At 38.7% G+C, this 72,089-nt stretch overlaps 4 protein-coding genes across 8 annotated transcripts in view; 1 reads left to right on the top strand and 3 right to left on the bottom strand.

Annotated features, from left to right (window-relative positions):
* Nucleotides 1-3,395, top strand: part of chia.S (chitinase, acidic S homeolog) — an 8,517-nt gene extending 5,122 nt beyond the window's left edge. Inside the window, exons 6-11 of the mRNA XM_041583849.1 lie at nt 1-102; nt 233-356; nt 740-925; nt 1,781-1,900; nt 2,081-2,222; nt 3,051-3,395. The exon at nt 1-102 is cut by the window's left edge and continues 23 nt beyond it. Of these exons, the coding sequence (XP_041439783.1) occupies nt 1-102; nt 233-356; nt 740-925; nt 1,781-1,900; nt 2,081-2,222; nt 3,051-3,322 (946 nt within the window). The 3' untranslated portion in view covers nt 3,323-3,395. The remainder of the gene's footprint in view (nt 103-232; nt 357-739; nt 926-1,780; nt 1,901-2,080; nt 2,223-3,050) is intronic.
* A 15,778-nt stretch (nt 3,396-19,173) lies between these two features.
* LOC121400773 (chondroitin proteoglycan 2-like) lies at nt 19,174-20,465 on the bottom strand. Its single transcript, XM_041584724.1, has 2 exons — nt 20,003-20,465; nt 19,174-19,427 (listed from the first exon to the last, which is right to left on the bottom strand). Exons 1-2 carry the CDS (start codon nt 20,463-20,465, stop codon nt 19,234-19,236), a joined length of 657 nt encoding a protein of 218 aa, XP_041440658.1. The 3' UTR covers nt 19,174-19,233.
* Nucleotides 20,466-20,549: 84 nt separating this feature from the next.
* LOC108709102 (acidic mammalian chitinase) lies at nt 20,550-51,004 on the bottom strand. 5 transcript variants are annotated; one of them, XM_041583846.1, is made up of 14 exons: nt 50,879-51,004; nt 48,726-48,755; nt 48,261-48,462; nt 43,855-43,911; nt 43,610-43,775; nt 42,331-42,455; nt 42,048-42,171; nt 38,119-38,304; nt 35,232-35,351; nt 35,005-35,146; nt 34,432-34,551; nt 30,003-30,209; nt 20,913-21,097; nt 20,550-20,680 (listed from the first exon to the last, which is right to left on the bottom strand). In XM_041583846.1, exons 1-14 carry the CDS (start codon nt 50,901-50,903, stop codon nt 20,660-20,662), a joined length of 1,710 nt encoding a protein of 569 aa, XP_041439780.1. In that variant the 5' UTR covers nt 50,904-51,004; the 3' UTR covers nt 20,550-20,659. The 5 variants fall into 5 exon arrangements, with proteins under 5 accessions (XP_041439780.1, XP_041439782.1, XP_041439778.1 ...); XM_041583848.1 differs by lacking the exon at nt 48,261-48,462 and having other exon boundaries at nt 50,879-50,927; XM_041583844.1 differs by lacking the exons at nt 48,726-48,755; nt 50,879-51,004 and having other exon boundaries at nt 48,261-48,606.
* A 7,753-nt stretch (nt 51,005-58,757) lies between these two features.
* On the bottom strand, nt 58,758-67,224 carry XB5763442.S (provisional ortholog of chitinase acidic S homeolog). The gene is made up of 11 exons (XM_018248571.2): nt 67,145-67,224; nt 67,031-67,060; nt 66,536-66,737; nt 65,456-65,512; nt 64,530-64,701; nt 63,328-63,452; nt 62,811-62,934; nt 62,528-62,713; nt 61,717-61,836; nt 59,910-60,051; nt 58,758-59,603 (listed from the first exon to the last, which is right to left on the bottom strand). The coding sequence occupies exons 1-11, from the start codon at nt 67,167-67,169 to the stop codon at nt 59,329-59,331; spliced, it is 1,458 nt and encodes a 485-aa protein (XP_018104060.1). The 5' UTR covers nt 67,170-67,224; the 3' UTR covers nt 58,758-59,328.
* Nucleotides 67,225-72,089: the final 4,865 nt, after the last annotated feature.

Genomic DNA, 72,089 nt, shown 5'->3' with positions numbered 1-72,089 from the left:
AGAAGCTTCACAATCCAACAAACCTAGACTAATGGTGACCGCTGCAGTGGCTGCTGGTATCTCCAACGTTGAAGCTGGTTACCAGATCCCCCAGCTTTCACAGTAAGTCAAATGTATCCAAGTTTGGATTTTAGAAGCAAAATGATTGTACCAAAAACAGTCAATCATAAAAATAATATTATCTATTGTTTACCAAATGCTGTATTATAGTGGTGTTTTTAATACCATTTAGGGCTCTAGATTATATCCATGTTATGACTTATGACCTACACGGTTCCTGGGAAGGATACACCGGAGAAAACAGCCCCCTGTACTCTAACCCATCTGCAACTGGATTTAATGCTTACTTGAATGTTGTAAGTGTTCATCCACAATACTATTGATATCTAACATGCTTGGAACTTATAGCATCTGTACATGTTGAGATCTGGCAGTTTTGCAGATTTCGCCTGGGTCTGTATGCTAGGTTTGGAGTTGGTTTTGACAGACCATCCTGCATCCTCTTGGCTCGCAGATACTCTATCCAGGTGCAATGGAAGATGCCCATACATGTTTATTTCCACTCATATGGCATCCATCTGTCTGTGGGCCATTTGGATACAGTGGATAATGGGTCAGTGTATGGCAACCTTATGGGATTTTGTCCATCTGTGCCTGTATATAAACAGTGCATGTTGGATAGCAGAAGGTGATATAAAAAAGTGAAATAACCTTTATAATATTTATTTATTTCATGTAGGACTATGTTATGAATTACTGGATGAACAATGGTGCCCCTGCTTCAAAGCTCATTGTTGGATTCCCAACCTATGGACACACATTTATTCTTAGTAACCCATCCAACAATGGCATTGGTGCCGCAACTTCTGGGCCTGGACCTGCTGGACCTTACACCAGACAATCTGGATTCTGGGCCTATTATGAGGTAATTTTTTCGTAGATTTGCATTTGGTTTCATTTTGGATGTACACGTATAACCTGTAATTTAAAGTGGATCTGTCACCTTAATAAATGCACCATAACACCTTAATAAATGTAAACCGCATCTTCCAACAAGCTGTTATGGACATCCGCTACCTCTGTAAGTGCATCCATTAGCCCACGTTCCACAGCTGTTTCGAGATAGGAAGGTGCCATATTGATCTTTCCAGATGATTTCGGTCCTGCATCACCAAGTCTCGCACATGCTCAATAAATGGACTGATGTGCATACAATATACACGCGCATCTATTGCAGAGTGACGTGTGTGCATTCTCATTTAAACTGTGCGAGATTCTTACGTTGAACTGGGGAGGGGGAGACTGAAAGGAGCCGTGGCATGGATTACTTACTGGCACACTTTACTGTACTTTGTGACTAACGCAGACGCAGGTTTTTATTTACATTTGGTTCCATCAGGCTTCCCAGTAGGAACCACTATGAGTGTCAGATGCACAACCTAACACAACAAGGAATTTGTGGGACTGCAAACAAATATATATATATATATATCATTTTACACTGATTTTTGCAGTCCCGCAAATTTATAATGCATTTCATTGAGTGTTTTTCCTGAATTTTACACAAGTTTAAATAGTTTTCCTATTTGTCCTAATTGAATTTAGTAAAATGAAACTTTAAAATACTAATCACATGCATATTTTCCCTAGGTCCTTCTGTAAAAAGCTGATTCCAGTTAATTTGTTGTTTTTTCTCAAAATATTATTATACTAGTCATATAAACTATGTATCTTCGAACCACACATTTAAAACAATGTCACCATTATTTACTATATCCAGATTTGCACCTTCCTGAAGAATGGAGCAACCAACACCTGGTCTTCTGCTGAAGATGTACCATATGCATACCAAGGCACCGAATGGTTGGGCTATGATAATGAAAAGAGCTTCCAAATAAAGGTATCTGTAATTATTTTAATAGAAAATAATGTATTCCTGGTTGGTACAAAGCTCCAATATGCTCATATTTTACATATAATAGTATACATATTTTTTTATTATACACAAGTATGGCATCACTAAGTAGATAGAATAAAATAATGTTATGAAGATCTAATTGTTTGTCCACATATTTTATAGGCTGAATGGCTAATGAAAAATAACTTTGGAGGTGCTATGGTTTGGGCTATTGATCTGGATGATTTCACTGGGACTTTTTGTAATCAAGGAAAGTTCCCTCTGATTAACACACTGAAGACTACTCTTGGTGTTCAGGCATCCGGTAGGTATTACTAATCCATGTATAAATTATATATATATATTCTTTAATGTTAACTATAGTAAAAATCATGGAAAAAAATATTTTTGTACATATCAACAAAGGCCATAAATTATCTCTGCATCATATTATATTGCCCAGTCAGTTTGGCTGATTTCCTGAAATGACAGGCTGTGATGGTAAAGACAGCAATTACATAGCTACATAGGAAAAATGTAGCTGAAATGTTTAGATGAAAAATTTTGGGCCCCTGTGCAGTTCCACGCACAGTGGCTCAGTATGTGTCCATACTGACAAGAAGGTAATTACAAGAGGGTAATAATCTCTCATTACAAAGCACTGGTAAGGTTCCATGTAGAATATGCAGTGCAGTTTTGTACTTCTATCATCAAAATTGTATTAAGGAAATAATAAAAAAATGGATAGATGGAATGACAGGTCGAAGTTATAAAGAAAGGTTGGCTGAGCTGTGATGCTTTACAATGGAGAAAATGTGTTTAAGGGGGATATGATAGCTATGTATAAAATAGAAGGGAACCATACAATAAACTCTGTAATGCTTTATTGGTAGATACATATAGATTAGAAGAATTTGGATGACTTCTTTAGAGAAAGAATTACAAAATACAAAAGTTACTGAACTCTTAGTACAAAGTTGATCCAGAGATTCGTACGATAGCCAGCTTGGAGTCAGGAAGTATTTTTTCCCTATGTGGCAAATTGGAGAAATTTCAGCAGTGATGTAACTAGCCCTTAATAGCCCCCCTCCAGGATTGTGCAATGGCCCTCCAAACTATGTATGTATGTAAATGTGTTTCTTTGAATTTTCAGGCTGTAGCGCTCCTGCTATTCCTGTTGCTCCAGTAACAGCTGCTCCAGCCACTGTACCTAGTGGCAGTGGCTCTGGAAGCAGTGGATCTGGTAGCAGCTCTGGTGGAAGCTCGGGTGGCAGTGGATTCTGTGCTGGAAAAGCTAGTGGTTTGTACCCAGTGGCTGGAAACTCCAATGCCTTTTGGCATTGCTTGAATGGAATTACCTACCAGCAGCACTGCCAAACTGGCCTTGTATTTGATACAAGCTGTGAGTGCTGTAATTGGGCATGATCTTGGAATATGACTCATATTATGTTGTAGCTTATTGTTCTGATTACAATAAAGACAACATTTCTGCATAAAATATTTGTTTTCTTTATCATTTTGAATTTGAAGTAGTAGTTCGGGTGTTTGTGTTATAGAAATATTCTTTTTAGTACAAGTATGGGATCAGTCATCCAGAAAACACGTTATCCAGAAAGCTTGGAATTACGGAAAGGCCGTCTCCCATAGATTTCATTTTATCCAACTAATCCAAATTTTTCAAAATGATTTCCTTTTTCTCTGCAATAATAAAACAGTAGCATGTACTTGATCCCAACTAAGATCTAATTAATCCTTACTGGAAGCAGAACCAGCATATTGGGTTTAATTAAAGTTTATATGATTTTCTAGTAGACTTCAGGTATGAAGATCCAAATTACAGGAAGATCCATTATCCAGAAAGCCCCAGGTCTTGAGCATTCTGGATAACAGGTCCCATACCTGTAGTCATATATATATATATAATAGTACCGTAATAAACCTGGCTGCACTGTTTACAGATTGTCTTCATTTAAAATTAAGTGAATGTTTATCACAGAATTAACATATCATATAGCCGTATACTTTCTAGGACAATTGCAGTTGGTCATCAGATGTAAATGTTTTTCCAAATATTTGGAAAAAAAAGAAAAAATAAAGACTGTAAAATTGCTTATCTAGTAAAATAAATTGCAATCAGACTGCAATATATGCAGTGATGCTCATTTTACATTGAACCAGATACTTAAAATAATACTTTAAATAATTTTGTAAACTTGGGCTACATTAAAAACCCCTAAATACATTGAAAGGGGCATGGCTCAGATCTAAGAATTTTGTGTAGTTGAATTATTAGAACTATTAGAACATTTGAAGCTGATCCAGGATATGGGCAGATATATGATTTTTTTCTCCCTGAGAGGCTTCAGATGGTTTTTTTTTTTGCTTTCCTCTGAATCAAGTAGCGGTTAAGCAGATTATATATCTTCCTTTTCAACAGAAATGTTAAGATTATCTTAAAGTCCATGTTACTACATTTGGTGCTAATATTAAAGTGGACCCGTCACCCAAAAAAATTATTCAAAATCCTATTTTATCACATTAGTCAAGCAAAATGAACTTTAATTACACTATATAAATTATTAGAATCTTGTTTCCTTCAGTCTGGGAATTCATAATTATAACAAGCAGGCAGGAGCCATTTTGTGGACACTGTTATTAAGACAAGCCTTGTATCATCTCAGAATCTTGTTTGTGCACCAGAATAGGGGACCTGAAGTCCATCCCCATGCCCTGGCTACACAATTAAACGGTGAAGAGAACGGGGGAATGTGGGGAGAGCAGTGACATCTAGAAAGTGCTGAATGGAAAGTGAAAGCAGTTGTCTGCCCCGCCTCTATGCCTAGGCATAGAGGTGGGGCAGACAATATTTGATTGACAGCTGAGATTTTTAAATGAGTTTACAACAGTTATGAATGCTTTAATAAAAAATCGAAATTGGATTTCATGTTTAATTTGAAAAGGACTTTTATTATACAGATTTTTGTGTCTGGGTGACGGGTCCACTTTAAGGGAAACCATCCCCACAGAAATTGGAAAGCAGTTAACTTTTTGAAGGGACTTTATGAAAAATTGAGGAGCCCCCAAAACCATCTATCCTTTTTGTCACTTCGTCAACTGTAAAATAAAAAAATGACTGTACTTTATGTGGAGTAAAGCTGTAATAAAGTTAATGTACCCCAGAAAGCCTTATATTTTTGGAATCTAAAATAGGTAAATATGTTTTTTTTATTTGTATCTATTAAAACTACCAAACCACAAAGCTTTCCTAAATGTGGTCATGATTTACCACAAATACTTGAACGATCAAATAAAAACCGTTCGATCGAACGATTCGAACGATTTTAAGCGATCGATCGAAGGATTTTTATTCGACCCAGAAAAGTGCTGGGGAAGGTCCCCATAGGCTAACATTGAACCTCGGTAGGTTTAAAGTGGCAAAGTATGTAGTCGAATTATTTTTTAAAGAGACAGTACTTAGACTATCGAATGGTCGAATAGTCAAACGATTTTTACTTTGAATCGTTCGATTCGATCGAATGTCACCCATTCGATGGTTGAAGTATCCAAAAAAATACTTTGACATTCAAATTTTTTTTCATTCGAATCTTTCACTTTAGCTTAGTAAATATGCCCCTGAATGTTGCAGTATACTTATTTATTTGTGGGAATTGGAAAATTCAGGTGTAAATGCACATGAATCCTGTTGTAAAACCAATAACACAACCACTCAGGAGAATTCCTTTCCATTTGTGACAAAAAGAACAAAACTATAGAACCTTGAAATGCAGGGTATTATCAATCTTGTATATGAGCCCACTCCTTGAGTCTCCCCAATAGTAACAGCACCAGATCCAGATACCCTGACAATGTTCAAATCTGCATAGACATGCCACAACCTAAAAATGCAATCACGAGAGAGTGTAATATCACTCCAACCATAGATGATATTATGCGTGACCTCAACCAAGTTAAAATATTTTCAAAATTGGACCTTAAAGTAGGTTGTCATCAGCGCAAACTGTACCCAGACAGCAGACACATGAAAAAACATTTATACAGAACACACTGTGCTTTGGTTTAGGGAGGAACTAGTAAACGAAAGCATTGCCACAAGTGCTCACCAAGAGATATTAAGTAAGAACTGGCATCAAGCCTACTGCACATCTTAAGGATTTTGAGATCTAAATACAGTACATTAGACTATAATCTGAAAGTCAATGCTATTATCTGTTTTGGCAACTGTATTCTATACTGTTCATGTCAAGTAATAGAGGGATTTAGTGTTTAGCAAAACATGTTCATGTTTACAGCAATGTAGCCCACTGGGCGCCCACTGTACACCTTGTTGAAAAACTCTACAACCAAATCCTTCTGTGTGTGTGTTGGTCAATACACCAGGAATGCTGCCTGAGGCTGCCTCCCTCACACTTTTTGCATATGAGAAATTGCACTAAACTAGAAAATCTGACTTTCTAGAGTCAAACTCAAGACAGCAGTGCTGTAAGACAGGAGTGCTACCAACTAAGCCACTGTGCTGTATATAATTGTGAGTTAGTGAGCAACAATAATATGCCTTGAGGTAAACTGAGGTAAACTGAAACTGTGATATAGCAGAAAACATAACTGTTCTATATCAATACAGTCATTGAATTGTATTATTAAAATGCATTGAAAAGCAGCAGTACAGACTGTGTGCTCTCTCACCATTTTTAATTTCACCCAAATACACCCCGTCAGATGGGATGCATATATATTGACATACCGGATTGGTTCTCAGAGAAGGGTTGGTAAGTGGACATAGGAAGCTTATAAATACATACATACATACATAGAAATGTACATAGAAAAAAGACACGTCCATCAAGTTCAGTATTTTATATTTATATACAGTAAAACCTGTTTAACTGCTAGTTATATAGTAACATAATAACTTATGTTGAAAAACGACACATGTCCATCAAGTTCAATCTTTTTTGTCTATATATATATATATAACCTGCCCAACTGCTAATTGATCCAGAGGAAGGCAAAAAACCCAATTTGAAGCCTCTCTAATTTGCCTCAGAGGGGGAAAACTGTCTCCAAAATGGCAATCGGACCAGTCTCCGGATCAATTGGTACTATGAGCTATCTTCCATAAACGTGCATTCTCTCACTTGCTAAAAAGCCAATCAAGCCTTCTTAAAGCTATCTAATATATTATCCAATACAACCTGTTCATGGAGAGATTTCCACAACTTCACAGTTCTCACTGTAAAAAACACTTTCCGAATATTTCAACAAAACCTCCTTCTAATTGGAATGGGTGTCCCTGTGTCAGCTGGAAATACCTACTGGTAAATAAAGCATTAGAGAGATTATTATATGATCCCCTTTTATGTTTATCCATAGTTATTATATCCCCCTCAAGGGCCTCTTCAGCAATGTAATCAAGCCCAACTTGCCCAGTCTATCCTAATAGCTGAGATTTTCCATACTTTTTACCAACTTAGTTGCCCTTCTCTGTACCCTCTCTAATTCAACAATGTCCTGTTTGAACAAAACTGTACGGCGTATTTTAGATGGGGCCTTACCAGAGCTCTGTACAGTAGAAGAATAACAACTTCCTCCTGCAAATCAATGCCCCTTTTAATACAGCTCAATACCTTGTTTGACCTTGCAGTTGCTGACTGGCATTGCTTGCTACAGCCAAGTTTATTATGTAAATGTACTCCAAGGTCCTTGTCCAATATGGATTTACCTAGTGAAGTTCCATTTATGATATAAGTAACTTGCATATTTTTACATCCCAGGTGCATGACTTTACATTTATCGACATTGAATTTAATTTGCCACTTAGCTGCCCAGATTGCCAGTTTGTCAAGATCCTGTTACAAGGATGCCACATCCTGGATGGAATTGATTGGGCAGCATAGTTTTATGTCATCTGAAAATAATGATACATTACTTACAATACCCTCCCCTAAGTCATTAATGAAGAATTTAAATGAAATTGGACCCAATACAGAACCCTGAGGAACCCCACAAAAACCCTACTTGAAGCAGAGATTGTACCATTAACAACCACCCTCTGTACCCAATCCTGTAGCCAGTTTTCTATCCATGTGTAACCAACTTCATTAAAGGGGTTGCTCACCTTTTTGTTATTTTTTAGCATGATGTAGAGAGTGATATTCTGAGACAGCTTGCAATTGGTTGTAATTTTTTGCGGTTTTTGAGTTATTTACCTCTTTATTTAGCAGCTCTCCAGTTTGCAGTTTCAGCAATCTGGTTGCTAGGGTCCAAATTACCCTAACAACCATGCATTGATTTTAATAAGAGCCTGGAATATGAATAGGAGAGGCCTGAATAGAAAAACAAATAATAAAAAGTAGTAATAATAAAAATGTAGCCTTACAGAGCATTTGTTTTTTAGAGAGGGTCAGTGACCCCCATTTGAAAGTTGAAAAGAATCAGAAGATAAAGGCAAATAATTAAAAAACTATAGAAAATAAATAATGAAGACTAATGGAAAAGTTGCTTAGAATTGGCCAATCTATAGTATACTAAAAGTTATCTTGAAGGGGGGCGGGGCTAGGATGTGAAACCGAGAGGACGTGCTGTGCTGAGGCTCCCGCTACAACAACTATCCTGAGCCACTTCTCCAGTTGCTAACTGTTATTTGTCTACTTGGACATTGCTACTAAGGAGTCCTTTGCCCGGCGTGATGCCTTACAAAAGCTCCGGTAAGACGAAGGCGGACAGCTTTCAAAAACTTTTCCCGAAAGCGAATCCGCAAGATGGCGGCGACTCGACACCTAGCACTAAAGGGCCCGCGCGTCCCAGTCAATCTGGCTCCCCGCAGCTGGACACTACAGGTGAACAACCCAGCGAGACTACACTACACTCGCTAATGCTGGCGATATCTGACTCCAAGGCCTCATTGACGTGTCAACTTGCAGAAACTACTACTACTATGACTTCCAAAATGGAGGAGATCAAAGTGGATCTCTCCTTGCTGCGTCACGATGTGCAGAAGCTCAGAGAGCGCACTGTCGAAGCGGAACGAAGGATTGGAACCCTGGAGGACGATTTCACACCGTTACAAAGGCAAGTGCAACAGCTTCAACATGACCACCGTTTACTCATGGCACATGTCGACGATCTTGAAAATCGTCAACGCAGGTCCAATCTCCGCATTATTGGTCTTCCTGAGGGATGTGAAGGTGCCCATACTGAAACCTTTGTAGAGGCCTGGTTGAAAAGTAACCTTGGGGAAGAGCATTTCTCGCCTTATTTTGCAGTTGAACGGGCCCTCCGGGTTCCAGCACGACGACCTCCACCAGGCGCTCCCCCAAGGCCACTCATCCTTAAGATGTTGAATTTTAAGGACAGAGATGCTGCTCTAAGAGCCGCTAGATTGAAGGGGGAAATTGTCGTGGATAATGCAAAAGTCTCAATCTATCCGGACTTTTCTACCATGATCCAGAAGAAACGTGGCTCCTTTACAGAAGTCCGCCGTCAGCTGAGGGCACTCAAAATCCAATATGCAATGCTTTTTCCGGCGAAATTACGTATCACGACTGGTGACTCTACTGTCTTTTTTGATCAACCCGAAGCTGCCCTGCAGTGGATAGAGTCGCATCACAACAGGAACCAACTGCGTCGCTCCCCAGCCCGTGAAGTCAATGACCCGTGACCGACTGCGGATCTCCAAGACTCACATCGGCCGTTTTGAGCGAAGTGTGTTTTTGGTGGTCTACTGCTGTTGGACTGATTGTTATGGTTATCGGGACTGCTACTTGGATTAAACATCTTAGTCATGAAGACTCTTCTGCTGGTCTTGCTATGGACAGATAAGTAGTAGACGCTACGCACTGCTTAAATGATTTACAGTTGTTATGTTTGGCTAACGATTCCTTTTTTTTAGATTGGGAGCCTCCTCACGTTACAGAACTTGATTTATCTCCGCTTACACATTTACCAAAAGTTTGGGGTACAGGCTTATTCACCATGAATGAGCAGGGGTGGGAAGGGCAAGTTGGGGAAAAATGGGTGTTATATGTTGTTTCTATTTTATTATTTGTTATGCACAAAGCAAGCACGTTTGACGATCAGTCTGGGATTGACACATTACTGTTATGCTCTCCTGTCACTGCCAATAACCATTGGATAAGGCCACCTTAACTATTTGCTCATGGAATGTCAGGGGCTTGAATTCCAAGTTTAAACGGGCACAGCTTTTTCAGTATATTAAGTCCTTTACCCCCTCTATAGTACTGCTGCAGGAAACGCATCTAGTAGGGCAGAAGATACTTGCTCTTAAAAAGGCATGGGTGGCACATCACTATCACGCCACTTTTTCAACCCATGCCAGGGGGGTGGCAATTCTTGTTAGGAAGCATATCATGTTTGAACTTCTTAGGATCCACCTGGATCATTATGGCAAATATATAATTATGTACTGTAAGCTGAATAATGTTCCTATGGTAATTGTGAATGTATATCTGCCTCCTCCCATGTCTCTAGACACGCTAGATCAGATTTTCAAGAAAATCCTGGATCTACCCCCAAGCCCTATTTGTATTATGGGGGATTTTAATTCTACTTTAAACCCCCAACTGGATAAATTGTATTCTCAGGGGAAATCTCTTACTCCACTGGCTACTTGGGCTGACACAATGGGTCTTATAGATGTGTGGAGATGGAGAAACCCAGATGTTCAACAATATTCATGCCATTCTGCGACATATAAAACCCTGTCTAGAACTGATTTCGCACTAGCCTCCTCTGAGTTTGCACCCTGGGTACTATCAGCTACTTATCTGCCCTGAGCGTTTTCTGACCACTCACCTTTATTGTTGACATTGCAAGTAGGGGTTGCAGCTTCTGACAGATTATGGAGACTCAGCCCTCTTTGGCTAAAAAACCTTGAGGTACAAGAGTCAGTCACCCGGGAATATAGTGAATATTGGGCCTTGAATGGTAACTACACGTCTTCTGCAGTGAGCTGGGATGCCTCTAAAGCAGCAACCAGGGGTTTCTTGATCACAGCTATTAGTAGGGCGCGGAGTAACACGAAAATGGGGGTGGAAGAGGCAAAACACACTGTATGCACTGCCGAACGAGCTTTCACCATTGACCCGACTGAGGCTAATCATATCTTCCTCTGCAAAGCCCAACGGGAGTTGGAGTTAGTTAACACCACTCTCACCCAGAAAAAACTTTTATATACCTCACAACGCCTGTTTGATCAAGGGGAAAAAGCAGGAAAGACGTTGGCTTATTTAGCTAAGGCAGCCTCACCCACTACATTAATTCCTAGAATTAAAAATAAAACAGGAGATATAATAGAGACTCCCTCTGACATAACTGAGGTGTTTCGTGACTTTTTTGCCACTCTGTATGAATCTCAATTATCCTGCTCTCTGGAGGAAATCACAAATCATATTGCTTCCCTTTCATGTCTGCAGTTAGACCGCCAACAACGAGAATTTCTAGAGAACCCCATCACGACTCTGGAAATACAAGATGCCCTGCACTCATTCCCTGCTAACAAAACCCCTGGACCAGACGGTCCCCCGGCTGAATGGTACAGGCTGGTGATGACGGATTTTGTCCCTAATTTCCTTAAGACACTTGAGGCCTCTCAACAGTCGGGTAGTCTTCCACCTTCTATGTATTCGGCTATTATTGTGTTTGTTGATTCACAAACCTGGAAAAGACCCTAACCTGTGCGACTCATACCGACCCATCTCCCTCATAAATTCCGATGCCAAAGTGCTTGCCAAAATCTTGGCCAATAGGTTGCTGAAAGTTATCTCCTCCATTGTACACTATGACCAATCTGGCTTTATGCCCAACAAGTCCACCTCCATCAACCTGCGTAGACTATATACAAATTTACAGATTGAGCATGATAATCCGGGCTCTCGTATAGTGGTGTCCCTAGATTCGGCCAAAGCTTTTGATACGGTGGAATGGCCTTTTATATGGGAGACCCTTAAGGCATTTGGCATTGGCCCTCGGTTTATCTCCTGGATACAGCTGCTCTATGTGGAGCCGGTCGCACAGGTCAGGGTCAATAATTCCACATCCAAGCCCTTTCGTCTCTATCGGGGCACCCGCCAAGGCTGCCCGTTGTCCCCCTTATTATTCGCCCTGGCGATAGAACCCTTGGCTCTTGCAATTCGTAGTGCCCATAATATTTCAGGCCTCAAATATAAAACATGTGAGGAACGCATAGCGCTATATGCTGACGACATTTTGTTATTTCTGGCTGATCCCGATTTATCCCTACACACTGCGCTGACCATTGTCAAGGATTTTGGGAGATAGTCTAGTTTAAAGATTAACTGGGATAAGTCCCTCATACTGCCTCTTGATAATATTCCCCAACACTTACGTCCCTCTAACATTTCACTTGTTTGGGCTTCTAGAGTTAAATATCTTGGGGTCAATGTCAGCCTTACCGAACTTGACTTTTTGGATCTTAATCTAATCCCTCTACTAGGAAAATTCACTTCGGCAGTCACGTCCTGGAAACAATTGCCGCTTACTATGTGGGGGAAAATAAACCTTTTTAAAATGATATACTTGCCTAAATTCTTGTATCTGTTTAGGAACTCCCCGACCACCATCCCTGCCTCCTATTTTAAGAAAGTGAATTCCATTCTAATTTCATTTGTATGGTCGGGCAAACAATCGAGACTCTCCTGGAAATTGTTAGTCACCCCAATCTCGAAGGGTGGGTTGGGGTTGCCGGACCTTTGGGGCTATTACTTAGCAGCACAACTGTCTCACATTCACACTTGGTTCAACCCTGATCCGGAAGACCCTAACATGCTCCTACACGCCCTCATATTGGGATCGATAGAGTCACTTTCACTGTGTCCCATGCGCAAATTGAGGGACTCTACTTTTTTACCACCTGTACTGAAGGCCCCTTACCTAGCCTGGCAGGAGGCTCTCCGTATATTTGGGATCAAGCCGTATCTCATTTCTCCCCATACTCCACTCTGGGGGAACTCTCACCTTCCTCATTTCAGGAATCTTCTAGACTTTATATATTGGCCTACTTTGCAAATTAAATGCCTAGGAGACTTGCTTGACCAGGGCACTCTCCTGACTCTACCCAAGCTCCAGGAAAGATATCCAGACCGCCCAATTGACCCCTTTAGATATATGCAATTGCAACATGCCTTTAGGGGTCAATTTGGTGGATGTAACCCAATTTATCATAAGTTTGCGGTCACCAATGTACTCCATTCCCCGGATTCTCGGAAGCTGGTCTCGGTTTTATATAAGTCCCTATATGAGGCAAAACCTTCTCCCTTTCAGTTAGCCTTTGCAAAATGGCAGTTGATTTTGCCCTCGATCACAGACGATATGTGGGAAGAGGCTACTGACAGAATGTACTACTATCTGATCTCCACACGTGATAGGTTGATTAGCTTCAAAATCCTACATCTGTACTATTACTCCCCTAAGAGACTCAATAGGATTTTTCCGAATAAATCTCCGCTGTGTCCCCGCTGCTCATGCCCCTCCGCAGACTTCCTTCATGTTCTATGGGTCTGTCCCAAAGTTCAGAATTTTTGGAGTAGAGTGGTGCAATGTCTCAGTGACTACCTGGATTTGCATCAGGTCATTTCTCCCGAAGCTTGTATCCTGGGGGTAGTAGATGATCTAGTCCCTCAAAAGTATACGAGAATCCTATATAGGACATTACTGTTTTATGCTAGGAAAGCCATTATTCAACATTGGCTACAACCTGTACCTCCCTCTTTTGATCACTGGGTAAATCTAGTGAATCGTATGCTTCCAATGATTAAGATAACGTATGAAGCTCGTGGCATGCCTGATAAATTCGGCAAAATTTGGGAGAAATGGCTTGATGCTTTTCCTCTGCAACATGATGGGTAACTTATCCAATCACTGTCATTTTCCTGCTGTATCATTATGTGACTGTAAAGTTCTTGTGTTGATACTTGGACTCTATGATATATGTTGATTGTATGCTTTTCAATGGCTTGTCAAATGTGCAATAAAAACTGTTAAAAAAAAAAGTTATCTTGAAGGTGAACCACCCCTTTAAACCCAACAACCCTTAGTTGTTAGAAAGCAGTCATTTGTGGGGCACTGTATCAAACGCTTTGGCAAAATCCAAATAGATCACATCTACTGCTTCTCCACTGTCCAGCAACTTACTAACTTCATCATAAAAAGCATGACTATGAAGATTCTCATTTATCCAGGTCATGGTATATCGAGTAGTACGTAATTTTAGAGGAACTGGACATGCTGGCTACTCATTAAATACTTTTCACTACTTATCCAAGCAGCTTCTTCAGTTCAACTGACAGGTATGGGAAGTCCCTGGCATATAAAAGCTTCCACTAATACAATCACAAGGGCCAATATTAACTTTTCAGTCAGTTGACAGAGGTGTGAATGCTGTGTAGTTACTGTGATAGGATTACCAAGGTATCATGCAACTCCTAGAACCAGGTGTTACTTGTGAGAGTTGCATGAATGGATGCGTGAAGTGTTCTTAAAGGAGAAACAAGCCCTTACTAGAAAAAACCCTACCCCCTTACCTGTGTAGACCAACCTCCCTCCTACCCCACAGCCTAACCGGCCCCCTGGGTAAATGCCCCAAATTTTTTACTTACTCCTCCGTGCAGTCACAAAAACTTCATAAAAATACATTTTCGTGACTTTTGGCACATGCGCAGTCGTTCGTGACTGGAAATTTACTCCAACTGCGCATGCGCCAAAACTCCGCTCAGATTCCAAAGAAGACCGAAAAAAGAAGATCAGGAAGAAGAAAAGGCCAGATCTGCACAGAGGGGTATGTAAAAAATTAGGGGCATTTTCCCGGGGGACAGTTAGGCTGTGGGGGAGGAGGGAGGTTGGTCTACGCAGGGATAGGGTTTTTTTCTAGTATGGGTTTGTTTCTCCTTTAAACCGCCGGGGTACAGATGTTAGAACACCATTGTACATAGCAGACAGGCGGCATCGAAGCCCCCTGCTTCTGTTTAGGGATGGTTTCTCCACCTTGACATGAATCACCTCTCTCATGCCTCATTCGAACCATCGGTCTTCTTTTTCCAAAATATGGACATTGTTATCTTCAAAGGAGTGTCCCTTGTCTTTTAGGTGTAGTAGAAAGACAGCTGAGTCTTGCCCTGTAGAGTTTGCCCTCCTATGCTGAGTAATTCGCTTGGGGAGCAGTTGCTTTGTTTCCTCAATGTACAGATCTGTGCACTCCTTGCTACACTTGACTTCGTCTACCATAGACAGTACTGATAGTTGCTAACTGTTGTGAAGGGAGAACAGCATGTAAGGGGGCCAACACAATTTGCATACAAACAATATGTGAGGTTAAGGGACCAGAGTGCTAAGGGCACCTGAGTGCTCTCCCTTAACATTATTGCAAAATTCGCAGTTGCTATCCTTCTGTCGTGTGAGGGGCAAAGGGTTCGTATAGGCAAAATTGTTCACCTTACTTTATTTGAATTGTGAACAATTTTTGCATTAGTGACCAATGTTACATTCCCCCATAAGACATTTTTTTCATTAAGCTACTAAAAATGCACTCCCTTTTAATCAAAACAGGGATTGTTTGTCCATATATTGCAATATATTCAAGCTGGTCAACTATGTCAAAGTCATCCCTGGTCAGGCCTGTTATGCACTCACTTTCATCTCTGTTTACACTCTCATTGCATCCCTGCCTAATGGTTTAAATGATAGTGGTAGGCACTATGTCCCCTTTTTTTGCTCTATAGTATATACAGGAATAGTGGCCAGCTCCATGTTGTAGATTCCAGGTCTGGACTGAGAATTAAAATAGGCCCTTGAATTTCAGGTACACAGAGGCCCAACAAGCCCACATAGAGGTCCAAACAGCCCCCCATCAGTCCACTAAATAGTGACTTTCTATGGCCTGGTAGATTCCACCCTTCCCACCTACAATCAGGTGATTCCAGTGGTGGCCAATAAAAGGGCAAGCATTTAAGAGTTCTAGCCTTGAAAGCAAGTTGCAGATAAAATTAAATGCCTGTGTAAATTTTATATGAAGCAGTAGAATTCTTAATGAATCACATGTGAGTTAGTGTAGTGTAGTGGACAGACCAGGGATGACTTTGATATAGTTGGTCAGCTTGAATAAATTGCAATATAATGTTTAAATATATTTAAAGGGGAGGGCATTTTTTAATTGCTTAAAGCACAAAGGAACAGATTCAATTTAGTGAAAAGAAGGTTTATCGATTGAAAACGAATGGACAAGATTCAATTTGACATGCAATTCTGTTCAGAAAAACTTAATTCACGGTTTATCATGTGAAAACTCTATTGAAGTCTATTGCAATAAAACTGAAACAGAATTAGAAGCAAAGTTGTTTCTCCTCAAATTGAATCTAATTTCTGAGTTTTCATGTGATAAACCATGAGTTAACTTTTTCTCATTGAAGTTAATCTGGCCAAAAATGTCTTAACGTCCCATAAATATTGATAATTCGTGAGTGCAGAGAACCTCTTGTCTTTGTATGATGTAGAAAGTGAAATCGGTTTCACTTTCTGTCAATTATTTAAAATTTTTGATTTTTTGTCATTTTAAATGCTTTACTGGTCACAAACTCATAGGGGCTCATTTATCAACACTGAGTAAATTTGCACAGGTGCAGTTACCCATAGCAACCAATCAGTAATTGGCTTTTTTTATGCCTGTTGCAAGTAAGCAAATGCTCTGTCAGATTACAAATTTTTTGTTATTGCTACTTTTTATTACTCATCTTTCTATTCAGACCAGGGTATCTGCTATTCATATTCCAGTCTCTTATTCCCATCACTGCATGGCTGCAGTGAACCCTAGCAACCAGATTGCTGAAATTACAAACTGGAGAGCTTCTGAATAAAAAACTAAATGACTCACAAATCACAAATAATGAAAACTAATTGCAAATTGTCTCAGAATATCAATCTCTATATCATACTAAAAGTTACTTGAAAGGTGAACAACCCCTTTAATAGAGTGGACATTTCAAATCATATCTCTTACTACTCCCTCCAGAAACTTTCATATCTAAGTTTGTTAGACACATATGGGGCAAATTCACTAAGCGCTGAAGCGCCTAAGGCTAGCGTGAATTCGCTAGCGTTGGGCATTTTCGTTACTTCACAACTTCACTAACGGACGCTGGCGTAACTTCGCTAGTGTTACTTCGCACCCTTACGCCTGGCGAATTTGCGCAACGGACGTAACTACGCAAATTCACTAACGCGCGCATTGTTCTAAACGCTACCTTTTTTTTTAGAATTCCTTCGCCACCTCAGACCAGGCGAATCGCAATAGAGTAGATAGGGATTGCTTCAAAAAAAGTTTAAATTTTTACTAAGTCCCAAAAATGCTGGCGTTTTTTCTTTATTATGGGTGATAGGCTGAAAATGATCGAAAAATGTTTTGGGGCTCCCCTCCTTCCCCCCTACATTTCCTAACTCATGGCAACTTAACTATACAGTGGGCACATGTGTAGGGCAAAATAAAAATTTTATTTGCTGTTTTGAAGGTTTCCCAGGCTTGTGTAGTTCTGCTACATAAACCTCCATTGTAACTTGAATTTGGTGCCGTATGCAAATTAACCATTGCTATCGTAACTTCGCTTTGCTTAGCGAATTAACGCTAGCGCAACTTCGATACCTTACGCTACCCCTGAGCACAACTTTGGATTTTAGTGAATTTGCGGAGCGCTGCGAAAATACACCTGGCGGCAAATCGCGGCAAATCGCGGCGAAGCGGATGCCAGCGCAACTACAATTCTTAATGAATGTCCCACATAGTGTCACAGTCAAAATGATTTTTATTATTGGTTTTGTTGATTCAATACTTTATTAAAAATCAATTTTCTCATCCTCACATTGTTCCAAATTCATTTTAACGCCATCTTTTTGTTGGCAGAGGTGGTCTTTATGATGATCACACAGGGAACACTCAGCACAGCAACTTGGAAAAGGATTTACTTGTGAATCACTCAGGGATAATACAGAGCACATTTAACAGTGTGCAAGGTCAAAACCAATATGGTGGAGACAAAAGAAAAAACAAAAGAGTGCAGAAAAACAACAGCAAAGATCATTGCAATCATACATTAACAATATTCACAGCGCCACCTTGTGACCATTTTAATACTCCAGTGTTTAAGCATGAATGCTGTTGCATGTATTCCAACACTTTTTTGGATGATTGGGTGTTCCGCCATTATGAAAATTATGCATTTAGCGCATCTGTACTTGTATGCTTGTAAGATTTGTCATGGACTGTATTCTCCCCAATGAAGCACTTCATTATTGAAAAGTGTGTTAAGTTCCTTTTACACATAGGGGGTTATTTATTAAATTCAGATTTATTTCTGGCCAAAGTTTTAAAGGGGAAAACACAATTTTTTGTAGAAAAGAAACTCGGTTTTTTTGTGATTTATTAAACCCCAATGTTCTTTAAAGTCCGATTAAAAAAGTATTCCATTTTAAACCTGCTGAGGTCATGTAGAAGTCAATGGCAGATGTCCAGTTTACTGAAAGATATCCTGATCTGCGCTGGGTTTTGTAAAATAATTTGAAGAATTTGTGGTTTTCAGCCAATAATCTGAATTTTTTTTCTGTATTTTACAGTCTTTTCTCGCACCGGATAATTCATTGATAAATATGGTAAAAATGTGGACGAGAGTTTGGTCAAAGTGGATTTACGAAAATAGTGAGAATTTTTCATATTTTAGTAAATAACCCCCACAGTATCACAGACAAAATTATTTTTATTATTGTTTTCTACTTTTGTTGATTCAATATTTTATTAAGATCAATTCTTTCATCCTCACAGTCTCCTAAATTCATTTTAATACCTTCTTTTTTTGGATGGTTCAGTATTCCGACAATACCAAAATGCATTTGACACATCCCTATTTGTAATTTCTTGACATGCATGATTGCAAGATTTCTCATGGACAGCACTCTCCCCATTAATTAATTGCTAGACAACATAAAACATTCCTTTACCCTTCTCAAAATGTATTTAAGCCTTCACAACAGCTGCCTCATAAATCCTTTCCCTGCATTAGGAACGCACACTTCTTACATGAAGTATCTGATCAAAACAAGCTTCCACACTAGCAGCTAGCTTCCTATTTATATAAATGATAAATGCAATTCTTTTCAGACAAGGATCATTGCAAAATTTTATATAATTGCTTTGTGTGTAGTTTCTACATGCTAATATTCACAACATACAAATGAGATCATTGATTTTTTATTCATTTTTTAATAATATCTTTGACAATTGCTAAGGTTTTACTTCACACTCACTCACAACACTGACAATGTTGTACAAAGAATAGGCTGACAGGGCAGTTTTGCTTGTATGTTATTCCATTCCAACAGTTCCAGTAGGCATTGTTGTTTCCTTCTACTGGGTACAGGCCATTAGCTTTGCCAGTGCAAAATGCTTTGTTATCATTAATCTTGGATGAATCGGGTGTGATAGGTACATTATTACCTGCAAAAATTAAAGAGAGGTATTAAGGCATTTGTAAGATTTTAGAGCTACAGTATTTTACAGGTTGCTTTTGTCTTATATTGTCATTATGAAGATATGATTTTTCTTTGTATATTCACATTCATACATAGAAATGAAAGATGAAGCATTCCCCAATGATCTATGGCTGTGGAGCATACCTAAGCATAGGAAGTAATAATGCAGCTATAAAACTTGTAAAAATGTAAAAATGTTTTCCCAGAATCCCAATGTAATCTATGTTAAATACTGTAAGGGCAATAATACTTTACACCCTGTCCCTGTCAGCGCTCTCTAACTTGCAAGTCTGAATCATTTAGTTAGTGGACAGACAGAGGGCAGAATATTGCCTCCCCCATCCTATACAGCCTTTGCCAAATAAGAAGCCCTATATTTATTAGTGAAATGTAGTTCTTTGAACTCCAATCTTTTTGCAAACGTACCAAAAAATGCCAGTTTGTGCTCCTTTTTTAACTTTGCATCCCTTAAATCAGGCCCAATCGTATTGATTTGCTTAAATAATTCTGATGAAAACAGTTTTTTAACAAAACACTTACAGCACTGACAGGTTTGATCGAAGACGAGACCATCAGGGCAATTTTGTTTGTAGGTAATACCATTCCAGCAGTTCCAATAGGCATTTTTATTTCCAGATACGGGGTAAAGACCAGAGGCTTTGCCGACACAGAAACCTATACTCCCTGACGTTCCTGAGTTAGAGTTTTCACTATGTGGACTAGTATCAGATTTATGTGTATCTTTGCTCTTAGAACTGCTGCCATTATCACTGTGATTGGAATCCTTGCCCCTGGGAGCAAAATCAGAACTATGATTGTTAGATGAAGTGCCAGGGTCGTTGTTCTTAGGATGGCAGTCTGTATCACTTTTTTTGAAGTTGTTGCCACAGTCAGTGCTATTAGGAACATTGTCAGAGACTTGTTTCTTTGAATCAGTTTTTTGGGGGGTAATACCAGGATTGATGCCTTCGGGGCTGTTACCAGTCTTAATATTTTTGGACATGCTGCCCGAGTCTCTGCTTTTTGATGTACTGTCCTTGGAGTGAGCATCTGGTGTGCTAGTCTTTGGATTGCTATTTGAGTCACTTGCACCACTCTTAGGTTGGCTGCCAGGGTTATTGGTCTTAGGTTTAATGCCAGGCTTATTTATGTGTTGGTCACTAGAACCACTGCTGCTACTATTCTTATGTGGAGCACCTAGAACTGGAGAGGGACTACCTGCAAAAAATATGTCAGAGTTTACAAAAATAATACAAAAGAATTACAATTTACAGTATATATGAAATCTATCCATCTATCTATCTACTCTACTCATTTTTATGAAATCATTGTCAAAACCACTGCCCTTGTGCAAGACAGGAGACAGGAAACTGCTGCCTGGCTTCTCCTAAAATGTTCATTGCAAAAAATAATTTGAACATGTGGTATTTATGAAGAGTCGTTCACTTACAGCATTGACAAGTTTGATCGAAGATGAGTCCACAGGGCAGTGTTGTTGGAATGTAATACCTTTCCAACAGTTCCAGAATCCATTATTGTCACCAGCAACTGGGTACAGGCCACTGGGTTTGCCACTACAGAATCCACTTCCAACAGAATTTTTGGAGGGTACAGTTGTGACTGATCCTGTGGTGCCTGCAAGGATAAAAAAAATATGCAAGTTAATTATCTACACTAATAGACATTTTTGTCATATTTAAAATAACTACCTTAGACCCTAATGCATGAAAATTGAATTTTGTGCTGGATTTAAAAATGTCTTAAAGGAATAGTTCAGCATAAAAATAAAAACTGGATTAATAGATAGGCTGTGCAAAATAAAAAAAAATTCTAATATACTGTAGTTAGTTAGGTAAGAATGTAATGTATAAAGGCTGGAGTGACTGGATGTGTAACATAATAGCCAGAATGCAATTTCCTGCTTTAGTTAGTCAACGACTTGAAGGGGGGCCACATGGGACATAACTGTTCAGTGAGTTTGCAATTGATCCTTAGCATTCAGCTTAGATTCAAAAGTAACAGTTATGGCCCATGTACCCTCCCTCAAGTCACTGATTGGTTACTGCTTGGTCACCAGGGTAACCAGTCAGTGGAAACCAAGAGAGCTGAAAAGCAGAAAGTAGTGTTATATCTGGATATATCAGGTTGTATCCAAGGACAAACTTTGGTTTCCCCACAGTTCAGCACTTGCAGGTCCTCCTCCACCTGTTTGAGACGATCTCCAAGTACAGAAAATAAAGTGCTAAATTCCTCAAAAATTCATTGAGGAGGGGGATTTAACAGAAAGAATAAAATATAGTATAGTATTTTTTTAAAAGATTTTTGTTTTTTGTTTTTTAAAAAATTATTAACACCCACCGTGATTATTGACAGTGATAATAGTGTTCTTTTATTTAACTTAGAAGAAGAGAGCCCAAAAAAAATTGTGAAATTTTGAAAATATAAAATATAAAAAATAAAAAATAAAAAATAAAAAGTGAAAAAAGTGAATTTATTCGGTGAATTAATAAATGTAAACGATTTCTCTCCAAGTGATAGTGAATGCAGCATTATTCATTACTTAAAACACATTCATTGTGCAGTAGGTGAATATTAATGTGATTATTGAATATTTAGTGTGGGTTAAACTTTCCCTTAGATTTTTCTCGTTTAAGATCCACACTCTATGGATTAAAGGAAAGATAACGTAGAATACTTTGCCACAATTCCGGTACAACCGGTTGTGCAGCTCACTCACCAAATGTGAGTTAAGGGAGAGCGTCTGATAGGTCCTGTTCGCGCTGTTTCCACTCTTTTTCTACTCTCCGGGTTGTTGCAATAGGGATAAAAATAGAGAGGGGCATGTGCAGGGATCACTTTAAAACAGTTTAATAGAATAAAAATACACTCACAAACACGATCGGTAAAACTGCAAAAGGATAGGTAAAAGTCCCGCGGAAGTCGCTGTGTCTCCTTGGCGTCCCTCGGAAGATACAGACGTCTCTCTGGATCGGGTACTCCTGCAAATAGTTAGCGTGGTCTTTTTCGCTTGCAAATAGTTAGCGTGGTCCTTTTCGCTTACGCGTTTCGCCTGGCCGAGGGACGCCAAGGAGACACAGCACACTGCTGTAGTGTATACGTTGACCTTGCAGGCATTATTTGCCCAGTGTGTTCTTCAAACCACTGCCACTTAGCTGTGTGAGCTTGTTCACATTCTGTCTAAATATCAATAATAATACCGTCTCCAGAAACACCACCTGAGTGACGTTTTTCAAGCAGCAATAATATATTCCGTATCCACCACTGCTGTAGTGTATACGTTGACCTTGCAGGCATTATTTGCCCAGTGTGTTCTTCAAACCACTGCCACTTAGCTGTGTAAGCTTGTTCACATTCTGTCTAAATATCAATAATAATACCGTCTCCAGAAACACCACCTGAGTGACGTTTTTCAAGCAGCAATAATATATTCCGTATCCACCACTGCTGTAGTGTATACGTTGACCTTGCAGGCATTATTTGCCCAGTGTGTTCTTCAAACCACTGCCACTTAGCTGTGTGAGCTTGTTCACATTCTGTCTAAATATCAATAATAATACCGTCTCCAGAAACACCACCTGAGTGACGTTTTTCAAGCAGCAATAATATATTCCGTATCCACCACTGCTGTAGTGTATACGTTGACCTTGCAGGCATTATTTGCCCAGTGTGTTCTTCAAACCACTGCCACTTAGCTGTGTGAGCTTGTTCACATTCTGTCTAAATATCAATAATAATACCGTCTCCAGAAACACCACCTGAGTGACGTTTTTCAAGCAGCAATAATATATTCCGTATCCACCACTGCTGTAGTGTATACGTTGACCTTGCAGGCATTATTTGCCCAGTGTGTTCTTCAAACCACTGCCACTTAGCTGTGTAAGCTTGTTCACATTCTGTCTAAATATCAATAATAATACCGTCTCCAGAAACACCACCTGAGTGACGTTTTTCAAGCAGCAATAATATATTCCGTATCCACCACTGCTGTAGTGTATACGTTGACCTTGCAGGCATTATTTGCCCAGTGTGTTCTTCAAACCACTGCCACTTAGCTGTGTGAGCTTGTTCACATTCCGTCTAAATATCAATAATAATACCGTCTCCAGAAACAGCACCTGAGTTGTTGTTGTTGTTTTTGTTTTAAAAATAAAGCCAGGCAAAGGCAGGCCGCCACGCAGAGGCACTAGGGGCCGTGCTGCTATGCTATCCTGTGGCCCTAGGAAATTGCCCAGTTTTAAAAAGGCAATGACCCTGAACTCCCAAAATGCTGAAGAGGTAGTTGACTGGCTTACACAGCACACCCCATCCTCTACCGTTTCTAACTTTACCACAACATCCTCATCCTCCACTGCTATGGCCACCCCACGTAACACTTCCTCCACCACCGGCACCCCTTCTTCACTGGAGTCAGAGGAGTTATTTTCACATGAGTTTCTTGAACTGAGTGATGCGCAACCATTATTGGCAGAAGAAGATGAAGGAGATGAGGACGTTACACCAGATTTAATTCTGGCAGAGAACACAACAGAGATGGACATAATGAGTGATGAGGAGGTCCCCGCTGCTGCTTCCTTCTGTGAGCTGTCAGAAGAAATTGATGCATCTGAGGAGAATGATGATGAGGAGATTGATGTTTTGTGGGTGCCCAGTAGAAGAGAGCAAGAGGAGGATAGTTCAGATGGAGAGACGGAGAGTCAGAGAGGCAGGAGGAGAATAAGACTTGGAAGAAGCAGGGAGGACAGCTCGGCAGGGAACAGTAGGGCAACAACATGTATCGGCACCTGTGGTCAGCCGGCCAACGCACCCGCCATTGCCGCCAACGCCGCCAACTTCTACTGTTACCGCCAGATTGCCAGCTTCAAAAAGGTCAGCAGTGTGGGATTTTTTTAATGTGTGTGCCTCTGACAAAAGCGTTGTAATTTGCAATGAGTGCAGTCAGAAACTGAGTCTTGGGAAGCCCAACAGCCACATAGGTACAACTTCTATGCGAAGGCACATGAACGGCAAGCACAAAGCACTTTGGGAGCAACACCTCAAAGGCAACAGGCAAACTAAAAGCCACCCTCCTTCTGGTCCAGCATCTTACTGCTCTACCTCTGCTGTCCTTGACCCGTCTGAACCACCCTCCACTCCGCCTTCCACCTTGACCACCAGTTCCCATTCCCAGTCATCTGCCCCCAGCCAAGTTTCTGTGAGGGCCATGTTTGAGCGTAAGAAGCCAATGTCTGTGAGTCACCCCCTTGCCCGGCGTCTGACAGCTGGCTTGTCTGCACTCTTAGCCCGCCAGCTTTTACCATACCAGCTGGTGGACTCTGAGGCTTTCCGCAAATTTGTAGCAATTGGGACACCGCAGTGGAAGGTACCCAGCCGCAATTTTTTTTTCAAAAAAGGGAATACCACACCTGTACCACCATGTGCAGAGCCAAGTCACCGCATCTCTGTCACTTAGTGTTGGGCCAAAGGTCCATATGACTACTGACGCATGGTCCTCCAAGCATGGTCAGGGCAGGTATGTCACCTACACTGCCCACTGGGTGAACTTGGTAATGGCTGGGAAGCAGGGAATGTGTGGCTCAACAACGACAGTGGAGTTGGTGTCACCGCCACGGATTGCACGCGGTTCTGCCACCACCTCTACTCCTCCTTCGCTCTCTACCTCGTCTTCTTCCTCTTCTTCCTCCTCTGCTGCTGGGTCCTCCTCCTCCACACCTGTGCACCCGCAGCTCCCCCTAGGCTATGCGACGTGCCAGGTACGCCGTTGTCATGCTGTCTTGGGGATGACGTGCCTGGAAAGCAGAAACCATACCGGATCTGTACTCCTGTCATCTCTGCAGTCACAGGCCGATCGGTGGCTGACCCCACACCAACTGAAGATCGGAAAAGTGGTGTGTGACAATGGAAGCAATCTGTTGGCAGCACTGAGACTGGGCAATTTAACACATGTGCCCTGCATGGCACATGTTCTGAATTTAATAGTCCAACGTTTTGTCTCAAAGTACCCAGGATTCCAGGACGTTCTCAGGCAGTCCAGGAAGGTGTCGGCCCATTTCAGACGTTCCTATACAGCCATGGCACGCCTTGCTGACATTCAGCAGCGGTACAACATGCCAGTCAGGCGTTTGATTTGCGACAGCCAGACTCGCTGGAATTCAACGCTCCTCATGTTGGAACGTCTGCTGCAACAACAAAGAGCCGTCAACGAATACCTGTTTGAACTGGGTGGTAGGACTGGATCTGCAGAGCTGGGGATTTTTTTCCCCCGTTACTGGGGTGCTTATGCGCGATGCCTGCAGGCTCATGCGCCCTTTTGAAGAGGTTACAAACATGGTCAGTCGCACCGAAGGCACCATCAGCGACCTAATACCCTTTGCTTTCTTCCTGGAGCGTGCCGTGCGACGAGTGACAGATGAGGCTGTAGACCAACGTGACGAGGAGCAGGAAGCGCACGATTTCTGGTCGGAATCACCAGAACGAACCCAGGCACCTGCTGCAACGCAGGGAGAGGTGTCAGAAGTGGAGTCAGAGGAGGAAGGTGGCTTTGTGGAGGAGGAGGACCAACAGGAGCAGGCTTCACAGGGGGCTAGTGGTGACCTTTTGGGGACCCCTGGTCTTGTACGTGGCTGGGGGGAGGAGACCGTGGATGATGCAGTCCTTGATAACGAGGAAGCGGAGATGGATACCTCTGCATCCAACCTTGTGAGAATGGGGTCTTTCATGCTGTCATGCCTGTTGAAGGACCCCCGTATCAAGAGGCTTAAGGAGAAGGACCTGTACTGGGTCGCGACTCTACTAGACCCTCGGTACAAGCATAAAGTGGCAGAAATGTTACCAACATACCACAAGTCTGAAAGGATGCTGCATTTACAAACCAGCCTGCAAAACATGTTGTACAATGCTTTTAAGGGTGATGTCACTTCAGGAACTCATCAACATTCCAGGGGCAGAGGTGCCAGTAATCCTGCCACGAGCGCACCTGCAAGGACAAAGCACTTTGGCCACTCTGTAACGTCAGACATGCAAATGTTTTTTTGTCCAAGGCAGCGCCAGAACCCTTCTGGATCCACCCTCAAAGAACGCCTCAACCGGCAGGTAGCGGACTACCTGGCATTAACTGCAGATATCGACACTCTGAGGAGCGATGAACCCCTGGACTACTGGGTGCGCAGGCTTGATCTGTGGCCAGAGCTGTCACAATTTGCCATGAACCTCTTGTCTTGCCCCGCCTCAAGTGTCCTCTCAGAAAGGACCTTCAGTGCAGCAGGAGGGATTGTAACTGAGAAGAGAACTCGCCTAGGTCACAAAAATGTGGATTACCTGACCTTTATTAAAATGAATGAGGGGTGGATCTCGGAGGGTTACTGCACGCCGGAAGACTTGTTCTGAGTTTCTGACTCCCCATGCAGCTGTCCTTCTCTGCATGCCTCATGACTCCACACACAGCTGTCCTTTAGCGTCCTACTCCCTCCACCACCGTTACAAACTAGGGTGCAAACCCTACTGGTTTAATTTGAATCCAGGTAAATCCTGAGTTTTTCTGGCCTCTGTGCTTCAGTGGCTGCGACAAAAAAAAATGAATATTTTCAGCATTTATATGGCATATTGTTTCTGGCCTCTGTGCTTCAGTGGCTGCGACAAAAAAAAATGAATATTTTCAGCATTTATATGGCATATTTTTTCTGGCCTCTGTGCTTCAGTGGCTGTGACAAAAAAAAATGAATATTTTCAGCATTTATATGGCATATTGTTTCTGGCCTCTGTGCTTCAGTGGCTGTGACAAAAAAAATGAATATTTTCAGCATTTATATGGCATATTGTTTCTGGCCTCTGTGCTTCAGTGGCTGCGACAAAAATAAATGAATATTTTCATCATTTGTATGGCATATTTTTTCTGGCCTCTGTGCTGCAGTGGCTGTGACAAAAAAAAATGAATATTTTCAGCATTTATATGGCATATTGTTTCTGGCCTCTGTGCTTCAGTGGCTGTGACAAAAAAAATGAATATTTTCAGCATTTATATGGCATATTGTTTCTGGCCTCTGTGCTTCAGTGGCTGCGACAAAAATAAATGAATATTTTCATCATTTGTATGGCATATTTTTTCTGGCCTCTGTGCTGCAGTGGCTGTGACAAAAAAAAATGAATATTTTCAGCATTTATATGGCATATTGTTTCTGGCCTCTGTGCTTCAGTGGCTGCGACAAAAATAAATGAATATTTTCAGCATTTATATGGCATATTTTTCCTGGCCTCTGTGCTGCAGTGGCTGCGACAAAAAAAAATGAATATTGTTTGCATTTATATGGCATATTTTTTCTGGCCTCTGTGCTGCAGTGGCTGCGACAAAAAAAAATTAATATTGTTTGCATTTATATGGCATATTTTTCCTGGCCTCTGTGCTGCAGTGGCTGCGACAAAAAAAAATTAATATTGTTTGCATTTATATGGCATATTTTTTCTGGCCTCTGTGCTGCAGTGGCTGCGACAAAAAAAATGAATATTTTCAGCATTTATATGGCATATTGTTTCTGGCCTTCTGGTTCAGTGGCTGCGACAAAAAAAACATAATTTTTCAGGAAAGTACACATGCCTAATTTTTCAGGGTTCTGCAACAGTGGCAAAATCGCATCTTTTATGGTCACCGCAGGTGATCAATAAAGTAGACCAAAACTGGGCCCACACTGCAGAATCAATGTTTTTTGGTTCACTTCACTGTACATTGAATTACCTCTGCCTGACCATACACGTGCGCACAAGCACGGTGACTGCTAAACACACCACTACAGAAATATTGCCACCAACAGGACGAACATCCTGGAGGTGACAAGCTCAACTAGTAATTAACAACTATCATTTGCTCACTTGACGGTATCATTCATTAAAGCTCTTTGCGTTTTTTTGCGTTGCAGTAAGCGCCGCGTTTCGTCTTTGCGTGTGAACAGGCTGTAACCTTTACATGTAGACGCCGGACGTTTTAAAGCATTTTATTACACAGGTTTAGAAATGTAGTGTGATTTCTGCCCTTTACAGCACAAAACGCAGTGCTGTGTCAACAATGTATTTTTCCGATACATTTTTGCCCTTGATCCCCCTCTGGCATGCCACTGTCCAGGTCGTTGCACCCTTTAAACAACTTTAAAATCATTTTTCTGGCCAGAAATGTCTTTTCTAGCTTTTAAAATTCGCCTTCCCATTGAAGTCTATGGGGTTCGCGACGTTCGCGAACCGTTCGCATTTTTGACACAAGTTCGCGAATATGTTCGCGAACTTTTTTTCCGACGTTCGCTACATCCCTAATGGACACTGTAAGAAATTAATTTGTGGGTTGGTGACACAAAACTGTGTTGGGCAACTACTTTAAGCTGAAATTTGGTATTCTTGCAGAAGGACCTGGACAAACCCTGACAATCTTGGCATCTAATTGACATATTAGAATCGGTGTCGCTAAATGTAAGCTCATGCACTTAGGATAAGTGCAAGATTTATACACTTCATAAAAGTAGTTGTAGTGGGCAATGCCAACCAGCAGCAGTAGGGGCCAGCAGATTTTGAGCTCTATTAAAACCCGATGAGAAGACATGAGGGCATCTATTATGATTAAAGAAAGGAGGTTTTATCTTAAGATTCAAAAATATTTTTTATGCTGAGAGCTGAAATTAGCTCTTGGCACAAAATTGATCTAGGGACTGGTTACGATGCCATCTTGGAATTGTTTGCTGTCTGAAATAAAATAGAGAGACCTCAGACTGTTTTTTTTTCAGTTTTCTCTGCATCAGTTAGGGATGTTTTCTTTAGGCAAAAAGTTGATGGACACCTAAATTACTATGTAACAATATTACTATTTGTCCACTGTAGATGTAAAAATTTTGAGCTCATAATTGCCAGGTTGAGATTACAATGTCCAAGTCACTGGGTTTTGCAAATATGTTATCCATCTCCATTGACTCCAAATTGTTAAGTCTTTTAGGAAAATATTCATCAGCTCATATAGAAAATGAGCACAGCTAAACCATATATTACTTACCTGTGCGTGAAATTTTGCATACAGACCTGGGCTTTTGCATGCACAAGACGTAAATTGCAATCTAACCTCCTATGCATTTGCAAGTCTAAGTTTGACAAGGGTTACCTGCTACAACAAAACTAAGCTAACTAAGTACCAGATAGTGTATTCCATATGCACTGGAGCCTTGTTCACAATAACTTTTCATAACTATTTATGTACCACCTCCTGTACCAGCCACTGAAACTCTGGCTCCTCTATTGTATACAGTACATTGAAGAAAACTGCTTAAACATGTTTGCCCTTTGTCCATTATAAGTTATTTGCACATTTTTAATGGTTGCAGTTTTAAACCACTTGAATATTTTTCTTATTAAGTACTGATAACTTTTGATCCATAAATATTATTCCATTGCTTAGGAGTCCGGTTCAGATGACTGCTAGTTTAGTCCCAGCCAGATATATATGCTGCAGAAAATACTTCTCAATACACCCACAGTTCACATTATTGCCACTTACAGCACTGACAACTTTTGTCAAAGATAAGCCTGGAGGGACACTTTTGCTGATATGTAATACCTCTCCAACAATTCCAAAAGGCATTATTATTCCCAGCCACTGGGTACAAGCCATTGGATTTGCCTGAACAGAATCCAGTACTACCAGTGCTGCTACCACCATCGCTGCTGCTGTGGTTCTTGTCTGTAGTAATTGGGCCTGGGATACCTGCAAAATGGTTGAAACATTTTAATTAGTATAAATTACAGGATGATAAATAAAAGTTTATCCAGAGTAGTTATTCCCTACGATTTTGTTTGTTTCTTCTTTTATTTGAGTCATCAGCATTTTGCTTTCCACAATCCTTTCCTGGCCATACATTCACAATATTGAACTGACCAAAGTACATATATTTTATAATTCAAATTCACCACCATAGAGTTAAAAGCAAATACATTACATTATTTAATAGTAAAAAAAAAGTGTTATGTTTTATTTAAAAACTTAATATTTATATTATATATATTATTTAATTAGGGAATCCAGATGGATTTTCAGCAATCTGATACTTTTCCAAGTTATTAAGTTTCCTGCCTGAGCTCTAAGGCCCCTTAGAATCAATAGTCGTCACATATTATTTGGACCATTATGTTTAATACAATTTTTAATAATTTTGTTACTTTATGTTAAAAGTTGTACAGTAGCTCTGTACTAATATTAATTTTATAAAACGGATAAAACACAGTACAGGAGTTTGAAGACCAAACTATATGATTTTTATATTTTTGCATCTACATAATATAAAATTGGCTATAGACATTAGGACCTGAAGAGGATTGGCCATGTATTCACTTACAACAATAAATGGTAGATGGAAGACCTTAAAGAATGATTTCAGGGATCTAGGCTCTAAGATCAAGGAAAGGTCTTCCAATGTAATCTTTTCTGAAATTTTGCCTGTGCCACGTGCAAGTTTAGGAAAACAGCGGGAGATTAGGGAGCTTAATGCGTGGCTCAAGTCTTGGTGCAGGAAGGAAGGGTTTGGGTTCCTAGAGCACTGGGCTGACTTTTCGTTGGGGTACAACCTATATAGCCGTGACGGTTTGCACCTCAATGGAAGGGGGTCCGCGGTGCTAGGGGAAAGAATGGCTAAGAGGTTGGAGGAGTGTTTAAACTAGGCAAGAGGGGGGTGGGTGAGATAAAGGATTATGGGGAAGCTAGTGTAGACGGGGTAGTGGGGTTAGTAAGGGGTCATGGGGGAGGAGTGAGGGGGGCATACAGTTTACCAGCTAAGGAGGTCCCTCTGTTACAAGGAAAACAGAATAATACTAACTTAACGTATAATTCTTCACTAAGTAATGCACATTTCAAAAGTAAAAGTAGTAACCTCCGCTGTTTGCTGGCAAATGCACGGAGTTTGTCAGGTAAAATGGGAGACCTAGAATTAATTGCATGCTCTAAAAATTATGATATAATTGGTATCACTGAGACCTGGTGGGATGAAACATGTGACTGGATTGTGAATTTAAATGGTTACACCCTTTTTAGGAGGGACAGAGGGATTAAAAAGGGTGGAGGAGTGGGTTTGTATGTAAAGCCTGAATTAAAGCCATGCGCTAAAGAAATAAAAATAGCTGGCACTGGTGAGGGTGTAGAATCACTCTGGGTAGAGATTTCGACTGGGCAAAAGGTATCAAAAAGAATTATCATTGGTGTATGCTATAAACCACCTCGTATAAGTGTCGAGTATGAAGCCCAGCTACTCTTGCAGATACAAGCGGCTTCACAGCTGGGTCAAGTTGTTGCTATGGGTGACTTCAATTATCCAGACATTGACTGGGGTAATGGGGTTGCTAAGACAGAAAAAGCTAGTAGGTTTGTAAATATGCTGAATGACAACTTTTTATTCCAGCTCGTTCAAGAACCTACTAGGAATAACTCTCTTTTGGACCTTGTAATAACTAACAATACTGAACTCATCTCTAACATTTGTGTGGGTGAGCATTTAGGGAATAGTGATCATAACATGGTCTCCTTTGAGATTCTGTTGCAGAAGCAATTCTATAAGGGAGTAACTAAAACACTAAATTTCAGACGTGCAAACTTTGACAGTATAAGGGCATCTCTGCAACATATTAAGTGGGAAATGCTTTTCACAGGGTTAAACACAGAACAAAAATGGGAAGTCTTTAAAATGCTGCTTAATAAATATACTTGTCAGTATATTCCACTTGTAAGCAAGGAACGTCGTTGCAAAGCAAAACCTTTTTGGTTCAATAGAAGCGTTGGTGTTGAGGTGGGTAAGAAAAGACGTGCTTTTAAGGCTTTCAAGTTAGCTGGTACAGCCGAAACATTTATAAGGTACAAGGAGGCCAATAAATCATGCAAAGAAGCTATAAGGCAAGCTAAAATTGCTATAGAAAAGGATATTGCAGCAAGCAGTAAAAAAAATCCCAAATTATTTTTTAAATATGTCAATAGTAAAAAATGAAGCAGGAAGGGGTGGGACCCTTACTATCAGAGGGGGATCAGCTGGTTGATGAAAACAAAATAAAAGCGCAGATTCTGAACTCGTATTTTTCATCTGTTTACACAAATGAAGAACCAGTAAGTGAAGGTTTCCTTCTTAACACTCCCAATTCTAGTAATACAACTAATGATGCATGGTTCACACAAGAAGAAATTCAAAAGAGACTTGAACAGGTTAAGATTAACAAAGGTCCAGGGCCAGATGGTATTCATCCCAGGGTAATTAGCGAGCTTAGCTCTGTGATTGCCAAACCTCTTTACTTAATTTTTCAGGATTCATTGAGATCTGGTATTGTGCCAAGAGACTGGCGAATTGCTAATGTGGTGCCTCTATTCAAAAAAGGATCCCGTTCTCAGCCTCAAAACTATAGGCCAGTTAGTCTGACGTCAGTATTAGGAAAGCTTTTCGAAGGGTTAATAAAGGATAAGATACTGGACTTCATAGCAAATCATAATACTATGAGTTTGTGCCAGCATGGTTTTATGCGTAATAGATCTTGCCAGACTAACTTAATTTCTTTTTACGAGAATGTAAGTAGAGACCTCGATTCTGGGATGGCAGTGGATGTGATTTACTTAGACTTTGCTAAAGCATTTGATACAGTGCCACACAAAAGGTTACTGGTTAAATTAAGGAATGTTGGCCTGGAACATAGTATTTGTACCTGGATAGCGAACTGGCTAAAAGATAGACTACAAAGAGTGGTGGTAAATGGAACATTTTCTAATTGGACCAGTGTTGTTAGTGGAGTACCGCAGGGCTCTGTACTAGGTCCCTTGCTTTTCAACTTGTTTATTAATGACCTGGAGGTGGGCATTGAAAGTACTGTTTCTATTTTTGCAGATGATACTAAATTGTGCAGAACTATAGGTTCCATGCAGGATGCTGCCACTTTGCAAAGTGATCTGTCTAAACTGGAAAACTGGGCAGCAAACTGGAAAATGAGGTTCAATGTTGATAAATGCAAGGTTATGCACTTTGGCAAAAATAATATAAATGCAAGTTATACACTAAATGGCAATGTGTTGGGAGTTTCCTTAAATGAAAAGGATCTAGGGGTCTTTGTAGATAACACGTTGTCTAATTCTGGGCAGTGTCATTCTGTGGCTACTAAAGCAAATAAAGTTCTGTCTTGCATAAAAAAGGGCATTAACTCAAGGGATGAAAACATAATTATGCCTCTTTATAGGTCCCTGGTAAGGCCTCATCTGGAGTATGCAGTTCAGTTTTGGACTCCAGTCCTTAAGAGGGATATAAATGAGCTGGAGAGAGTGCAGAGACGTGCAACTAAATTGGTTAGAGGGACGGAAGACTTAAATTATGAGGGTAGACTGTCAAGGTTGGGGTTGTTTTCTCTGGAAAAAAGGCGCTTGCGAGGGGACATGATTACACTTTACAAGTACATTAGAGGACATTATAGACAAATGGCAGGGGACCTTTTTACCCATAAAGTGGATCACCGTACCAGAGGCCACCCCTTTAGACTAGAAGAAAAGAACTTTCATTTGAAGCAACGTAGGGGGTTCTTCACAGTCAGGACAGTGAGGTTGTGGAATGCACTGCCGGGTGATGTTGTGATGGCTGATTCAGTTAATGCCTTTAAGAATGGCTTGGATGATTTTTTGGACAGACATAATATTAAAGGCTATTGTGATACTAAACTCTATAGTTAATATAGGTATGGGTATATAGAATTTTAATTAAAAGTAGGGATGGGTGTGTGTATGGATGCTGGGTTTTCATTTGGAGGGGTTGAACTTGATGGACTTTGTCTTTTTTTCAACCCAATTTAACTATGTAACTATATGTAACATTGGCAGCTATTTTCAAAAACTTGGCTAGCTGGGCACTTTTGCTGATAGGTTATCCCATCCAAGCAGTTCCAGAAGGCACTGTTATTCCCAGCAACTGGATACAGACCATTAGCTTTACCAATACAAAATCCAGATTCTTTAGTAGTGCTGCCAGAATCAGTTACTTTGTGAGTTGTAGACGGAGCAACTGTGATTGGGGCACTAGTTGAAGCAGGTGGGATACAGCCTAAAGACAGAAAAAGAATTCAGTATTTTAAAAGCAACTGTAAAAAAATAATTGTGATATTTGGTACAGGTACACTTGAAAGGTCTATCTGGACAAAATATGTATCTGCATTTTATTGTATAGCTATTTTTAATGCACTCATGAAGATCACTAAATTACTTCACACTCTGTATCAATGCATGTTAAAAAAGGACTGTTTTACTATATAATGTACTGTTTCACTGTGTTGTAATAATTGTACATTCCATTTAGAAACTTGGGATCGCTTAGCATACAAATTCATGTAGATTTAAAAAGTGCTCACAGAAAGCATTGATTAATTTTTTGGGTTTAGATCCCATTTCATTCCAGTGAATATAAAGGAAACAGACTGAGCATTAACAAAGCAAAAACAAAGGCATTAAACATTTTTTGTTAGGTTTGCAAATGCTTGGTAGGGCAAGTATGACTCACCGGAGGCATTAAATCTAAAAGTGCTCTTTAGAGAAGAGATCAGAGGGAACTTTCCCTGGTTACAAAATGTCCCTGTAAAATCATCCATATCAAGAGACCAAACCATAGCACCTCCAAAGTTGCTTTGTATCAGCCACTCAGCCTGGAACATGGAATGCATGAGAAAGTGTTTTAGTACCAGTATTGACATAACTTATGTTACACAATGTCATATGCTGTCAAAATACCTTGAGTTTAAAGCTAATGATGTTGTCATATCCCACCCATTCATTTCCATGATATGCATAGGGGACATCTTCAGAAAAAGACCACATTTTGGTTGCTTCATTCTTTAAGAAAGTGCAGATCTATTAAAGTTAATGAAAACAAAATCTATTTATTAGTAACTGATACTGATAGATTTAGTTAATTTTTTCTACAGGCAGTAATATACTTGCTTTTCTGATGTGACTATTACAATCATTTATTCTGGTGTGATCAGGCAGCAGTGCCCCACTAGTTACCAGGGGTGGCAAAAATGCCATTCCTGTAACTTTAAGAGCTGAATTTCTGGTTTTCAAACCTGAAATGCGTCTCTTCTAGCGCAATTGCACTAGCCTTCTGGATGGAGAGGGGCCAGGATCAGCCCTGAGTGTTATTTTCAGATGCGATTTATACTTACAATGAACCATTCCCCCAAAATTACATCTTATTTGTGGGTACATACAAATTAGCATCTGTTTTGGTAGATCATGCACTAGTTATGCCACAAGATTTTCCTTTTTTAATGTTTAATTTAAAAAATGGTATATATATACAATTTTCTAATATACATATACATATTTTTCACTGAAGAGTCGAACTGCTGTTCCTTCTGTCTGTCTACCAGATTTTCAAATAACTTATGAAGGCAGCATCACCTCTGGATTTTATCCTGCCTTGTTTTTACTTTCCTCCTTAGCTCATTTAGTTTTTAAAGATAATCAGAAGGGAAATGTGCCAGAGATGTGTCCAGAGATTTTGCATGGTGAAAGAAAATTAATGTAATTTGCAAAAATTATTAGAAAAGGACCAGTAGTATATAGAATATAAGCAAAAAGGGCAAATTATTAGAAATAGCTTCATACCATATTAATGAGCCTTAAGGTACAGGATAACTAAAACTGTAATTGTTAGTGCTGAGCAACAGAAATCTGTTTTCTGTTTGCAAAAATGTTGTTTGCTTCCTCTCTAGCATTTTATTCGCTTGATAGTAGATACACGTTAACAATTAGAGGCCTATTTATCATGTTATATAAAATAGTGGAGAAAAATATCAACAGTGATTTTGCCCATAGCAATGAATCAGATCTGCTTTTATTTTCTAACTTGTTGAAATCTAACTGCTGATTGATTGATGGGCAACATCACCGGTGTTGCTTTTCTCCAATGTTTTACAAGGCATGAGGAATAGGCCTCTTATAGGGGAATGTAATATTGGTCGCTAAAGCAAAATTGTTCACAATCCCTTCAAATTCGAATAAATGTTTGCATAATGAAAAATTATGCATTGGAGAACACTTTGCCCCTCACACGACAATAAGAAGCGATTGTGAATTTTATAGTTTGCATATGCAATATTGTATAGTGTATGCAATAAAATTTCTCAATTGCAAACCATTTTTTGTGACATTACTTAATGAAACTGCTGTTAAAGTTTCTCAATGTACAATTAAGATTCACAATGCAATAAAAGCCTTATGAAGAATATTACATTGCAACAGGCAAATTTATATTCGCAAAGTTTTGCACTTTTGCAATTTTATTACATTTCCCCCTAAGGGGCAAATTCACTAAGCCCCAAAGCGCCGAACACTAGCGTTAATTCGCTAGCGTTTGTCATTTTCGTTACTGCGCAAATTCACTAACGAACGCTCGCGTAGTTTCGCTAGTGTTACTTTGCACCCTTACGCCAGGCGAATTTTCGCTAGCGACGTAACTACGCAAATTCACTAACTTGCGCAGTGTACTGAACGCTACCTTTTACGCTAGACTTCCTTTGCCACCTCAGACCTGGCGAAGCGCAATAGAGTAGATAGGGATTGTTTCAAAAAAAGTCAATTTTTTTTCTAAGTCCCAAAAAACACTGGCGTGTTTTCTACATGATGGGTGATAGGCTGAAAAAGATCGAAAAATTTTTTGGGGCTCCCCTCCTTCCCCCCTACATTTCCTGACTCATGGCAACTTACCTAGACAGTGGGCACATGTGTAGGGCAAAATAAAATTTTTATTTGCTGATTTGAAGGTTTTCTAGGCATTTGTAATGCTGATACGTATTCCTCCATTGAAATTTGAATTTCGCGCCATATGCAAATTAGCCTTCGCTAGCGTAACTTCGCTTTACATAGCGAATCAACGCTAGTGCAACTTCGCAACCTTACGCTACCCCTGAGCGCAACTTCGGATTTTAGTGAATTTGCGGAGCGCTGGCGAAACTACGCCTGGCGAAGTGCGGCGAAGTGCGGCGAAGTTGCGCCTGGCGCAACTTCGCATCTTAGTGAATTTGCCCCTTAAGTGTTTCAAATATTATATTAAACAGATAATACACAAATAAGTAAAGACAGCCTTGGCTTTACATTAAAACTTCTCAAAGAACAGCATCTTAAGCCAAGCTTTGTTCATATAGAATTCTAAAAAGTTGTACAAAAGTTTGTACAATTTTTATTTCACTCACTTTAAGATGTTCAACTGCTAAAAAGTAGACATAGAAAATATTAGACAATATTAAAATTTTATTTTCATCTTAAAAGGAAGTATATCCTTAAAATGTAATGTTCTGAAAGGTTATTCTGATCTGGTATGTTTGTTATAGGTTTTTTTAACATTGAGTATTTTTTTATCTGTAGCACGGATTCTTTATAGCCTTTAAACAATGGTGGAACTGTAAGATTTGCCAGTATGGGCAACAAAAACCATTTTGATACTACTAATTTTTGTCAGGCAAACTAGTCATTTTTGATTTGGTTTATTTATGTGCACTATTATATGAAATGTAAAACAGAAGGGTCATACACAATGTTTATGCATACTTAATCTACAATGATGAGCATTTAATATACAACTAGAGGTTCAATTTTTTAGGTGCTTTTAGTTTACCTCATAATAAGCCAGTAATCCAGGCTGCAGTGTGAATGGCCCAGCAGACCCTGGTCCAGTAGTAGGGGCACCAATGGAATTATCAGATGCATCTTTCAGATTAAAGGTGTGTCCATAAATTGGAAATCCAACAAAGAGTTTAGAGGCTGGTGCACCATTTGTCACCCAGTAGTTCATTACATAATACTGTAGGGAAAGATTTTGACAACATTTAAAATGTGTTAAATGTTTTATTATATCCATAGTTTTCTTAAGATTGCCATTTTGCTATGTCTTGCACATATTCACAAATCTTTACATAAATCCCATTCAAACTGATTGATGGAAGTGAAAGTAAGGAAATATTATCTAACAAAAAAGATAGTTTTATGAAAGTCTCAAATTATACTGTATATTCTTTCCTGGTTAAAGTCAGAGGTGGATTCTCCCATTAACAATCATCATTTGTTGTGATATAGCTTGAAAAGTGTTGGTTTTGTTTATATTGTAAAAACCAGGCAGTACTGTCAGAATAGACACCAATGTGTTTGTGCTCTAATGCATTTGCAAGCCAAATGAAAGTGTGGCAATGAGACATGATGACATGGCTGATGATTTAATCCCACACCATGATAAGATCCCAGGGCTAATTCAGCACTACACTGCTGTCACGTATGCTTCTTCTGTTTCAGGAGACTCATGTGGTATGTATGTTTTTACTGAATGTTTTCACATTTTTCTCTCTGTTTTGTGGAATACCTACCTAGTGCCATTTATTTTATAATGGCATTAAAAAGTGGTACTTATTTATTTGCTACTATGGAAATGATATGTAACCCCATGGATGCAAACAGATATAGCAATAGGCAATGCATAATTCTTTCAAGTATATGCCAGTAAGTGTTTTGGAGGTAAGATCATGCAGGGTTGGACGGGACCTGCAGGACACTGGGAAAAAACCCGGTGGGCCCCCGGCTCTTGTGGGCCCAGATCAGCACCCACATCCACGTTAGGAAGGCTTCTTAAGAACATAAAACTATGAAATAATCAGGATTTTTGAAGAATTATTATCCACAGCCACAATAGATCTGGAACAGTCTATATCATTTAAAGTACTTTATCTTGAACCTCCACTACTTCCATTCAAATGAAGCGAAACAATCTAAACAAAATAGGTGACAAACACACTGTGGAACTAAATTACAACCTTCAGTGTTTATATGAACACAACATGTTTCAAGTTCAAGTGAAATGTAAAAAGCTTTACTCAAAACATGCAGTCTTCAAATCAACTCTGAAAGCTGCAGCCTATTTCCGCAGGTTTTCCACCTACTTTGGATCTTGAAGAATGATCTTCTGGTGTAAAAGACCAAAATAAATTCTGACTTAACAAATAGTGCACAAAATTGTGTGCTGGTTAGTAAAGTGTGCAAGTGGCACCTGCAACAATATGGACATTACTTGGACAGGGCAAAGGCAAATATTTTCATGTGCCTGATTATGTGCAAAAAATAAAGAATGTGTGGATGAAATGCAAAAAGTGCCTCATTCACATAAGTGTAACTAGCATGCTGACACTAAGTACAAGAGAATTTAGGTAAAATGTGTTAAATGTCTTAGCACCCACTGATTCTCATTGGTAACTTTTAAATGATGCCTTCTGCTTATAAAGGCAAGGGTGCTCAACTAGCTGGTGTTCTTTGTCTAACAGTTTAACAGTGTATAAGCTTTTTAACTTTGTATACCCTTATTATATCTATACAAAACTATGGTGAAACCTTTTCAGAAGTGTTCCAATTATGGTATGCAGTTCTTAAAGGAGACATTTTGAAAAAATAAAAATGTACCTGTGCATTATAGTCATTTAGATATAGAAGAATTGTGCTTTAAAAAATAGTGTTTCAGGCTGATTTATTGAATATCTCTGCAAAAACCCTAATAATCCCTCCCTTCTCTTCCACTTCCTGCTCGCTGAATTCCCAGGCTGTGCAGGGGAGCTGGTGACTCTCAGCTCACTGCACTGTAGGGCAGGAACCAATCAGCAGCTAGCAGGACCTGATAGGGAACTGAAGCCTGTCTGTGCTTGTGTGACAGCAGGGCTGTGATTGAAACACATACAGGGACCAGAGAACATCTATAGGGAGCTCCAATAAACAATAAAGGGTCTATTTGTAAAGATAATATAATTTTTTTAGCACCAAGTAAAAGCAACACCATATATTACTTATAATTGCCTACAAATTTAGGTTTTTTTTTCATGTATCCTATATGTCTCCTTTAATGCTCAGAAAAAACTGGAATAACATATTATTGTATTACTATTGCTTTTTAAAGGGTAGAATTAAACAAGAATATATTAACGTATGCAATAATATGCATGATGCAATAGTAAGTCAGCAAAACTGTTAAGAATGAATGAATATCATATCAACGGACTGCAGAGGATTTAGTGTGCCTACATTCATGCAGAACTCCTCATACTGCGTTTACCCGAAGCAAAAAAAGAAAAAAAATATAAGGCACACTGCCTCATAAAGTAAAAAATCACTATTTATTGAAACAGCTATATGGAATGGGCACCTAATGGGTTTTAGAAAAAAACCTTAATCATAGTGTCCATTCAACAGCAGCCACCTGTGTTTTTTAATGTTTCAATAAATAGTGTTTTTTATTTTATGAGACAATAGGTCTCATTTATAAACAACAGGCAAATTTGCACCTGGGCAGTAACCCATGGTGACCAATCAGATGTTTGCTTTCACTGTTCAGCCTGCAGCTGGCTAAAAAAGTTAATAGTTACTGGTTGGTTGCTATGTGTTAATACCCAGGTGCAGATTTGCCCAGTGTTTATAAATTGGTGCCAGTGTGCTTTATATTGTAATGCAATCATAGGAGGTTTCAAATACTTATTAATTAGAGAAGCAAAACTAGAGTTGAAATGTCTGGTCACAGGTTATCACTCAGTTACACTTTTAGAAAAAAAAGGCATTTACCCCCAAATGTAATAAAAGGCACTTTGGCCAGGAGCAGTAACCCATTGCAACCAGTTGGGGAATGTATTATAAGTCACTATACCAATAATTGTTCGCAAATTGTTCGCAATGAGAAAACATATTTAAAAATTGAAAGGATATCGACTACGAATTTTATAGTTTGCTATAGTGTGCGATGTATGTAATAAAACTTGAAACATGAAAAACATGAAAAAAGTTGTTACATTTGCTCCAAACGTTTATGCTACCTTCAAGCAGGTGTTAAAGGTTTGCAATGCACAATTTGCAATGCAATAAAAGCATAATGAAGAATATTACATTGCAACATTCAAATTTTTATTTGCAAAATAGTTCTCTTTGCAAATGTTATAACATTTCCCCCAATAAGCAGGTGACCAGTACATGCAACCTGCTGGTTTTGCACCTGGGCAAGCTTAGTACCTTTTATGACATAATCCCCTTAGACTTTTGCACTTAACTCTAGTAAATTTATATATGGCAGAATACATTTTGACATAAGCATCATTTACCATTTATAGGGAAACCTATTACAAAAATAACATTAAGGGGGTTATCTATTAAAGTCCGAATGCCAAAACTTTTTTAATAATAGATAAGGTCCAATCGTGGATTCTAGTTTGGTTGAAAAATTTGGATTTTGATAAACAAGGCCCCCCATGTAAGATAGCTCTTTTACATTGTCTAGGGAAAATGTGCACACACAACGTATTAGACTCCAACTCCTGCATAAAGAAAGAATCCAGAGAAACAAATTGCTTAGAGGGGGAGTAACATGAACAGAATTTTTGTTTGAGAAAATTTATAAAGTTTCTTATTTCAGTTAGATAAAGCTCATAATAGCTCCCCTTTAATTTGTTCACATAAATTAGAAATACTGTAGTCAATCTTAGTTCAAACATTAATGTGCCTTATTTCTACTATCCCTTGTATACTTACAACATTTAAATGAGACCTATATCCATCAGCAGAAGGTGCAGAAAAGAGGGGACTGTTTTCTCCTGTAAATCCTTCCCAAGAGCCATGAAGGTCATAGGTCATTACATAAATGTGATCCAAAACTCTGAGGAACAGGGAATTGTAAAATTAATTTATTGCTGATAATTGCTAATAATTTAGCTTTTTTCAGGAAAAAAGAATTGCACTCTATAATGTATCACTGAAATGCATTAAGTCAACTTTGTAGATGTTTTTATTTTGTAATTAGTTATGTTTAACTCACTGAGAAATCTCAGGAATCTGGTAACCTGCATTGATTTTGGAAATGTCAGAAGCCACTGCTGCAGTAAGTAAAAGTCTGGTGTTTTTGGTTTGGGAGGCTTCTTCCTCAAAAGCGGAATGCAATTCCTAGAGAAAAAACATTAATTTAAGTTATGCATCTAGTAGTGTGACAAGCCTTTAGTATTAGCATTTACTGTTTAAAGAAAATTCAAGCAAATATCTGTTCTATGTTTTGCTGGACTAGATTTTAAAAACCTGGCTTATTTATTGATTTGCAAAATAAAAAATTGTATTGGTTTTTCTAATTTAAAGGGGGTGTTCACCTTCCAACACTTTTTTCAGTTGTTTTCAGATTGTTCACCAGAAATAATTTTTTTTTCAAATACAGGTAGGGGATCCGTTTTTCAGAAACTAATTAGCAAATTGTAACAGTTCAGAATTTGCACCTAGACTGCAGCTCTGGCAGACAGAAACACCAGAGACACAGACACAGAATGTTTAGAGCCGCTAATGAATTTGAGGAGTTAGGTATACTATGCAGGGCCGGAACTAGGGGTAGGCAGAAGAGGCAGCTGCCTTGGGCGCAATGATTGGGGGGCGCTGGGCAGCTACCTCTTTTGCCTACCCCTAGACCGAACCCACCTGGAAATCTGTTCGCAGTAAGTGCCGCACGCTGAAGCGAACGTGAATGCCTTTACTGCGCATGTGCGCCGGGCCGCCTTTACTGCGCATGTGCCGGGAACGCGCTTACTGCGCATGCGCGCCGGGAACCTGCTTACTGTGCTTGCGCGCCGGGAACGGGAGAAAGCAAGGGGCGAGCAGGCGGGCTGGGCTGCCTAGGGCGCCCGGCCTGTTTGGCCCGCCTCTGATACTATGATACAGAACTATTACATCCCAAAAGAATGTGGTATAGAATATCCATCCAGAGGAAAAAGGTTAAGGATTCAGTTGAAATGTTACATTGTATGATAGACTGTTCTTTGTAAATATGTGTTAGTATTATTATGATTATTATGATTATTAATAATAATAATAATAATAATAATAATAATGATAATAATAATTTGTCATTTTTTTCAACCTCATCTACTATGTAACTATATTACTATATCCACAAGAATAAATGGCTCTCATATAACAAGAGACCACATTTCAGTTCAGTTCAGCAGATACAGCAATCCAGTGTCCAAAATAAACTAGTGGGGTTTATAGATCTTTTAAAAGATGTATGGTACAGTCCAATGATATATAATACTACTACCTCCTGGCCTTACTCTTACCTGTACCAATGTAGTGAATAGGTGTTTTTCCTGAGGAGGGCTTCCTCTGGAACCAGGGTATTCCCAGTCCAAGGCTAATCCATCAAAGCCATATTTTCGTAAAAATCGAACTGCAGAAGAAATAAAAATCCTTCTATTTTCAGAGCTGGACACCATGGCAGTAAAGCTGCAAAATAATTAGGTTAGTCTTAAGTTTTATTTAAAATTAAATTTTAATCTAGGTTGTCATGAAGATTTGTACTTACGGTCCAGTTCCAAAGTTCCAGCCTCCAATAGACAGCAGTGTTTTCAGCTCTCCATTGCTGTAATGTAATGTCATTAATGTTTGGTCAGTTTCAAATATATATACACACACACAAACACACACACACACGCACATATATATATATATATATATATATATATATATATATATAATGTCCCACAGTGCCCGCACTCAATCCAATTTGAAGCCAGAGGTGCATGATCAAATATGCTGTAATACATGAACAGAAGATCAGCACTCACTGTAGTATGGTGAAGAAGTGTCGATTTATTTCAGACAATTTTCACAAAATTTTAATATGTTTGAGAAAGGCCCCGGAGAAAGCCGAAACGTTAGTCTCGCATCTAGATAATAAAACTGTTTATATTTTCATAAGACCTGAGAGTGCGGATCTGTCTTTGTGGATTTACAGTAAATTGAAATTATTGATACTTCACCCAGGCAATTCAAACAAATTTTTCGAGAGTGCTGGCTACCTCGTGGACTATATATATATATATATATATATATATATATATATATATATATATATATATATATATATATATATATATATTTGTATATAGTCCACAAAGAAGCCAGCACTCTCGATAAATTGCCTGGGTGCAGTGTCCAAAATTTCAATGTACAAACAGCAAAAAGGGTCCGCACTCTCAGGTCTTAAAAATGTAAAAAAGTTTTATTGAAAATGCCAGACTAACGTTTCGGCCTCCTCCGAGGCCTTTCTCAAAGTGTCTAAAGGATTGCATGAATGCCTTAAATACAAGAGTTGGCGGGAACATAGACAAATTGGAACTGACGTATTATTACATCACTGAAACATAAATGCCTTAAAAGTGCCACTAATGGCCTGCATATATATGTATTAAAGATGCATAGTACATACACAGAAAGCATCCTATATAATAAAGTTGAAGTGTCTCTGCGTCCAGTCCCTGTGTCCGTGGGATTGCGCTACTGCGCATGTGCCCCACGGACCGTCTCTGGCGAATGTTTGACTACATATTGTCACGGCCGGCACCCGATACCAGAACAAATGCCAAGCACCCTGGTCTCGGCTCGGCTTCACCAGTAGTGTGACCACCGTTGGGCTTCGGGAGGAGCCCTCAGCTTACTTGGGTGCCACCTGGACTTAACGAGGGGTGCAAGGCGAGGTGTTCTGGCTGGCGAAGGGGCACGGCTGTTAGCAGAGTCTTTTGGGCCGAAGGTCACGGTACAAATGGAGCAGGCAAGAGAATCGTCAGACAAGCAGAGTCGAGGCAGGTGGATATCAGAATCGTCAGGCAGGCAAGGGTCAAACCGGGTTGTCAATCAAGGGGTTAAGCAGGAAGAGTTGTCGTAGGCAGGCAAGGGTCAGGATACAGATTTCAGAATAGTCAGGATACAGGCAAGGTCAAACACGGATAATCAGACAGACGAGATACAGATCAGATGCACAAGGCTCAGGAAACCACTAGAAACAAGTTCTATCACGGGCACTGGCTGGGAGTATGAATGGGCCTTAAATACTTTCAAATTTCGCGCCAAAACGTGCGCCAATGCGCGCTGGCGTAATCACGCCAGCTCGCCTGTACCTTTAAGAGGCGTGCAGGCGCGCCGCGCGCGCCCTAAGAAACCAAGATGGCGCCGGCGCTGGAGGCAGGAGAAGGAGCCTGGCGGCCGTCCACGCCGCCGCACCACTAGACCACCAGGTATTTTTATTACACATATGTTCTAGCGCCCGTTAATTTAATGGGCTTAATGTCTAGTTTATACATAATGTCAACTTTTAAACAGTAAAACCAAACTATTGCTAAAAACACGAAATTAAGTAACCGTTGCTAGTATTTATTTCCTTATCTCTGAATAAAACAATGTTGCAAAAATGTTACAAAAGTTATGTCAAAAAAAAAAGATAACAAAAGTAAAGATAACAGGCCTGCTCTGAAGTTCTGTCCATCTGATATGTTTATTAATATATCCAATATGTGTCAAGTATAAAAGCTACCTCTCAATTAACGGTAAGTGGCAACCTGCAGATTATCATATATTCATCAAACACTATGGTGAGCCACACAGGTGGGCGATATTATATTTGGACGTCCCTCCCACAGAGGCTGGGCTTGGATTTTACAACCTGAGGATAGGAATAACTGCAACTGATGAATATATGATAATCTGCAGGTTGCCACTTACCGTTAATTGAGAGGTATCTTTTATACTTGACACATATTGGATATATTAATTAGCATATCAGATGGACAGAACTTCAGAGCAGGCCTGTTATCTTTACTCATTTTTTGACATAACTTTTGTAACATTTTTGCAACATTGTTTTATTCAGAGATAAGGAAATGAATACTAGCAAAGGTTACTTAATTTCGTGTTTTTAGCAATAGTTTGGTTTTACTGTTTAAAAGTTGACATTATGTATAAATGCATTCTGTGTATGTACTATGCATCTTTAATACATATATATGCAGGCCATTAGTGGCACTTTTAAGGCAGTTACGTTTCAGTGATGTAATAATACGTCAGTTCCAATTTGTCTATGTTCCCGCCAACTCTTGTATTTAAGGCATTCATACAATCCTTTAGACACTTTGAGAAAGGCCTCGGAGGAGGCCGAAACGTTAGTCTGGCATTTACAATAAAACTTTTTTACATTTTTAAGACCTGAGTGTGCGGACCCTTTTTGCTGTTAATATATATACATATATACATATATATATATATTGTATATCAAACTTCAACTAATAGGAACAAAGAAAATAGCAATAGTGGCATGCAAAAGTTTTGTCACCCTAGCAATTCTGTATTTAGTAATACCCATTTGGCACAGCTAATAAACAGCATTTGTATTCAGTTAAAGGAAAACTATACCCCCAAAATGAACACTTAAGCAACAGATAGTTCATTTCATATTAAGTGGCATATTACAGAATCTCACCAAACTGGAATATATATTTAAGTAAATATTGCCCTTTTACATCTCTTGCCCTGAGCCACCACTTCGTGATGGTCTGTGTGCTGCCTCAGAGATCACCTGACCAGAAATGTCTTGGGACATCTAAACCATAGAGTTTCAGTGAGGGCCATTTCATAACAATTAGCTTGCTTTTCTTGAAGTAGTTCATGGTGGTTTTGAGGTATGTTTAGGACAATTATCTTGTTGTAGGCCCACTGGGGGCCCCACTGGGCTGTCACCTCTGGGGCCCCCCACCCCAGTAACAAACTCCTCAACTTGCAGAAAGTCTTCCGGCGATGTGCTTCACTTTGCATTCCTCTTACTTGTAGTCTGGATCAGGGTGGGAGAGGAGCACCCAAAATTCCTGGTGCAGAGCCGGTAGCAGGGCTGGGTGGGCAGGGCCCACAAGAGCCGGGGCCCATTAAGTTTTATCCTGGTGTACTGCTGGCCCAGTCCAACCCTGGTTGTATGATCCATCCCTCTTCACCTTCAGCTTCATAGCTGTTTCACATTAGCATCACTGACTCCCTGATATGTATGCCTCTGGCTTCTCTAGATGTTGTTTTGTTTATCTCAGAAGTTGACATTTGTGATAAGGTTCCTTCTTTTTACCCTTCTATGCAGCTCTAAACTGTGGAATGGTGCAACACCAGTTCTGTGGCAGCCAAACCTTGCAGCAGGTCATTTGCCTTTAAATGAGTGTTAGCATTTGTCTTTCTGGCCATCATATGAGCATTCTTTCTGAAAGTTATCTTAGTCTTCCAAAACCACAGTTCCTCATTTACTACCATTTCTTAAAGACATTACAAGCAGTGGAAATTGTGAACTGGAAGTGTTTTCCAACATTGTTATAGCATTTCCATGTTTGGTAAGCAACAGATTAATTTTCAGTCAGGGCCGGATCTAGGGGTAGGCAGAGTAGACACTTGCCTAGGGTGAAAAGCTGGGGGGCGTCAGGCACGTACCTACTCTGCCGTCTACCCCATGTCCGCTCCCCTCTTACTTTGACAATGTGTGCTCTTTCCACGTCTTTTATCGCTTCTGCACATGTGTGCGTGCGCAAACTCAAGCCAACTCGCGAATGCATGCGCTCAGCCGGCGCTGCGACTGCCCAGGTTGCCTAGGGTGCCTGCCCAGCCTGGCTCTGTTTTCAGGTCCTCACTCAGTTTGGTTAGAAGAGCCCATGGATGTTGAGTCGTCAACAGCTGTGAACTCCTAATGGCTGTTAAAAATTAGGTAATTGGGATGAGAAGCCTTGCAAAAACAGCGTTTATCACTGGACAAGTGGAAGGGTTTCCAAAGTTTTGCGCATACCACAATTACTAATCACTTTGTTCCTGTGTTTTAAAGTTTGTTAATAGGGATGGGCGAATCTGTGCAGTTTTGCTTTACCGAAAAATGGGCATCAAAATAAATTTAATGCACGTCAATTTACTTACTGCTTCTTTAAATTTTGGAAAGAGTTGTATAAGGTGATGTCATTCCAATCAGTAATGTTGATTTGGTTATCAGACATTCCGGCAAAGGCATAGATCAAGTGAGTACAAAGGCATGGATCAATGTTATCAGGCTTAAACTTTCCTAATCCAGGTCTGTACTGCGCCCAGTTGGTAAAGTAGCATGTAAGCTGGTAAGTAAAGCCTGTTAAGACAACCTCTTTAGTGCAAAAAGACAAGAGATGGGTTCTGGGAATGACAGGGATACAATTAATGGCAAAGTAACGGTGCATTTTGTGTTTCATTTATTAGTGTTTGCTGTTGTGCCACTTAAATTACAAACAACTGAAGGTTGTGTAATACCCCAAGTCTACCTTAGGGGCCCTCTTAAAGACACCTTTATATAAATAAATTAGCCCATATACCATTAAAAAGAAATATGTTTCTTATTCTAAGGTGATTACTTACCTAAATCAGCACAAAACAGAAGGCTCAGCCCTTAAATAGGAAATGTAAAAAGTATGAATACATCAAATTAGTTTTTATCCAAGCAATCAGTAATCATTTTGGAAGATAGCAACTTTGTTACTGATTTATATCTGTTGTTTAAGCATAGTTCAGTGATATTCATGACCTAGCTGTAGATAAAGCTAGCTTTTGTTTAGGCGTGAGAGGATACATAGAAAGATGGAGCAATTATATGGAAAAATTATGTATAGGGAAAATTTATCTGAATATCAATTATAGAACCGGAATTTTAAACTGGCTAAAAGATCTTATAAAGAAAGTAGTTGTCAATCACTGGACAAGGGTTTTAAGTAGTGTGTTGCAGAATTCTATAATTTCATATTTTTATCAATGTCTTTAAATGCATTGAAAGCACAGTATCTGTGTTTACAAATGGTACAGAACTATGTAGGTCAATCATGTCAGTGGGACATGTGTGGCTAAATCACGATTTAAAAATATGCAGGCAACATATAACCTTAACGATACTGACACAAAAAAAAAACTAATTTTCAAAATATGAATGTACATCAAAAGTTACCTGACCATTTTGTGCTGATAGATCTGCTTTTGTAAATAATTGTTACTTGGAGTTCCTAAACCTGACTGTTTTGCCAACCGGATTGTCCCTTCTCTGCCTTTCAGATAGAGTTACTAATGCTAACAAAATTCTTCTGCACAAATTTGGCAGCCCCCTCATAGAGGAACGTAATCTAAAAGCATCGGGAAATACTTATGTCATAATTAAATATAGCATGCAAAGACAATATTCTGAAAAATATTTAAAAAAAGTTAATTCATGTTGTCAGTATCTCTTTAATGAGACAAAGAAAGGCAAAAATCCTGAAAGAGTATTTTTTGGATAATAAACAGCTATAGCACAGGACATAAAACAGAACTTATAAAACATTTTTTCAACATAGCACTTTACAGAGATTATACATAATTTCCTGCCCCATTGGAACTTTCAAGCTAAGGTCAATTTTATAAGGAGCAAACTAAACTTGAACAAACTCCTTGAATTGGCTGGAGTTAAACCGTACTACAAGGAAGTAATGCTACCCACTGCACCACCATGCTGCTTATGGATTAAAATGTACAAATAAGAATAAGGATAAGATAATAATATGATAATAGATCTCAATTCTATACGGAAACACTGTGGGGCAATGGCTAGTACTGCTGGGGCAGCGACTGATGTGAATGATGTACAATTTCTATAATGAGCTGCAGAATAAGTCTGCACTCTATACATAAAGAATAATATAATGTTGATTGACTGTCTTAAATGGGATTTTTTCTACTCAAGAATAAACTCTCCAGTACTTTATCTAACAGTAAATCTGTTTTTCATCCTTCATAATTAGAAAAAAGGAAATGTCATCTTAAATTTAGTCTTTAAAAAAAAAGTGTTTTTACGGTGAGAGTTGTAACGATACAGTACATTTTTTTTACTGATACCAAAATGTAATACACAAATAATCCTTAATAGACAACAAATACTTCTTAATAGACAATTACTAAGTCAATTAGATATGAAAAATATCAATAAACAAATATATTTCTGATCCCGTTTAAAATGTTTTGCAACAGCCAGCTCCTTTACCCGGTTGTCATGAAGAAGCACATTGGATGTAATATATTAACTGGCATTATTCGGGACTGGCCAAAGCAACCAATGAGATGCTTGCTTTCATACTGCAAACTAGTAAACGTTACCTGCTGCTTTCCAAATATTGTTTGCTAGAACCAAAGCATTTGTTTGACAGGGTTTGTTTTACATTTTTAAGATCCTAACTTAAAAAAAAAGTTTTATGCATCATGCTTACCCATATTTTGTGACTTGTTCTATCCAATATTGCCAGAAAACATTGACTGCTATGTCTAGCAAGATTTTATTATACAAAAAAATAAAACAAAAAATAATTACTTTAAATAGATTACAATAACTACCCACTGTTACTGATATGTTTTGTACATACAAAGTATTGCAATTCGAACAAAAGTTCAATGAAACATTTTCTATTAAAAATTGTAAGGTAAAGCCTTACATACTGTAGACCATTCATCAATTTTCCCACTGTTTTTAAGGCTGTTTTAAAACTCATACTCACCAGTGAGGAGTACAAACTTGGCCATTATTGCATCTGTACTGACTTTTCCTCAGGGTCATCTGTCTTTTTATACATAACCCATAATCCATATATTGTACTGGGAATATTCCAAACAATATACAATAGCATTTTGGTGACCGAGCAAGATGCAGTTGTCATTCAATGGAAAATAGCATTTGTGCCAAAAGTGTTTAAGATCTTGGCCTCTACTGGTGCCACACTGAAGGAAAAAGTCAGATAATTTCTTAGCAGTGACCTTTTTTTTGTTTCATTTGTATGATAAATTCTAGCTGATGCATAGTTTGCCAAAAAGATATTCAGCAATGGAAAACAAACAAGAAGTGCGAGTAGGTTAAATATGTCACAGAGTTCTTATTCCATGAAAATCTATGCAGAAGTCATAAAGCTAGAGGTCATTTGTGCAAAGTGATCCAAATATTAAAAAGTTTCACTGAAAGATGGTTTTGGTGGTTGCAGGCTACCAGTATATCCGTTCAGATATTTTAAGGTTCTGTTTCTTCTGCCGGTAGAACAAATGTAACAATCAGGATGCTACACAAAGTAGCTATATGCTTTGTATATAGATGATTATTATACTTTATTTCAATTGTGACAACATATTCTGTAGGGGTTTACAGTCCCTGTCCAAATGTAAACTTCAGTACTTATTATCCTTCTATTGGTATCTGTAACTTACCCTGCCGCCTCCTTTCTTCTTAACAGTTAACACATGTAACTGTGTTTTGTAATCCTTTATCTCTTACTTTTGTAATGCACTGCTGTACTGAATGGCACTGCATGTACATGTAACTTTATATAAATAAAAATATGCATACATACATATATACAGAGTAGAAACTGTATTATATGTTCTGAAAGTTTTTCATTGGCAAGATGATATATTACTAGTTTCCTACATGTGTCTCCTATAAGGAGGGGTTGGAGGTGGTGAAGTTTTTTTTTCTTGTGCAATCTTGAGATTTCACTATTTGAATATCACTGCAAGCTTTTATTCTAGAGGGTATTGTATTTATTCTATTTCAGAATTATTTTGCTGAAAACAATTAATTTTTTAAACAGTTTGCTACGGAAATGGGGAGTACCTTTGCTCCCAGTTCCATAAATGTAGCTATTATGGTGTTGTTATATTGACAACATTCTACTCATCTAGAAAGGGGGAGAGCAAGAGTTAAAGTGGTTGTTCACCTTTGAGTTAATTTTTAGTATCATGAAGAGAGTGACATTCTTAGACAATTTGCAATTGGTTTTCAATTTTTATTATTTGTGTTTTTTCACTTATTTAACTTTTTCTTCAGCAGCTCTTCAGCAATTTCAGCAAACTGGTTGCCAGGGTCCAAACTCATCTAGCAACCATGCATTAATTTGAATGAGATGCTGGAATATGAATAGGAGTGGGCCAGAATAGAAAGATGAATAATAAAAAGTAGCAATATCAATACATTTGTAGCTTTACAGAGCATTCATTTTTAGATGGGGTCAGTGACCCCCATATGATAGCTGGAGAGATTCAGAAGAAGAAGACATATAATTTAAAAACAATTAAAAATAAATAATGAAGGCCAATTGTTTCTTAGAGTTGTCCATTTTATAACATACTAAAAGTTCACTTAAAGATGAACCATCCCTTTAAAGTCATTTGTTAAAAACCTCAGTTTTTACCCCCACAATCTCAAGAACATTGAAGGTGTTTCTTGATCTTGAGTGATTTGTTGAGTGTGAACTCCTATTTACACTCCAAATGTATGCATCTTTCCCATTGCATCAATAATATCCCACTGGGACAGTTTTGTGACAGTTGTAGTAGGTCTGCGGAGTTTAACAAGGAGTCTAAAGATCTGGCCTTGAAGTTTAGTGATGAGTACTAGCCTAGAAAGTCTAGAAGGACCCTGTTGAGAAATAAAAATAAGACCAAAGAAAATAGATTTCCTCCATTCATTACACAGTTCACCACTGGAGCAAACGCAATACATTTTATTTAAATAAACATTGGTGGATTACATTTTCCCATCTTAAACAAAATTCTGCCACCTAAACCTAAAATAGTTTTCACCAAAAGTAAAACAATTAAGAATATTTTTGCTCCAAGTTTAAATGGGAGGAACAACGGCAATAGTGTTGTGCTTCAGTAGGGAATCACAAGTGTGGTGGATGTAAAGTTTGTGGCTTTTTTTGGAGGAAGGGGCCACATTAAAAGCTTTCAGAGTTCTCATGTTTTACAAAATGCATGATTTATCTTACAATTTGTACATGACAGTATTAATATATTAGTAAGTCCAATAGGCACTTCGCCGTATTTTATTAATATATTAATGGGATTATTTATATGCAACAGCAGTTTTGTGGAAATCATGAGTGACATCCTAGAGCATTCAGGTATATGGGGACTGACCAAGTAAGTAATACTCCACTAAAGAGAGATTGGGATCTGAGAAATTTACAGAGAGAGCAAGAATTCCTTTTCATTTTAGGGCTAGTCCACATGAGGAGATTGGGGAAAAACGCGGAGGCAGTACGGGGAGATAGTCGATCAAAAGACGATGCGATTAGTCGCCAGGCGACAAAATCTCCTCGAATCTCCTTGTGTGGCCTTACCCTTAATGTGTAAATTTCATTGGCCTCCTTTTTAAATAAATTATTTTTAGAGCAATTTATGAATCAACTAAACTAAACGTGTAGTTTGTTTAATTAATAGCATTTACATAGTATATATTATATTTATTTGCTTGCCTTTTGTAATATAACTTCCTCCAGTAATGAATTGGTTTTGATTTTCTTTTTATTGATGTAGTAAGTGCAGTACCTCATGTCTATCTGAGGAAACTCTAGCTGAGTGTGAAACAAGTTTGAACCCGAAGGGTTTAAATTGTTGAGGCTCTGAGGCAAATTGGACAGTCTTCAGAAGGAATGTTTTGCCTTCCTCTGGATCAACTAGCAGTTAGACATCAAAGTTATAACTCAATGGACAAGTGTCTTTATTCAACTTATGTTATTATGTAACGTATCGAATTCAAATTATTATTGACTTGTTTTTCTATTTTAATCCAATTTAGCTGATCACCAGGTCTCCATGCCAATGATTGTAGCATAATGTGGGCTTACACAGACCTGTCAAATAAGAACTGCATCCAAGCACCAGAGCAGTCTTTGCCTAACAGGACTTTCATACCTGCCCCATAGATATCTGCCTGATATTAATCAAGATATCAGTCGGGCAGGCACTCCTTAGGCCCCCATACATAGTCCATTTATCTACCAACGCAGTCTGGAGGGGATAACACCAGATTTATCTGCCCATATATAGCCACCTTAAAATAGGGAATTACCCAAGATGGCCCTGTCTCCCTTTTAAAGGAGAACAAAACTCCTGCACCAAAAGCCCCCCCCCCCATCTTGCAGGCATTGCCCCACTCTCCTCTCCCTCCCCATGATGTGCTTTAGTGTAAAAAAAACTTTTAAAAAATTCTGACCCTTAGATGCAGAGAAGCGTAGAGGAGCTCCTGGTCACCAGCAGTTGAAGCTGATTCCTGAGTTGGCCCAACTGCGCATGCACTGGCAGGCTTTGTGATGGCGAAGAGACCCAACGACTACACAAAGATCCTGAAGATGGCTTCCGGGAGCTCCACTGTGCTTCTTTGCATTTAGTACTCTTTTTTTTTTTTTGAATATGTCTTTATTGAATTTTTTAATAACAAACAAAATAAACAAATACAAAGGAATTTGGAATAAAAAAAATGACGGACAAATCCATCGTTAATACACTGAAAACATACACATGCAATGGCCAGAGCATTAGTCTCCTCTTAACTGTCATTGTAAAACATACTAAGGTAGTATAATACACAACAGTATTTTCCTCATGGATATCAATGAAAGAGAAAGGAAAAACAATTAAGAATACCTCGTTCTCAATATCTGATTTCTGTGGTGGCTCCTGGGGGGCGTTCGTGACGGTTGTTCCTGGGAGCGTAGGAGATTTTGAATATACCGGTCTGTGTCTTGGACATTAGTATTACTGAGTAAGAGTTCCGTATCATACCACGTAGTGTATCTAAATGCATATATCGTTAGATGTCTAGTATGAGGTGGGAGCGTTTGAATGTAACTCATCCAAGTCGAAAAAAAATTTGTCAGTAAATTGTTCTTTGTTTGTAGTGGATTCCACCCAATCCATGTGAAATATATGGTGTAGCTTTTGTTTGACCAGAGATAAGGGGGGTGCAGATGGGGAGAGCCAATGGTGCAATATGGTTTTCTAAGTTGCAGCCATTAACCTTTCTGCCAGCTGCCTTTCAGAGCGCAAAAGTTTCAGGTGTGGAGGAGGTATCCCAAAAATTGCCCATGTTAGCGTAAAAACGTTTGCTCGCTGAGTCAGAGACTTCCAGTATATCTGAACTTCCCCCCATAATTGTTGAATGATAGGGCATAGCCAAAGACAGTGCACAAGGTCAGCCCGGGGTTGATGACATCTCAGACAATTATCCGAATTTAGAGTACCCATATGATGCCTCCTAAAAGGAGTGAGATAAGAGCCATGCAATACCTGTAAAGCCATTTCTTGATATTTGCTAACAGAAATAGCTTGCATTGTTTTTGCATGATACTGAAGTATTTGGGAGGCCTCCGTTTGTGGGATCACAGAAGTCCATCTGAGTAAAGATCTGTCCTGTGCTTCAGTCGACAGAGCGGTCCTAATAAAGCGTTAAATCTGGGAAATAGTTCTGACTGTGTTATATCTGGGCCACAGCAGATTTACTGGGTTATCTTTATCTGTCGTGGAAAGATGCTTCAACACTTTCGTGGCATAGTGGACAATTTGGTTCAGTAACAGATTCGTCATTCGCCAGGAATGGGAATTTCTGGAGAAGCTTGTCTCTGGGTAATACAGTGAAAGTGTCATTGACAATATCTTTGACAAGTTTCAGATTTCGGTTATGCCAGTCCACTAGAGTGTTATTGTTTTCCCCATCGGAAATGTTGGATTATCGAGCCAGGACAGATATATGGAGTAACAAGGTGTCAATTTAAACCTGCGCCTCACTGAATTCCATGTTCTATAAGTGTCTATAAATAAAGGGTGTTCACGCATATCCTGTGGAATATCCCTTAATGGAGTATGCAAAAGAAAGTTAAGGGAGAGACCTCCTGTCAGGAGCTGGTCAAGCTCCGTTGAGGCATATGTGTTTCTATTATACATCCAGTCCCCAGCGAAACGTAGCAATGCTGCCTCATTATATTCCCGAATATTTGGAAAGTTAACCCCACCCAAGGCTTTAGTCTGTTGCAATTTAAATAGACTTATCCTCTGACGTTTCTGTTTCCAGATAAAAGTCCGTAACATTTTAAGTAGCCTTTTGTAGTCGGATGGTTTTATGCTGTAAGGTAGCATTTGTAGTTGATAGAGTAATTTAGGAAATAAAATCATTTTGATTAGGTGAATTCTCCCCAAAAAGGTTAGGTTTAGTGAGTCCCATTTATTTAGATCTTGTTGAATGTTGTCAATAGTATGTCTAATATTGAGTGAGTAAAGCTCTGTGTGTTTTTTCGCCAGTTTAATAACCAGATATGTTATGTAGGATTGTGCCCTCTTAAAAGGGAATTCAGTATTCCCAAGTGTTGTAATCCCCGGGCTACCAAGTTCTAATGCTTCAGACTTATTGAGATTGATCCGAAAGCCTGCAAAAGTACTGAATGTCCGTATGGTATCTAGGATCGTAGCCAGTTCTGTGTGAGGGCGATGAATAAACAGCAAAATATCATCTGCAAAGGCTGTTATTTTATGTCTAATATGTCCAAGTGGGTATGCCTGCAAATGTTTCATTCAAAAGAAGATGTTTTATAAGGGGGTCTAACGCAATGTTGAATAGTAGAGGCTAGTCTAGTCCCTTGTTGAATGTTGAATGATTCTGAATTGTAGCCATTAACTGTTATAAGCAGAGAGGAGCATCATATAAGGTTTTGAATAGGTTAAGCATATGAATTCCAAAATGTTGGAATTTTAAAAGCCTACGAATGTGTGCATGGGAGATCCTATCAAACGCCTTATCAGCATCTAAGTTTAGCAGTAATCCCTGTCTTCTTTTTTCTAGGTTACTCTGGTAGATTGTGGCGATAGCTTGTCTGATAGCCTGAACAGGATGCCTATCCTTAAGGAAGCCCATCTGATTAGAGGTAAGTATACGGGGAAGAATGTTTTGTAACCTAGTAGCCATAATTTTCGTCATAATTTTGAGGTCTTGATTTAATAACGATATTGGTCGATATGAAGATGGATCAGTAGGGTCCTTGCCTTCCTTATGTAGCAAAATAATTCTGGCATCAGCCGCTTTGTCCCACAATGGGGTACCTTGTAGCACACCATTGTATAGAGACGTAAGTAAAGGAGTCGTTTCTGGCAACAATAGTTTATAAAATTCCGCCCCCAATCCATCTGGACTTGGGGATTTGCCGTTTTTAAGTTTTGTGACCGTCATTGAGACTTCTGCTTCAGTTATAGGTGCATCTAAGATTTCCCTATCCTGGACCGTAAGTTTGTTCAGATGGGCTTCCTGAAGAAATTTGAGACCGGGCTCAGGAGAATCAGGAACTCTTTGGTAAAGTGTTTTGAAATGTGCCGTCATCAATGTGGCAATGTCAGACGTATCACGTGCCCAGCCAGTGGGTGTTTTAAGTTTCTGAATGAAAGTAGACCCTTGTTGGCTCTTGACTATATTAGCTAATAATTTATGAGATCTGTTTCCCCAGCGATAGAATCTGTTTGCCGTATGACTTAATTTATGTTGCATTTGCTCTGTCAATAAAGTGTTAAAAAGAGCCTTCGTTTCTGCGTATTTTTTTTTTTGCAGTAAGTGAATTAGTAAATTTGAAGGATTTATAAGCATAGGTGAGCTCATTTTGTAGTAATTTGTACCTTTCATCAAACGATTTTTTCCTTTTAACTAGGTAGGCTATTATGTGACCCCGTAGAACTGGCTTGGCAGCTGCCCATAGCAAATTATCATCGATATAATTAGCCCAGTGTCGTTTAAGGTAGGTTCTAAAATCGTCGTTATGATATAAATATGCTGGAAATCTCCAATTAAAAGAAAAAGGCTGTGGATTAAATAATTTCAATGACATTCTCATAGGTGCATGATCTGAGATGTCTATATTACCTATACTGGCGTCTTCTATTGACGCGAGGAGGTGGATAGAGAGAAAAAAGTAATCAATGCCTGAGGCATAGAGGTAGGGCATTCAATTACTTTCACTTTCCAGTCAGCACTTCCTACATGTCACTGCACTTCTCACATTTCCCCTTCCCTCCTCAGGCTCTATAATTATTTAGGGCACTGCACACGGGCATTAGGTTCCCCATTCTGGTGTATACACAAGATTTTGGGGTGATACACAAATTATCTTAATAACAGTGTCCACAACATGGCTCCTGCCTGCTTGCTGTGATTGTGTAATTAGAAGACTGAACGAAACAAAATTTAAATAATACATATATTGTAAGTAAAGTTTATTTTACTCAACTAACATAATAGAAAATAATTTGGAATTATTTCTTAGGGGTGGCAGATCCCCTTTAAGTTGTTAGTGCTCATGGCTTCATTGTTTAACCATGCCCTTGAGTTTAGAACTACATTGTAACATTCTGGGAGCAGTATGTTATAAACCTCTCTTTGGGGGTTATTTATTAATGTACGATTTTCTCCACGGAGTCCGTTTTGGCTTATGTGATCAGTGTCGAGTGCAGCATCAGGAGGTGCAGCTAGTCTGAAGTCACCTACAGTGCCTAAAAGCAATACAATCTCTTGCCTTTCAAAAGCATCAACTGAAACTAAAATATAGCAATTATGAATTATTGTCTGGCTGGTGATTTTAGGTTGCAATTTTATTAATAGTTTAATAATTATTTAGAGCTCAATTTAATCAAATCTCAGAGGCACAAAATAGGTGTGCCCAGCCCTTTAGATTAAATATTTGTGCATCCAACAGCATGACTCCTACCTTTCACATTCTGAATGACTGACAATCTATGGTCAATTTAGGGGACCCTGTATGCCCACTTGCCAATGTAGCCAGTCCTGCATACAGAGTTAATTGTTTTTTGTTACATTCTCAAAGTGCATCAATGCACAACATGTAAATTGCACTGTGGCAAGATTCAGGGGAAAAAAAATAAGATGTGTTCATTTTTTCCACTTCTCATGTCTCAATCTTGTCACAATCTATTTATATTTACCACAGAAGAAAGAATACTAATTGGACAGTTTAATGTACCTCAGATAGGATTTGTATTTGGCTGTATACTTTGTTTTGCTGGATTTTCACACAAATTAAGCAGTTTCCCCTGAATCACACAGCATTAACCCTTTTTCCAGAAATCAGTTTATTTGCATCATACAAAAGCCATTTTCTCAGTTGCCATTCCTTTTCACTCATTTTCATGGCCAGTTGCAACATGAGCAACTTGTGTCAAATACAAGACCTGACTGACAGGACTGTTCATAGGTGATTCCATTGACGCAATGATAAAAGCCACTTTTATTACTGGGGTTTGGATAGAGACCACTGGATTTTCCAACACAGAACCCACTACTACTGCTTCCACTGCCACTTCCACTGCCACTTCCTCCACTGCCACTTGCGCTGGCAGTTGTAGCTGCTTCTGTAGGTGCTCCTGTGTTGGGTGCTACTGTTATAGCAGGTGCCTTACAATCTGCAAAAAAGTAGACAACAATATTTGACTGTTTTTTTTTAATGATCAGGAATATTCATAAATGAATCTCATGATGTTGAAATTATCATTATAGTGAGATGCCATGTACAAGAATTTCAGGGCCATTTTAAACAATTATAGGGTTATGAGTCTGACGTTTACTTTGTTGAAGTAACTCATGTTTGCTTTCATTATTGTAAATATAATTTACCATACAGTAAAAAACATAAATAAACATTAGCTTAGTGTTGCGGGACAGACATTTGCCTATGTTATTAAATCACTTTAATTATATTTTCCACTTACTTGGAAATGAGATTCCCAATGTCGACTTTAAGGTATTCATCAGTGGATATTTTCCTTGACCACAGAAATGTCCACTGAAATCATCCAAGGGAAGTGCCCAAACCATAGCACCACCAAAGTTGTTCTTCATCAGCCATTCTGCCTATTACAAAAAAGTACAAAGAGGTGCTATTTATTTGAATACACGTTACATAGTTACATAGTTACATAGTTAAATTGGGTTGAAAAAAGACAAAGTCCATCAAGTTCAACCCCTCCAAATGAAAACCCAGCATCCATACACGCACCCCTCCCTACATTTAATTAAATTCTATATACCCATTTCTATACTAACTATAGAGCTTAGTATCACAAAAGCCTTTGATATTATGTCTGTCCAAAAAATCATCTAAGCCATTCTTAAAGGCATTAACTGAATCAGCCATCACAACATCACCCAGCAGTGCATTCCACAACCTCACTGTCCTGACTGTGAAGAACCCCCTACGTTGCTTCAAATGAAAGCTCTTTTCTTCTAGTCTAAAGGGGTGGCCTCTGGTACGGTGATCCACTTTATGGGTAAAAAGTTCCCCTGCTATTTGTCTATAATGTCCTCTAATGTACTTGTAAAGTGTAATCATGTCCCCTCGCAAGTGCCTTTTTTCCAGAGAAAACAACCCCAACCTTGACAGTCTACCCTCATAACAGTGGCCCACCTACCACCACTACATCCGCCTTAGGCAGCACATCTCCTTTGTACTGTATAGATTTATGTTAAATGTCGGTAAAGACAGGCATACAAGAACACTTTGAGCACATCTGAAAAAATACTGTGAAATTGATGTCCTAATTTTACTATCTTCCTATTCCGCCATCATCTTCTTATTCCACCATCTTCAGCTCAGTAAACAACCTTACTTTTATAAAGCCTCCAAGACCAGGGGCGATCCTGGCCCCTCTGCCGCCTGAGGCAGCAGCATTTGCTGCTAACCCCCTCCCCCGGAAATTCGCTCTTAAAGTGCCAGGAGCAGCATTTTTGCCGCCCCTGGTACCTAGTGGGGTGCTGCTGCCTGAGGCGACAGCCTCAACTCGCCTGATTGGCGAAGCACCCCTGTCCAAGACTCATTATCTTTGACTTCCTTTTTTGTATCCAACAATAAATACTTCTTTATGCTGCTATTTTAATTAGCATAACAGTGCAAACATTTTCATCAGAAAAAAAATAATGAATGTATCCACTTTGTTATCATGTTTTGAATAACATTCAGCAATTTTACCATAGCTTACATTTATGGTATCAGTTCATATCCAATAGAATTAAATTGCATACTGCCTGTTTTCATCATACAAATGCAATTTGAACAATAGCACACTTTGCCCTTAATACAGCTGACATTATTTCACAGTTTTGCAATTACACCTCCCTCATAGGCATCTAGCCTAGATTTCGCTTCCACTCTTGTAAAATATCTCTCAACTGAGATTTTACTTTTGGAATTTCCTATCAATTTCCTATCCTATCTGACTTTTTTTTCAATGAAAAAAATTCTGCGCTACTGCAACTTTATTCTACGCTTTACTGCAAAAATTCTTATTCAAAATTAGGCTTCTCTTGCAATTTTGTAACTTTGTTTCTCTCTCACTTGTACTTTTTTTTTGGGATCTGTCTCTATATTTAAATGTTATGCCCTATCAGACGCTTCCTTTTACTGAAGACCTACCCAAAAAAACTTCTTTATGTTTAAACAACAAAAATCTATGAAGCCAAACATTTATTTTTTCTAAAATAATTATGTCCAAGTTGCTATTCACAGATAAGGTGCCTTACTTTGATCTGGAAACTCTTCTTATTGTCATATCCAATCCATTCACTTCCTTTGTAAGCATAAGGCACATCTTGTGGGGCATTCCAAACCACTGTTGCACCTTGTTTCAAAAAGTCACAAATCTGTTGATATTTACAAAAACTTTTTATCATGAAGGAGTGTCTTTTTACCATACATGTGTAATTTTAGAAATTGAGATTACCATTGCATAAATTGTATAATTATGACCAACTAGGTTTTGGCAATGTCTGCCATATATAACTTTTGGGCTTTGCAGGATGTTGACAACGCTTATTCTTCTCTCTTCCTTGTGCATAATTTGAAGTGCACATTAGGGAAAGCCAGCAAGTTTTTGGTGCTGTTTATAGCAAGCAGAAAGTACAGGATTGTTTCTTTCCTGTATTCAGAACATATTACCTCACATGTGAAGAACAGAGTATACTGGAATGTGGTCTTAATAGCTTTTCAGATAGTTTTCAGGTAGTCTGCCCTGATGTAATATGAAAAGTTTGTTCTATACAATGTTCTGACAATAATTTTTGACAAAATGTAATTACTGGACATTATAACAATAACTATTGTTATTACTATGTTCATATAATGCAAACCAGTTGTACAAATGTAGTCCTTTTTCTGCTTTTGTTTTCAACCTGTTACAGATTTGTTTCAGTCTATAAATTGCATTAGACTAATCATCTACCTGGACCAGCAGGAGCAAGGTTTTTGTTACTTATGGCTAAATAATTATTTCAAGTGTCTTGATGTTGTCTTGTATTTATCTTACCAATTAATATTTATAATATAAATAATAACCTCAAAGTATGCCATAAATCCAGATTCTTGAGTGTATGGGGCAGCAGGACCACCACCAGAAGTTGGGGCACCAAGGCCATTGTTAGAAGGGTCACTAAGAGTAAATGTTCGGCCATAAGCTGGAAACCCAACCATCAGCTTCTCTGGTGCAGCACCATTGTTTTTCCAGTAGTTCATAGCATAATCCTAGAAAAGCAACCCATTCAGATTATTAGCTGCAGAGGAACAGGACAAAACAGAGTTGCTCCCTACCAGACCCAAATAGATTTTCATGCTGACTCACCACATTGAAATAGATGTATCCACCTTGATCAGCAGGACCCTGGAACAAAGGACTGTCCTCACCTGTGAACCCTTCCCATGAGCCCCGGAGATCATAGGTCATTACATTGATAAGGTCCAGATACCTTTAAATAAATATAATTAAATGTGAAGTTTGGCAATTTTTTGGTTTATGCATAGAGTTTTGTACCATCATACTTTTTTATTTTATTTTAGCATTATAATAATAATAATAATAATAATAATATTTAGCTGCCCTTCAGTGACTCTCATGAGCTTATTTCTGATTCTATCCTAATTTTTAATAAGATGGTTTTAGTTTACTACACTGAGACATGACAGCATGTGAGGAGAGTACTAAACTCGGCTTCTTCCTTGGTCATTTATGTTAACTTTTGTATTTCTGAAAACAACACTATTTTTCAATTGAAATAACATGAACAGAATTATCTGAGTTTCACTTTATTAGACAAATAATTCCAAGCATTTTGTGCTTCTATGTGTAAAATATAGCTTACTGAGAGAGCTGCGGTATCTGGTATCCAGCTTCTATTGTGGACATTCCAGCAGACACTGCAGCAGAGATGAGGAGCCGAGGTAAATTGCTCTGACTAGCTTCCTGCACAAATGCATTATACATTTCCTACAAAACAAATATGTGAAAAGATTAGAGATAGGCAACTAAATAAACTGTAGTACTGAGAACTAACACAATCCAATTAGTTTACATTTCTGGGGCACATTTACTAAGCTCGAGTGAAGGATTTGAAGTAAAAAAAACGTTGAATTTCAAAATATTTTTTTGGGCACTTCGACCGTCGAATTGGCTACTATGACCTTCGACTTCGATTCATACGATTCGAAGTAAAAATTGTTCGACCATTCGATAGTCGAAGTACCGTCTCTTTAACAAAAACTTTGACTACATACTTCGGCTTCGTAAAAAAACTGTGAATTTCAAAGTATTTTTTTGGGTACTTCAACCATCGAATTGGCTACTACGACCTTCGACTTCAATTCATACTATTCGTAGTAAAAATTGTTTGACTATTCGACCATTCGATAGTCGAAGTACTGTCTCTTTAAAAAAACTTTGACTACATACTTCGGCAGGTTAAACCTACCGAGGTACAATGTTAGCCTATGGGGACCTTCCCCATCAGTTTTCTAAGGTTTTTTTGATCGAAGAAAAATCCTTTGATCGATCGATGAAGGATTTCATCGTTCGAACGATTGTAGTATTTGCGGTAAATCGAATTCGAAGGTCTCGCAGTTCTATCACCAGGCCACCCGATCCGCATCGCTCTAGTGAGCGCAGGCACACCGGAGCACTGGGGAGCTGCGCATCTGCCACTAGGAATTTGCCACCCTAGGCACGGGCCTTTGTGGCATTGCCACAAATCCAGGCCTGTGCATTCCCATCTCTTTTCTTGAAATTGTAACTGTGCTGTCACAGAGAAATTAGGTATCTTATTCAACAAGAATAAAAAAATTTAATTTTGTCTCGTTGTGTTTGTATGTTATACTGTATATGCAGCAGAGATGACAATAAACCTTCTTGAAGAAACTTCAAATATAATGGTTTAAAGACTATCTGTATGAATTTATAACACCCCAACTTGAAAAAGGGATTAAAAAAATCTGTGTTTATATTTTTTTCAAAACAGATAATGATGTACAATTGCTCCAGGAGACAGAAATAAATAATAATTGTCCTAACCTGCAGGAGCACTGAAAATTGCTCTTGGGTTTGTGGGGGGCTTCCTCTGTCTGAATCCCCTGGATATTCCCAGTCAATATCCAGTCCATCAAATCCATACTTTCTCAGAAAGGTAATGACAGAATTAATAAATGTCTGACGATTTTGGGGACTGGAAACCATATTGTTGAACCTGAATAGAAGATAATTTAAAAAGTATGCAGAAACATGCCTTCAAATAATGCATTTGCATTTCTATTGTACATTTTCCTTCTCTTGGATTTAATTTTAAGACCCTTTGTCCACAGATATTCCCAATTGTCAAATCTATACTAAGCTATATACAAATCTATATATGTACAGTACTTAGCTGCCAGTAAACACAACTGCCAGGTATCTTTTATCTACATTATTTTGCTACAGTCTCCTTTTGATCAGATTTATGGCATGCAAGTTGGTAAATACTGCAGTTTCCTCTCAGAAATATGCACTTCACCAGCTGTAGTAGCTTCCTATTAAAATTAACTGGACATTCTATGCTAATGGCAGCAGCTGCTGCAACACTCATATCGCAATTAATAAAGGATCCCTTCCCAACAGAATGTCAGTCTGCAAGCAGAGTGATTTGTAATCTTGATGTTCTGCAGGCGGTGATTTTTATCCACACAGTTCTCTACAAAATGAATAAAGCAGTCAAAATACTTCATAACATAAACCAGTATGCCACATAGAGCCTCTGTAAACTACTCTACATGGGTGGTGTTAGTAATCAGAAAATTTGCATGAATAGATACCATTTACTGTATGCCAGCCTATTCCTGTTAGAAACTTCTATACATTGAAATACACAAAATTTAACTCATGGCCAATCATGAGCCAAAATGAGCCATGGCCAAATCTGTGTTTTATTACATCTACACACATTTTAGTATTAGTAGTATCCTTACCCAGAGGTCCCATAGTTCCAGCCTCCAACAGACAAGAGTGTTTTTAATTCACTGTTGCTGTAAACAAAATTTGAAATGTGAGTTTACCTATTTTGCTTAAGGAACATTTAATGATTTATCCTAAAGTAACATATTTGTCAAGAATGAAAAAATATATGGCAAGAGAGTCCAATCATTACAGTTATATTTCCTATTCAGTTTTCAATTCCAAGATTTCTCAATAATTTGCTAAATGGTAGATACAGTTATAGGATATGTTATCCAGAAAACTGTTATACAGAAAGCTTTGAATGATAGGAAATTCATCTCCCATAGACTCTATTTTAATAAATAATTTAATTATTTTCTTTTTCTTTAAAACAGTACCTTGTACTTAATCCCAGGTAACATACAATTAATCCTTATTGGAGGCAAAACAATACTATTGGATTTATATAATGTTTAAATTATTTTTTAGTAGACTTGAAAGATTTACTGAAAGACTGTAAAAACCCAGGCCCAATCATTCTGGATAACAGGTCTCCAAGTCATGTATTTTTTTTTTTTTAGGTTCAAAGCCCTATCTCCATCCCCTCAACACAAGGTCATAACAATAACCCTGCTATAATTCTTAGTCTACTGGAGACATACATTTTGAAACAAACTGGAACTAAAAAGACAAAAGCCACTAGAACTGCATAAAATGTTTCTGCATTTTATGAAAAGAAAGCTGACAAAGTTATTTAAATGCCTAGTAATCGTTCTGATTGCAATTGTTATGGCAGTCAGTGGACTAGATAAATTCGAGAATCGGGGAGGGGATGAATGCAAAGCACAGTGGAAAAGCTACTAAATTATGCACATACTTCATAAACTTGTCTACAAAATACAATGATAGATAGGCCCATGGGTTCATATTGACAGATCCCTATAATCCATTGTTCAAAACCCAGCTAGAAACTTCATTGACCACTCCCTCCTGTGACTTACTCTAATAGGACATATATATAAGAATGCAGATAGTGAATATGTTTTTTCTAGAGATGCTGTTATTGTAGATGAAGGGCATCTTAAAAAAGGTAATAATACTGGGTATCTTACTAGTTTTTTAGTGCATTGAAGGAGGCATAAAATGTTGGGTCGTTTGGTTCAAAAATTGCGATTTCATTGTTGGTCATGGTTGCAAAAGCGTAGATCAGGTGAGTGCACATACAAGGATCGATATCATCAGGCATGTACTGGGCAACTCCAGGGTAGTACTGAGCCCAGTTGGTGAAGTAGCACACCAGTTTAAAGGAAGATCCTGAGTATGCAAGAACACAAAGAATTTTAGATTAATAATACAAATCATAGCAAGCAGCAAAGAATTTATGCACTAATAAAGAGTTTTTCTCTGGTGGCTTGAGTTCTAAGGCCAGCCCTATGACAAGTGCCCCATGTGCCATCAGCCTAAAAGACATAAAACTTAATATGAACTATGACCTTCATAATATTATTTTCCAGGATAGAAGCATAGCTCGTTCAATAATGTAGTTTGGTAAAAAAAACAGCTAAATCAAATTTTTTTTATTTGTACAAAATTAATTAATGACTTACCAAGCTGCACATGCAGCAGGAGGGCAACACCTGAGAAGAAATACATTGAGAGAATAATTAATTTTAATAAAGGCAGTAACAAAGTAAAAAGTAAAAATATTCAAATGAACAAACCTAAAAACAATAGTGGCTTGTTCATCCTGAGGCTGTATGATAGACATATACTCTAATTTCTGAGTCTTATATAGACCATGGTCACCTTTGCCAGAGAACAAGAGACATGGAGTGTACACAAAAACACTTATGATTTTATTATAATTGAAAAGCAAATACACCTTTTCCACTTCAAGCATTGTTACTTTAATCAGGGGTTATCAGCAGAAACTAAATAAATATTTCTTTGCATTCTGGATTTCTGTCAAAACAAATGTTTAAGCATGGGAGGTTTTTTGATAGGAATATTGTGCACACCAGTCAAATGGGTCATGGACGTTTAATGGTAATGGATGAAGGACAGTAATTATTATTATTTTTTTTTTTAATAATATCATGTCCAAGATTTATTTCTTACAATAAAGTGACATACCCACCACCCAGAGTAAAGAATGAATATACTTATTAATTAAAGATTATATAAAGCAGCTCTCAGATGCTTACAAACGTGCATATTAAAGAGGGCTGCTACTATAATAAAGCTATCTGAAAACAAAGACAATGACACATATACTCATTATGATGGCAGAAAACCTGCATTTTATTGGAACAAACAATTGAAAGTTAAATTCATACTTATCACTACCTGATATCTGCAACAAATATAACCAATATATTGCTGCAAGATCTATACAACAAATCCCCATGTTTGATTAGAATAATTATGCTTGCTCCACCCTAGTTATAGATTCAATTTAAAAAAGCAAAATTTTCACATTTGGCAATTGGCTTATTAAACATTTTTTAGAATACAAACTGCTATAACTGTATATATGTTTAAGATCTGAACTCAAATAAATCATCTGAACTAATGAGTAATAATCCAGGCTCAAAAAAAGGGACATATTAGGGGGCAGATTTATCAAGGGTCAAATTTCGAAGTTAAAAATACTTCGAAATTTGACCATCGAATTGAAATACGATTTTACCTCGACCAAAAACTTAGAAAAATGCTCTAGAAGGTCCCCAAAGGCTAACATAGCACTTCGGCAGGTTTAATTTGGCGAAGTATTGAAGTCGAAGTTTTTTTTAAAGAGAAAGTACTTTGATTATCGAATGGTCGAATATTCGAACGATTTTACTTTGAATCTAATTCTAAGTCGTATTCGTAGTATCCTATTCGATGGTCAAAGTATCCAAAAAATTACTTCGAAATTCAAATTTTTTTACGTCGAAAATTCCCTCTAATTCACTTCGACCCTTGATAAATCTGCCCCTAGGTGTTATTTACAAATGCAATGGACCCAAGGGTTAAAGCACTAAGGGGTGCAAAATCATGCCCTTTAGTGCTCATTAACAAAACACTTTTTATCGGGATCGAGGTGCAGAGTTCTACCCTGTCTTAACTCGAGGTGCAGAGTTCAACTCTGTCTTAACTCGAGGTGCAGAGTTCAACCCTGACAGAGATAGCAGTGCTGTATTCAGAGGGTTAATGCAGGTCTTTCATTAAACATCTTGGAATTATTTTGCTATGGGCACACAGGCTGTTGTCAGCCTGTGTATTTTTGCAGTCTGAGAGAAACAGATCTGCTCAGTGCTCTCGCTCCATTGATTTGAATTTCGATCAGCCTGTGTGCAGTCACACATACTGTAGCGGAGCTGAAGCTAAGGTCAGTGTGTGACTGCACACATGCTGATCTGATGCAACTCAATTGGGCACTGAGCAGATCTGCTTCTCTCAGACTGCAAAATACGCAGAAAACAGCCGCTGACAACAGCCTGTTTGACAGCCTGTGTGTCCATAGCCTTAGGGCTTTGCTCAGCCCCAATGTATCAGAATTGCTGCTCTCCAAGTCTTTTCCTTGAAGCCAACTTCAATATCTGGCACTGAAGAGATGAGAAATAGGCTTTCTGCAAGCTGATTTATAACTCTGAATTACACTGTCTTAAAAACCAATGGTTTTGGATGCATAGTTAGCCAAAGGGACATTATTGAAGTAGTTTGGATGTCTCCCCTTAAAAGTGCTTTATTGAAGGTTAACGCCCCTCATTTTTGTTTTTAAGGCACAACAATGTATGTAGCTCTCCAAGCTCTACCACCTCAGAAGACATGTTTCAATATCTCCAACACTGAGGAGATCTAAGTAGATTGAAATAGGCTGTCTTCTACTGTGGATTTACTCTGAATTAGGTTGTATCTGGATGTATACTTAAAGTCATTGCAATCACTCTGTCTATAAACTCTTAATTGAAGGTTAAAGGCCCTTCAATTAACGAGGCAGTCTGGGTAAATTCTTTAGACGTAGTCAGCGGTATTGGAAGTTGCTAAGTTTAACAGGTGCTACATCCAAGAGCTTCAATGTATTTAAGGTACTGCAACAGTCTATTTTAAAGACAGCTTTTCATTTGGAAGAGACTCTAGTTTGCGCTTTACATGCCCTTTAAGGGATCTGTTCCCCCTTCCCAAATAAATGAAGGACCTAAATCTAGCTGGTTAAAAGTCTCCTGGGATAATTAAGAAACTAAAGGTTGACAAAACCTTTACCCTCCTACACATTAGTTTTTTTTTCAGGAGGACTTTTACCTGCAGATGAGGGGTACTGAAATGTGGTTCCTCTGTCCTTTGTCAATTAGTTCATGGGAAAGTTTGAGGGGAATTAAGTTTATCCCAATTAACTATTTAAATTGTATAAAGTGTATAAGATTTATTGATCAGATATTTATTCTGTGGGGCCACGTTCAATCTGTGAGCAATTCCACGCTAAACTTTACTTTATGCTGCATTTGATTAACTATAAACATTGATTTTAATAATGTTTGCTTTTTTAGACACTAGGATACATAAACACTAGGGAGTGTTAATATTCTATGTCTTTGAGAAGGGTACAGATACAAATATTTCATTAAACTTTGATTCTTTTAAGAAAGCTATCCATAAATTTAAACTGTATATGTGAAAAGAATATCAGATGCAGCCTAGGGATGGAAGGAGTGGCTGAAATGGTGGGTAAGTTCATTAATCCAAAGAAATTAGTGAGGTACAAAGGGAAGTGGAACCTACGGACAGGGAGAATTTACGGTCTCATAGAGAAAACAAACCAATAGCTGAACAGTGAACAGTGTCCCAATAAGAAATGATCACAGTACAGGACCGAAAGGCATGTAGGAAGGTACCTGGGTCTATTCGACATTTATAGCACAGGTTGTCTGGGTTCAAGCCCATGTTATGCAATCACAATGGCATATAGTACATCCTGTGTATCATTACCTCTTTGAGAATTCAGTAAAGGGCTAAACCTCCCAGATTCTTAGGCGTGGTTAGCACTGCAACTTTAATTTGTGGTTGTTTGTTTGCCCATAGAAAGGATGTCACCATGGAGTCCAGCTTAGAGAACAATGCCACAGGTAGTACAATGGGTGCATTCTGAAACATATACAACAGTTTAGATAGGATAATCATTTTTATCATATTAATTCTGCCTGTTAGGTTAAGTAAAAGTGGGGACCAAAGTGAGAACTTGTGGCTAATGTCAGCCATTACTGGGTCTATATTCAAAGCACCAAACTGGGACAGGTCAGGGTGAACCTCTATTCCCAGGTATTTGAAATGATCCAGCTGCAAAAGGGCCTGCGTTTGGTTTTGTGGTCTTTGCAAGGGTGGGCCAATGTGTAAAAGTGTGGATTTGGACCAGTTAACTGTAAGACCCGATGCTTTGGCAAATCGGTCAACAACATGTAGCATCCTATTAAGTAATTGATGCGTGTCATTTAGATAAACTAAAGTGTCATCCGCGTAGAGGGATATTTTTTGCTGCCTTTATTTCATCTACAGAGATGGAGCTGTCTAGGAACTGTTGTTCAGGGGCTGAGAGGTTGAAGAGCTTAGCATTTTGAAGGATTTGCATTGGTTGAGTGGCTTGCTCAGTGAGTGGTGGGTTGTAGAGTTGGGTAGTGAAGCATATTTACAGTAACATATGCGTATTGCAAAAACACGTTTTTAATATTATTTCTATATTTATATTAAACACAGCAATGCCACAAGATGAATTACATGATATATGATCCTGGGCAATGAGCAATGGCAAGTAGGTGTATTGCTATGAGTTGAAACTAAAACTGATTTCACCAGCACTCTCCTGGGTATTCTCACCTGAAAATGTGCACAGCTAGTGTATCAGTGGCAAATGCTTATAATGTGTGATAATTACCATTAAAAATACTTTAGGGGTCATTTACAACTGCAAGTGTACTTGTTCTCATGCAGTTTTCCCCACAGTGATCTCCATGCAAAACCCCATTCATTAAAGGTACCTGTGTCAAAATACACTCTTTGCACTGTATAGTTGTGTTTGGCACTGATCAATCCTTTTCTGCATTCCATACTGAATCAAGCGCTACTGGGCTTATTACCACCATCCCCTGACCAGGTAGAAGGTGGTAGTAGCCTAGATCCATTATGCACAGAGCACTTGAGCCTAAAGAATAGGGTACACACATCACTTGCAAGCCAAACACTGAAAACTACACAACCCACCTGATTTACAATGCAATGTGACCACAATGGAGTTTTGTGAAAAATCCCTGCATTGCAGGAAAACATGGCCATTGAACTTTGCTCACTGCACTTGTGGACATAAATGAGCCCTTTTATTACTTTGGGGAATGCTAGTAAACTGTAAGTACTTGTTTTTGTGCCAGCCAGCACAGGTATTTGAGAACACGTAGCGACATCTACTGTACACAATCTAGATGACAATATATTTTGTAAAATAATATTTGTGCTTCATAACTTACTATTTAGTAGCAACCACAGAAGATGTCGTCGAAGCAATCGCCAATTTAATATACAATAAAACCTCAATTTTGCATTGCCAGTTTTTTTAGTTTTCTGCATTTTGCACCTTTTTTGTGGTCCCACCCATTTAGAATGCATTTCTTCAGTGGGTGATTTTCTCTAATTTTACAT

Source organism: Xenopus laevis, chromosome 2S (assembly GCF_017654675.1).
Source record: "Xenopus laevis strain J_2021 chromosome 2S, Xenopus_laevis_v10.1, whole genome shotgun sequence".
NCBI lineage: Eukaryota > Metazoa > Chordata > Amphibia > Anura > Pipidae > Xenopus > Xenopus laevis.
The sequence above is the reverse complement of the archived record's forward strand: the minus strand, read 5'-3'. Positions and strand labels throughout refer to the sequence as shown.

Excerpts from the sequence above, each read along its gene's own strand:
- LOC121400773 (XM_041584724.1), bottom strand. The coding sequence starts at position 20,465 with ATGTCCAAAAATATTAAGACTGGTAACAGCCCCGAAGGCATCAATCCT. Across the intron at positions 19,428-20,002 it reads CGATCAAACCTGTCAGTGCT|GTAATAATGTACCTATCACA; the intron begins GTAAGTGTTTTG and ends TAATTTTTGCAG.
- XB5763442.S (XM_018248571.2), bottom strand. The coding sequence starts at position 67,169 with ATGAACAAGCCACTATTGTTTTTAG. Across the intron at positions 63,453-64,529 it reads AATTTTCAGTGCTCCTGCAG|GAAATGTATAATGCATTTGT; the intron begins GTTAGGACAATT and ends TTTGTTTTGTAG. Across the intron at positions 62,935-63,327 it reads CAGATACCGCAGCTCTCTCA|GTATCTGGACCTTATCAATG; the intron begins GTAAGCTATATT and ends ATTTATTTAAAG.
- LOC108709102 (XM_041583844.1), bottom strand. The coding sequence starts at position 48,562 with ATGAAACACAAAATGCACCGTTACTTTGCCATTAATTGTATCCCTGTC. Across the intron at positions 35,147-35,231 it reads TCATTAGCTTTAAACTCAAG|GCTGAGTGGCTGATACAAAG; the intron begins GTATTTTGACAG and ends TCCATGTTCCAG. Across the intron at positions 34,552-35,004 it reads TTTTAGATTTAATGCCTCCG|GCTGTATCCCACCTGCTTCA; the intron begins GTGAGTCATACT and ends TTCTGTCTTTAG.